Below are 72,089 nucleotides of genomic sequence, written 5' to 3' on the forward strand. Positions count from 1 at the left end.
GCAAACTATGACCCATGGGTAAAATCTGGTGTGCCCCCTGTTTTTGTATGTCTAGTGAGCTATGAGTGGCTTTTACACATTTACATGGTTAAAAAAGAAGAATATTTCATGATATGCAAAAATGACATAAAATTCAACTTTCAGTGTCCATAAATAAAGTCATATTGGCTCACGGCCAAAACCCACTCATTTACACATTGCCTGTGGCTGCTATTGCCCAACTTAAGGTAGAGTTGAGTAGTGTCGCATGAACCATATGGCTCGCAGAGCCTAAAACAGTCACTATCTGGCCTTTTATTGAATGAGTTTGCTGGTCCTTAAGTTTAGATGGTGATTGCCATAGTACATATGAAAAATAATTAAAGTGGTGGGGAGAGAGTGGGAAGAGGTGCTCCTGGGTAGAATTATAAGGAGTTCGAAATGGACTGACTTTTGGTGATGAGGGAGCAGCTGATAACCCCTCATCATCCTCATTCTTTTCGTGGTGCTATTAACTTAGGAAAATGTTTTGAAGAAGTAGTGGTTTGATGAATTAGGATGTAGATAATAATTTGCATTGGGCATATTGAATCTGAGCTTCCTGTGGAAAATCTAAGTAGAAGAATCTTATATGTATGTTTTAAGGGAAGTTGAGACTGGAGATACAGGTTTGGGATTTATTAATTTAAGGTCTGTTTGAAACTCTGGCAGGGGTAGGAGAGAGAGAGAAAAGAAAAGGAAGGAAGGAAAGAAGGAAGGGAAGAAGGAAGAAAGGATAGAAGGGAGGAAGGAAGGAAGGGAGGGAGCGAGGGAGAGTATAAATAAGAAGAGAAAGGGGTTGAGGCAGTCAGTCTGAAAATTTCAATCATTTTAAGACTAGATAGGAGAAACTAAGCCAGAGAAGGAGTGGTTGGCTATGTAGAAGAACTGGAGGACAGTATTTGAGAAATCAAAGATGAAAGGTCTTGCTTCCAAGTAGGGATAACAAACATTGTGAATATTGCGAAGAGTTCAAATGAGCTGAATACCAAGATGTATTTATTACATTTAGTGACTGGCTACTTATTGGCAGCATTAAGCAATTTTATTAAAGTTGAAGATTGCCTACTTAATTAACTTTCCACTTGGATGTCCCATAAGTTCCTCAAAGTTAACATATTTTAAATGGAATCATCATTTTCCTGGCTCTGGAACCGCACCACCTGAAATGCTCCTCTGTCTGTCTACTTTTTCAGTGATGACTCCATTCTCTACCCAGTTGTGAAGCCAGAATCATGGAGGCCAGGTTGGACACGTCTTTATCTCTCACTACAATTCGCCAGTCAACCACCACATCCTGTTGATTATATCTCCTTAGTACTTCTTCAGTGTGTCCATGACTCTTTATTTCCACTGATGTCAATGTAATGCAGTATAGAGGCTCTCTGCTGGACTCCTTTAATAGTATCTTTGTGTGTGTGTTTATTTTACTTAGATTTTGTTTAAATTAGAGAAATTATAGGTTCACAGAAAAGTCATGTAAAAATACAGTGTTTCTAAATATCTCCTTATCATTGATGTTTTGTATTAGTGCAGTACCTTCATAACAGTTGATGAAAGAATATTAAAATTTTACAATTAATCATAGTCCATAGTTTGCTTTAGGTGTATTTTTCCCCCATATACCACCCTATTATTAACACTTTACATTAGTGTGGTACGTTTGTTATAATTCATGAAAGAACATTTTTATACTTGTATTTTTACTATAGCCCATTGTTGACAATAAGGTTGCTGCGTTATACAGTCTTATATTTTATCTATTAATTTGTATTCTAGTAGCATATATGATCTAAAATTTCCCCTTTTAGCCATATTCACATATACAATTATGCACTATTAATTGCACTCACAGTATTGTGCTACCATCACCACCACTATTTCCAAAAGTTTACAATCAACCTGAACAGAAAATCAGTTCAAATTAAGCATAACTGCTCATTCTCTACCCCCAGTCCAGCCCGTGGTAACCTGCTAGATACTAACTCTGTAAGTTTGCTTATTCTAATTATTTCATATCAGTGCAATCATATAATACTTGTCTTTTTTTTGTCTGACTTATTTCACTCAGCATGATGTCTTCAAGGTTCATCCATATTGCATGTATCAGAACTTCATTCCTTTCAATGGTTGAACAGTATTCCACTGTATGCAAAAACACATTTGTTTATTCATTAGATGGTAGATACTTGGATTGCTGCCATCTTTTGCCAATTGTGAATAATGTCTCCATGAACATCAGTGTGCAAGTATCTGTTCAAGCCCCTGTTTTCAAATCTTTTAGGTATGTATATCTAGTAGAGGGATTGCTGAGTCGTGTGGTAATTCTACATTTAGCTTCCTGAGGAAATGTCAATCTGTTTCCCACAGTGGCAGCACCATTTTACATTACCACCAACAGTGAATGAGTGTTCCTATTTCTCCACATCTTTCCAACACTTGTAATTTTCTATTTTTTTAATAGTAGCCATTCTAGTGGGTGTGAAATGGTGTTTTCATTTGCATTTTTCTTAAGTTGTTGAGCATCGGTTCATGTACTTTTCTAGCCATTTGAATATCCTCTTTGGAGAAATGTCTACTGAAATCTTTTAACTGTTTTAAAATTGGGTTGTTTGTCTTTTTGTTATTAAGTTGTAGGATTTCTTTTTCTATTCTGGATAATGAATTCTTATCAAATATGTGGTTTCCAAGTATTTTCTCCCATTATTAGGTTGGTCTTTTCAATTTCCTGACCAAGTCCTTTGATACGCAAACATTTTAAATTTTTATGAGTTTTAACTATTATGTATTTTTTATTTTGTTGCTTATGCTTTGGGTATAAAGTCTAAGAAACCATTGCCTAACACAAGAACCTGAAGATGTTAACCTATATCTTCTTCTATGAGCTTTTTAGTCCTGGATCTTATATATAGGTCTTTGATCCATTTGGATATACATGGGATTCTAACTCTCTGCTATGAGTAGCTCTATAATCTGCATCTGCAGCTGGAAATACCCATGTTACACTGCCTCTACAAGACTCCCAAGCTGCATAAGACTGAGTTGGGGAGTGGGGGAGTGGTGGGGGGCACAGACTTCAGGTCTAGGATGGAAATTTCCTATATAATCTTGGAGATTATTTTCTTTTTCTTCAATTCAGTGTTTGTAGAATTCTTCCCCAGTCTCTTTTCTTTTGTCTTCCAGAGGTCTAAACAAGTGATTAAAAGAAATGGCTGCTTCCACGAGATGGAATCAGGATTAAAACATGGCTCTTCTAGGGTACATAATCCTTTCAAACCAGTACAGCTTCCTTTCCTGAGTATCTTGATCTGTTCTGTTTATTTTTGTGTAGAAATATCTTTCCAGCTCCTATGATTTGTTTAAATTCTCTCCTTTACTCAGGACCCCCCCCCCCCTTTTTTTTTACACTTTTCAGTTCTGGGACCTGTTCTGTGTTATAATAGTTCAGTCCCCTCTCCCTTTCTTTTTTCTGTGAGTCTTTTCTGCCTCTAGTTTCCCTGTTAGGATATCGTGCCCTGGGTTGCTGGATGGCATCAAGCCGGAAAGATGGAACACTCCAGAAAAGCCCACTTTGTGTTTAAGTCATCCAGCCAACACAAACTGGACTGAGTTTGAGCCTCTCTTGCCAGCAATCATGCTGCAGTCTCTCTCTTTTTCTTTCTCTTTCTCCCTCTGTCTTTTTCCCTGAGGGTTCTTTTGTATGCATCATGACTCAGCAGCTTGTGTTTCACTCTGAGTCTCTGGGAATTTGGTCCCTGTGCTTGGATATGCATGGGATTCTAACTCTCTGCCATAAGTAGCTCTATAATCTGCATCTGCAGCTGGAAATATCCATGCTATGCTGCCTCTACAAGACTCCCAAGCTGCATAAGACCAAATGGGGGAGTGGGGGAGTGGGGTGGTGGGGTGTGGGCACAGACTTCAGTTCTAGGATGGAAATTTCCTATATAATCCTGGAGATTATTTTCTTTTTCTTCAATTCAACGTTTGTAGAGTCCTTCCCCAGACTCTTTTGTCTTCCAGAGTTCTAAACAAGTGACTGTAAAAACAACGTAATGATTCTTTCCCAATTGCTCCTCTCTCCTCCAATTTATTATCTACCTACAACTAGAGTAATCATTTTATAAGCAAGTCTGAATATGTGACATCTCTATTTATAACCAGTCAAAAAGTTCCTATTGCCTGAAAGTCAGGTTCAAATCCTGAACATGGCCCATAGTCCCTGATGGTTTGTCCATTGTGTATATATACCATCAACAGCATGTTCCATTTTCCCCTCAGTTCCTGCAATAGTTTTTTGAAAATAACAGTTCTCTTTCCATCTCAATGTATTCCCACCCATTAATCCATTAGTCTGTACTCTCTTTCTCCCTCTCTCTTCATGTAATTAATAATTCGTCTGAACTCTCCCTACATCAGCTTATGCTACTGTTTCTGGGAAACTTTCTCCAATTCCCTAGTCTGTCTTATCATTTGCTTTCATACTTCTGAAGCCTCTTCTCTGTAGAGAAGTGTAGGTGTTGTTTAGTGTCTGTTTTCCCTGCTTGAAATCATTTGCTGTGACTCCAGGACTAGACAGGGCCTTTTTACCTAGTGATTCCTAATAGAACGAGCACTGGCTGTTAGAATGCAGAGAGTGGATTCTGTAAGTTTTGGTTCTACAAATTATGGTTCCAAAATGTTTGTACAAGTTTGGACCTAAAGAAATAGGACAATTTAGTAATAGTAAAAGTGGAAGAAGAGTCAAAGTAAATGATTTTTATAGTTGGGAAGGGGTTGAGTGTATTTGCAGATTAAAGCAAAGGAATGCAAAAGAAGAAGTGAAATTCTGAAATAGAGACTGGGGATAATTGGTTCCTGGGGAAACTGAAAGGAGAGAAAATCCAGAGATCAGATGGAAGGGCAGACATAGAATGGAGGATACTTCAAAGAAGGGGGTAAGAATTGGGGCCACAATGGATAATTTTGGGTGCATGATGGAGGCATTTGGAAACAATTAATGCCTGGGCACAGTTTTCTTTGTGAAGCAGGAAGTATGATCATTGTTTTAAAATGACGGGATTGGGAGTAGAATGTTGTCTTGAGGACAGCGATAAAGAGAATTGTCACTGTGGGGAAAAACAAAGAGGACTGATTAAAATCTAGCTGAATACTTCCTGAACCCTGACTTTACTATTGAATAAGAAATGGAGCAAACAAACCTGTGGAGCAACGGAAAACACCTAGGTAAATATCGTTTTTTAAAGCATTAAATTTAGCTATAAACTTCCTGCCAGCCAAGTCTAAAAAGACAAATAAATTGGATCCTTCTCTTTGTCTTTTAAAAAGAAACATAGTGATACTTAAAAAGAAATATTTCCCTGGTATTGGTTTCTTATTTAAAGAACTGTGACCAACATAATAAACAACAGATTTCATATAAGATGTAGATTCAACTCATATGTAGGCATTTACTTTGTGTCAAGTCTCTACATTATCTCATTTACTTTAATCAGAATTTAATGTAGGCAATTTATTCCCTTATGAATATGAGAGAACTGAGCTTAAGATATTTCACCCAGCATTACTAGACTTCAAATCATGGTCTTCTAACCTCTTCTAACTTCCATTACCATCTAACTCCTCTTTTCATCATATCAAGTTGCAGGAATGTTTTTCAGGTCAGGATTGCTTAAACTCTCCTTTAATAATTTCCAAATGGATAACGATAAAACGTAAATTTAGTGAGGATGGCTCTACAGGAGTCTAAGTCGATGTAATCCAGGTATATAACTTTCGGGAGATATATTTTGATAGAGAAGACAGTTTAGAGTATCTAAAAAGATGAATGGATTAACTATCTTGCTTAAATATCTCTTCTCTCTGTTGTCTTTTGACAGAAGTTGAATAGCAGTCCCTTTAAGGTTAGATCCTGGCAAGAATCCTAGAATGTAAATATCTGACATTATTGCTTGAAGGAAGACTCACATGTTTTTGATATCAGAATGTACTAGGCAACAACATTCTGCTGAAAGTTGAAAAGCCTGACTTGTGTTCTTACATCAATGGAGGGTTTTCTCACATCTATGTCATAATAAAAAATTTATTGGGTAAGTTAATTGAAAAATTCTGTGTTAGCAATATTAGATCAGAAATCTTATAATGGATGCTACATTGGGACTATTTAAAGCAGTATAAGCCTTCCAAGCCTTGCTGCAATCGAACATTCTAATTTCATTGCCTCATCTGAAGGTCAAGGGCATGAACTTGTTAGAAAAAAAAAATGCTCCTTTGGGGAATCATGAGAGGAAGTGTGCCCCAGTTCACTACCAGTGATCACAGAGGAGAGGGTACAAATGGTGCATGAAACATACTTGCCCTCCAGTGACCCTCAGAGCACCCTGTGGCTCCATCCGTCTTTGAACAAGTTTACAGTCTTCCATTGCCTTTTGCTGCTGTTGTGAAGTTCCCCAGGAGAGAAAGACGATCTCAGGTAGCCGGGACCCAAACTGTGCAAAACTGTCAGTCAACGGTGCTGATTATTTACATGCAGCTCCAACCACGTGATCTTTATCTGTGGAATCAGGAGACACATGACATACATCATCCGTCGTTGCTCCTTGTATCATATCTGCTGAGCATTAAGATGAGAAGTGATAGAAATGACACAGGGATGTGGGTTGTATACAGCATATTTTCTTTCCAGGAGACCTGAAAAGCAGTGTTGGACACACCCAACATTTGATTAAAACACAGTATCTAATGAATTATTAAAATAAAAAAAATCACATGCAGGCTTCTTAAAGGCTCTGAAGTATTCTCAGCTGGAACACAAATATCTCCACCATCCTCACAATTCTTTGATAGCCAAAAGCATGCCATTAATTACTCTTTTATTATAATTCTTTTATAACAGCAATAAATTATACTTGAATTTTAAGAGCAAAGGCTTTTACTTTTACATTACAAGTTACCATAACTTTTTTCTTCTGGATGGTTTCTTTCTTACTTTAGCAGTGTGTGTGTGTGTGTGTGTGTGTGTGTGTGTGTGTGAATGTGTGTGTATGTGTGTGTGTATGTGTGGTGGTAGCAGTGGGGGGTAGATTAATTGGGAGGTGACAGAAGATTAGTGGGAAAGTCTGGCATACCACTGATACGTTATCCTAAAATGCCAACTATATTTATTTACTCTTCCATGAAATTCTTGGGAAAGAATAAAGAGAAGACACAAAGTTTTTTTAAAAACTGAGAAAGAATTAATAAGTTTCTATCTCAAATAAAAAAGATGTATCATTTTAGGGCAGGAATTATACAAATGAAACAACACAGCTGTTTAATTGATATATAGCATTGAAAATAGCCATCAACAGATGGAATTATTGAAGCAAGTTTGTCATTACTGAAATTATTAGAAACTGCCATAAAGAAAATTGACTAACGCTTAATTTGATGAAAATGAATAAGTTCTTCTGGTAGCAATATGCATAGCGATGAAAGAGAAGACATTAAATAGCAATTTAAGATAAATTTGTTACATTTTCTACAATGAGAAGTAAAGAAAATCATTCCAGAAAACTATCAAAGGTAGACAAAATTTTCAGTGTAATCTATTGTGAAAAAATTTAATTCAGAGTACATAGCCTTTTGACCTTAATTCTCTTGACTGGGTTAAAAAAAATATGAGCAGGCTAGACTGTTCAGTTGATGACTTGGGGAAGGAATGCTGTTATTTTTAACTAGGCTAATACTCGCAGAGTCATCTGTTTCGAACAAAAAGAAGACTGATGGTCTTGTTCTACATTCTCCCTGTGTTTGGAGCCTGAACTTGGCTGACTCCAAATTAGGAAGAAACACCCTTGACTTCCACACACGTTAGTATTGATTAAAAGTCCCTGTTTGCTGTAATATTTAATTAAAGTTTTCACTTACGTTATTGAGGTGTTGACATTTTCTAAGAACAAAAACAGGAATTAAGCTCTCAAAAAGGTTTTAAATGATATCACAAATGACAGTACCACAAGTCTCAAATCGAGCAAACACCTAGCTCTGGAGAGTTTGTCCTGCATTTAAGTGTTGGCATTAAAATGATACTATTAAATGGAATCAGTTGTTATGAAAGTTTATTGCTCACTTCTGATTTTTTGTCTTTTTAAGAGATCTGTAACTTGTGGTGGTTTGAATAAGGAAACAATACATTGAACTAACCTTTAGTTTAATATTGCTAGGAAATCCTATTATTCTAATTTTCCACATTTAGGTAGGTTGAGGCTGGTTTGAAATTTTGGTAGGACTCTGGCTATCTCTGATTGTCCCACTTCTTTGGGTATGGACTTCCAGGACTAATTTTAGAGCGTGGCATGTTTTTTGTTTCCTCAACACCTAGAAATCATGGGAAAGTCTGCTCTGGTTATCAGAGATTTTAGACTTCAAATTTTGCATCATGCAATTTCAGAATTAGCAGAGTCTTGAATGCTAAAGAGGCTGTGTGTCTGAGGTCCCAGGAGTTCCAATTTTGTTATTCAAAACCTAGGGCAACTGCTTATAGTCTGCCATTTTCTCTGTCCTACAGTCCAGTCTCTGTTTGTGCCAAACCCCAAATCTCAGCCTCTAGCCCCCATCCAGAATTAATACATGCCCCCAGGAAAAAAGAAGCTCAGATCCCCAGCTAACCTCTGAGAGGTTCTCCCTTCTCTGGAATTCTATTCTTCAAGTCTCCTTCTTTAACTCTTGAGTATTTTAAAAAAAATACATGAGTTTTTAATTTTGTCTGTCTTTTCTGGTTGTTCTTAGTAGAAGTATTGACCCACCTTGAACTATTTCATCCTAGTCCATTTCTACAGTTCCTTTTCAATCTCATCTCATTAGGACCATTAAAAAAAGTCTTGAAGTCCTGCTCTTTTGTGTTCACCAGATATGGACCAGAGCTTGAGGAAGCAGTCTAGTAAAAAGAGCATTGTCATGGTCAGGTGTCAACTTGGCCAGGTCGTCTGGTCAGGCAAGCACTGGCCTGACTGTTGCTAAGAGGACATTTCAGGGCAGGCCACAGTGGCTCAGCAGTTAAGAATGTTTGCCTGCCATGCCTGAGGACCCGGGTTCGATTCCCGGTGCCTGCCCATGTAAAAAAAAAAGAGGACATTTCATGGACTTAAATCATGACTACCTTGGCTGCATCCACAGCTGATTACATTTATAATTGCATTTGTAAATAAGGGGAGTGTCTTCTGCAATGAGTGATACTTAATCTCATCACTGGAAGGCTTTTAAGGAGGATTCAGAAGAGGCAGTCCCTCTTCCTGCTTCAGCTGGTGAACCTCTCCTATGGAGTTCATCCAGACCCTTCATTGGTGTCACCAGCTTTACAACCTGCCCTATAGATTTTGGACTCTTCCATTCCTACAGTTGTCCAGCCAGCCTTTCCTGAGAGTCTGTTGCAGACCTTCATTGGATTTTCTAGCTTGCAGCCTGCCCTACAGACCTTGGACTCTATATTTCATTGGTTATGTGAGACACTTTAATAAATTTTATATGTGTGGATATCTCCTGCTGATTCTGTTTCTCTAGAGAATCCTAGCTAATATAAGCATTGTGGCTGAAGTCAGGCAAGCTAGGATTCTCTTTCCTCTCCTGGACCATAGGGAAACTTCATACAGTAGTCGGGATTTCCAGCTCAGAAAGCAAACAGCCTGTGCTGTATATTAGTCCCACCAACAGCTGCATGAAATTGCAACATTTGCTTAAACTCTGTAGACCTCTGTTTTCTCATTAGAGAATACGAAAATAATAGTAACCATCATATAGGATTTTTGTGAAGATTAAATGAAATTTACAGGAATGTACTTGGGTCAATGAAAGCTAGGTACTTTTGTTATTACCGGTTTGGAAAAGTAACATAGTCTCACTAAGTCAATTTTCTCATGAACAAAAGTGAACGAATGCCTGCCCCATAGGGTGGGCATTAAGATAAAGTGAAAATGAATGTTAATGTATGTGAAAACACAGTAGGCTATTGTACTCTGGTCATGGTGGGTACTCAATAATCAGTTTACTTCCCATCTTACAAGCTTTCCCTGAGATAAAATACGATTGCTTACATTTCAATTTTTGTTCATTAATTTCATATGGGTTCAGAGTCTTGAGGCACAGACCATATCGTATTCATCTTTGCATCCCTAGTACTTGGCCCAGAGCCTGTTGTGCTCAATGCATATTTGTTGAAAGAATGAATCAATGAATACTCATTTATAATCTATAATTCATGATTTACTCCAGCTTCCATCACATCTCCTTGTTCAAGTAAGAACCAAATATTTGTGGAATAAATGAATTATTCAGAATCATAAAATAGCTTAATAGCTTATTCAGAGATAATCTCAATCTTTTTTTTTTTCATCAGTCTGATTTAGAGGACTGAATGATTTTCATTTGGATAATGACCCACCAGGTTCTTATAAATGTGGTGTGGGGGTTACAGAGGAGGTAGGGCCAAGAATATTTATATCAAATACAAGACCTTAATTTGTATTTGAACCTTTTGCTATCCAAATAAATTTTCTTATTCTCTCTGATTATAGGGCGATTCAGCAAGAATGTAAATTAAGATGATGGGCCAGCTGGTAGCTGTATTCAGGGAATAGAAGCCAGATGGGCTTGAAAAATTAAAAAATAAAACAAAAATTAAAAAAAAATTTTTATGCACATACCATACACATTCTTTGTCACAATATGAGAGTTTAAAATGCAGAGGATAAATACAAGTAAGCATCACCTAACTAGGAAAATAATCTTTAAAGCATTTTCCTTGCTACTTCAACTGGAAAAATTATGAAACAGCATTTGATGGGTGTTTACCACATGCTTGATATTGTGCTGCACATTTCCTAAACACTGTACTATCTCAGTTAATCCTCACAGAAACAACATTACCTGCATGAGGTGAGAATAGTTAGTGTCCCATTAAGAGGTGAAGACACTGAAATAAGGTTTAAGAACTTGCCCAAGGTCACATAGACAGTAGGTGAGAGGGCATGTTCATAAATCAAGGTTTGGCCATCTTCTGGTTTCCTAAACATCATTAGGTCCTTTACAGTGCTTCTCCCCCATCAGAACCAGCACCCTCTTTTTCATTTAAATGCTATTTTAAGGAGATATATTCACCCACTATAATCCATCTGAAGTATAACATCAATGGCTCCCTGTATCATCACATATTGTACAATCAACACCATTATTAATTTTAGAACATTTTCATTACTCTAGTGGTAATAATATAAAAATATTAAAGAAAACTCAAAAGATCCAATATCCCTTGTGCTGGTTTGAAACTGTTGTGTAACCTAGAAAAGCCATGTTTATTAATCCTCATTCAATATTGTTGGGTGGGATCATTTTAATTAAGTTGTTTCCATGGAGATGTGACCTACCCAATTATGAATAGGACCTTTTGATTGCTTCCATGGAGATATGTCTCCACCCATTCACAGTGGGGTCGCTTTAAAAAGTAACCATTTTTGAAAAAGCTTCAGGGTCAACAGGAGACCCAGACATTTGGAGATGCAGAAAGAAAATGCCTCTGGGGAAGCTGTTTGAATTCAGAAGCCAAAGGACCAGCAGACACGAGCCACGTGCCTTCCCAGCTGACTGAGATGTCCTGGATCCATCCACCTTTCTTGAATCAAGATATCTTTTTCTGGATGCCTTAGTTTGGACATTTTTATGACCTTAGAACTGTAAACTTGCAGTATCATAAATTCCCTTTATAAAAGCCAACTCATTTCTGGTATATTATATTCCAGCAGCATTAACAAACCAGTATCCCCCTTATTCCCCCATGTGGTTGACTGCTAGTATTTGTTACTGAAGATGCAGGAATATTAAGATATTACTATTGGGTGGGCCACAGTGGCTCAGCAGGCAAGAGTGCTTGCCTGCCATGCCAGAGGACCCAGGTTCGATTCCCAGTGCCTGCTCATGTTAAAAAAAAAAAAAGATATTACTATTAATTATAGTCCATAGTTTGCAACAGGTACCTTTTCTCCATAAATACCCCTCTATTGTTAATTCTTTGTAATAGTGTCATTCAGTTGTTTTAGATCATGGGAACATTTTATATTTGTTCTGTTAAATCAGTCATCATCTATCAGAAGATTTGCTACAAGACCTTCCTTTTAACATTTCTCTTACTATCCTGAAATGAAATTCACAGGGAACTTCCTTACACAAATAAGTTAAAAATATAAAATTCTCTGACCTTGATATAAAGGACAAATTCAAGGGAAGTAATTTATAATGAGGTCATATGTGATTCAATGTGTTAGTGCTTTGACAGGCTTACACTAGCAGACATAATGAAGTGATCTGATTCTCACACCCATCTGTAGACTCTCCATGAGTGTCAGTTACAAACGTAGAATAGTACAGGTGTGTCATATTGGTGACTCACTGCCATTAGTGAAGGGATTTTTTCCAAAATGGAGCAATTTATGGTAAAGCGCCAAACAAAGCAAAATTCAGTCTTCCTTCTATTTACACTATTTTCGCATTCTCAGAAAATTTGGTTTATATAAAAACCATGTGAAAAGATTTTGTGTTTACATGTAGAACATGAGATAATCATAAGCAGGCTATTCATGTACATGAAAGATCAGTAGGTCATTCAAAAGTCAAGAGGGATGAGGATTAATTTTTCCTTGGGCAGGGTGATTCCACAACTGGCAGGATGCCTAAGGTTCCTGGCCCTGTTAAAATGTCAGAAGCACCAGTCAAACCATTGTGAAATCCAAAAAAAAAACCTCCATGAATTTCTACTATAGCAGTCCTGCCATAGGTGAGAACTACTGCTCTACTGAACACTCAAAAACACCCGAGCATCGGAAAACCAAGGGAAATGACATAGTGCTAGATGAACTGACAGAATATGGGACCAAATCCTAGTAATGTAATTATTGAGTGGTATTTAAGGGTGGAGATGGAATTAGGGTCTAAAAAGACTGACTTTTTAGGAATGAAGAATAAATAGTTTTTGGAAGAAGTACTCTCAAAAGCCCTCCTTACCCCACTGCCACAACTGGGTTAGGTCTTCTTTTAAGAGCCTGTTATATCATCCTGTGCCTCTGCTTTATAATACTCATGACAACTGTGATTAAATTGATATTTGTCTATGGCTTGATTAATGTCTGTATCTCCTAGTATATGATGCCTTTCAGTATCTGTATTGTTTACTGTGGTTTCACTAATATACCGCCGGGTGCCTTGTGCTTTGTAGGAACCCAGTAAGTACTTGTAGAATAAATATTTTGTGACGCTTGGTGGAAGGGTTTGGAGGAGGGGTCTGGAAAGTTTGATTGCTCTGGTTCTGACTCTGATTAAATACATCTGAAGTCTACTAGCTGATTTGTATATATCATGATTCTCGTTCTAGCATGCTAGTTGAAGGCTGGCTAATTAAATGCTGAGCCTGTAGACATGTAGCAGTGATTTTGCAAGCATAACTCTAGTGCCACCTTCTGCCAGGCAAAGAAATAGGTTCAGACAATTTGCAGTCTGAGAACCTGGCCTTTGATGTTCAAACAGTTCTTTGTGTTGCAGAATTTATTAGATAATTTTTAAAACACTAAAATAATGAGGGTCTAGACGTTCACATTAAAAAATGCCAAGCTGTATGACATTGTGAACCTAATTAACAGCAGAGCACTGAAATATATATCTGAAGGTGGTTAAAATATTATATTGTATGTATGGTAACAGGATAAAAATTTTTAAAAATCCATGAAACTGCACTATAAAAACAGTGACCCCTAAGTCAAACCATGGTACAATTATGAAAATGTGCTTTCACCAATTGTAACAAATGTTCTATACTAATGCAAGGTGTTAATAAGAGGGTGGTATATGAGAATTCTATATTTTATACATGATTTTTCTGTAAACCCAAAATTTCTCTAATAAAATTTTTTTTAACACTAAGCTAATTTGGAAGCTTCTATAAATAATCTGAGTGGAGTGAGCAAAATTCTTATTTTTAGTGGTTGGGATTTAGGGAGCTTTTTAGAGAAGAGAGAAGCTTTGGGACTTTTGTCGTACTAATTCAACATCATTGTGTAATGCCCCAGGTATAGGTTTAAAAATTAATTAGTATGAAAATGCCCCAATTATTATGAAAGAACATACACAGGGATTTCCTCAGGAAAGTAGCTTGTTTATAGAATTTTCATTGACATTAACAAGAATAGATATTGTGGAGAGTACAGTTTGAACCCTAGTATCTCTGAAAACCCTTTGTCAGAAGTTCTACAATTCAGTGGAGTATTTAACCTATAATAAAAAAGAAATCCATGTTTCTTATACCTATTCATGGGTAACCAGATAACCGAAAATATCCATTTTTCCTTGGAAAATAAAATATTCTCCTTGTGCAGAACCAAATTTTTTTTGGTAATCTGTATGCTGTTATGCATTACATGAATAAACCAATAATATCCCAAGACTCTAAGGGGTTTGGGAAAGATGTGTGACAGTGCTATATAGCATGTGTGTTTGGGCTATACAAATGGAGAACAATTTTCATTTTTGACCCTAACGAGTCTCTTTCAATGGAAGAAGGGTCAAAATCTTCTCATAGGCATAGAGCAAAGACTGGCAAACTTTCTTTAAAGGGCCAGGTAATAAATATTTTAGACTTTATGGGCTATATAACCTCTGTTGCACCTACTCAATTCTAACATCGTACCTTGAAAACAGCCAGAGACAATACATAAACTAATGAGTATGACCATGTTCCAACAAAATTTTGTCTACACACCAGACAGTGGGTTGGATTTGGGTAGTGTGCTGTAGATGCCAAACCCTTGGCATAGGGCATGGAGACAGCATCAGAATGGAAAACTATGTTTCCATAGGGATAACCAGAGTGCTTGCTTCATTAAGAAGGTCAGAACCTAGCATAGCAGAGTGGAGGGAAGCAGGGCTTTCATAAGCAATCAGTCAGTGCTATAGAATGCACTGTGATAGAATGGATATGCAAAGACTAAGATATTACTGGATTCAAAACTGTAAATGATGCAGATGAACAAGCATGGAATGCAGTGCCTAAAGAGTCAGCAACAAAGTGCTAACAGTGTTTAAAATAAAACCCCCAAATCTCTGATAGGGGTGGGAGGAGCAGGTCTCCATATTGTTAATCCCTAGGGCCAAAATTAAGTCCCTGAGAACACTGCCACCATCATCAGCCTAAAAATCCACTGGAGCAAAAGTCCTGAAAAAAAAAGAGGTTTTTCAAAAACTTTGGAAGTCTGAGATTTTGCCCTACTTGCAAGCTTACAAGTTGGCGTGCCATGGTTTCATGGATGCTGGCAGAAGTCATGAGATTCCTGGGTCAGAGACAAAGGACTTCTTTACTCACAGCACAGGGAATGGCATGAGTGTTATGGTTGTATTACTTTCTCTCATCCCAATTCCCACATGATGACATAAAGAGAGTCAGATAACACTTGCACATGTAGTGGGCTGTGTTAGAGGAGAGGAACCTTGAGCTTAGCTAACTTGAATTTTTTATAATGAGGAATAAGCAAACCTGACCTTTACCCTTGAAAGAGATAACATGCAAATATCCTTAAAAAATGATCTATAACAAAGACAGTCAGTTTCTCTGTTCAGCAGATGTGCAGAAATGCAAGAGAGATGTTAAAAATTGTCTTCCACAGCTGATATCTCAGAATATGCCAAATTACCAGGTGTGCCATGTTGGCTCAGTGGCAGAGTTCTCACCTGCCATGCCAGAGACCCAGGTTTGATTCCTGGTGCCTGTCCATGCAAAAAAAAAAAAAAAAAAAAAAGAATATATCAGATTACCATAAAAATTTTCTATTTCTTAGTATTAGCCTAATTTTGCCCTTGTAAGCCAGATGAAGCCATTGAGTCCTTGTTTCACTAAATGGGTCTTAGGGATTGTGGTAGTTTGCAGATCTGTGCCCAAGAAAAACATTCTTAAACTTAATCTATTCCTGTGAATGCACTGTAAGTAGGGCATTTTGATGAGGTTACACCAGTTAAGGGTGGCCTACCTCAATTAGGATGGGTCTTATCCCTATTACTAGAGTTGGTTACAAGCTGAGTGAAATTCAGACACAGAGAGAAAGGCACAGAGGGAGCAGCCAGATTCTGAACACAAAAGGAACCTGGATGAGAAGAGAGAGACCAAGGGAGGTCACCATGTGCATTGCCATGTGATAGAACAGCCAAGGGCTAAGAATCACCAGCTGCCAGCCCTAGAATGCCAGTCTTTGGGAAGAAAGTATTACCTTGATGATGATGCCTTGATTTGTACTTTTCCTAGTCTCAAAACTGAGACACAATAAATTCCCACTGTTTAAGTCAACCCATTACATGGTATTTGCTTAAGAAGCCAAGAAAACTAAAACTGGGGTCAAAAACTAATTAGAACTAAGTTCCCACTTCTGACAAAAACTTTTGGGGGAGATAGACCAGTGAGGAATAGGTCCTTGCACAGGATTTTAAGAGGGGAAAGGACTGGATCTTAATCATGAGTTAGCATTCATTTTCCATCAAAATGCAAATAATGTCCCAGGGTCAAATTCTCCTTCCTCAACTTTTTCCCATCAGATGTTTATGAAAACTCTCTGAGTCAACACAGTGCTGAGACTTTGCTGTAGGCCTTGCGAAAAAAATTATAATCTAGGAGTTATCTTTCACTATTTGCATATAACTCCAAGGTAAAGTTGGCCAGACGATGGCCATCCTTCTGTTCTTGAATCAAAATGGGAGGATAAGGGGTGGGTTGTTGATCCATTTCCTTATTTGACCACAGACCTCCAGTTAAAAGGCCTATTGCCTTTTCAGATCCCTTGTGTTGAGTACTCAGTTTTGTTTTATTTTTTGACTCTTTTTATTTTGGGGCATGGGTAGGCTCCAGGAATCAAACCTGGGTCTCCAGTATGGCAGGCAAGAATTCTGCCACCGAGCCACCATTGCACGTCCCTCAATTTGATTTTTTAAATGCAATCTTATTGAGCTTTATTATATATTCACACACTATGGAATCATCCAAAGTGTACAGTCACTGGTGCACAGTATCATCATATAGCTGTGCATTCATCATCACAATCGATTTTTGAACACTTTCATTCCTTATTCACTTAATCTTATTCCTTTATAAGAATAAAAAAAAAGTAAAAAAGAACACCCAAACATCCCATCCCCTTACCCCCTTTTATTTACTTATTTTTCGTTTTTATTTTCTTACTCATCTATGCATGCAATGGATAAAGGAAATGTCAGCCACAAGGTTTCATAATCACATGGTCACACCATACAAGCTATATAGTTATACAGTCATCCTCAGGAATCAAGGGCACTGGATCACAGTTCAACAGTTTCAGGTATTTCCCTCTAGCTACTCCAATACACCAAGAACTGAAAGGGATATCTATATACTGCATAAGAATGACCTCCACAATAACCTCTCGACTCTATCTGAAATCTCTCAGCCACTGAAACTATTTTGTTTCATTTCTCTTCCCCCTTTTGGTCAAGAAGACTTTCTCAATCCCATAATGCCAGGGCCAGGCTCATCCGAGGGAGTCATGCCCTACATTGCCAGGGAAATTTACACCCCTGCGAGTCATGTCCCACATAGAAAGGAGGGCAATGGGTTCATCTGTGGAGCTGGTTTAGAGAGAGAGAGAGATCACATCTGAGCAACAAAAGAGGTTCTCTGGGGATGACTCTTAGGCATAAGTAGTCTTAGCTTCTCCTTTGTAGGAATAAGTTTCATAAGGGCAAGCCCCAAGTTCCAGGGCCTGGTCCATCAAATTGGCAGTCCCTAAGGCTTGCGAGAATGACAGGTCTTTACCAGGTGGGGAAGTTTAATATTTCCACATTTTCCCCCTGTCCCTCAAAGGGACTTTGAAATACTTTCTAATCTTCTGTCCAGATTATTCTGGGATGTATTGGGGCATCACACCAACCTGTACTAATCAAAAAGATCTTACCACCTATTCAAGTTGCCATGTAATTATGGTGTTTGAATAAAATGACCATACAATTTAAATCAGATCATGTGCTACTGAAAATACAAAATTTGCACCAAAATCTCTTCTTTTGGTCTCGTACAGAAGTTAAAGTTTTAAAAAACAGTTGCTATCATCCTTTATCCTTTAGTCTGATTTGCCTTGGTCCTGACTAGATCAGCTTCATTCATACCATTAATTAAAGTCTGATCTCTTTTTCAGCTTTTTTTTTTTTTTTTAACAGTTGTTGTATGGGTTAACGCTAACTTTCATAGCTGCAGAATTCTAGCTTTGAGTCTCAGGTGTCACACAGATATCTGAAGTTCCAGGGAATGACCAGGTTATACACAAAGAGCTCAGCACCTTCAATTTGATTTTATTATATGGATGAATTAGAGAAATTTACAGTAATTTCTTTAGCTATATCTGTAGCCATCAGCAACATCTTTGCAATTCATCATACACAATCACATACATTGCTTACAGAGAGCACAGTCAGTCATTCTTAACAGAACCTATTATTGTCTTCATAAAATCCCAAGGTAAAAAGCTCTAACAAATATTGTTATTTATAGGTATTTGGACCAAGTGTCCATCCTGGTTCATAAAAATTCTAGAAGTAGAAAAAACTGGTAATTACATGTCCTGGCTCACTGACCAATTGAAGTCTCTCAATTCGGATGATTCCTTTCCTCTCAGTCAGTGACAGTTGACTTCCAAATTGGTTGTCCCAAATGAAACAACAAACCCAACGTCTTCGTTTTTCACAAAAAGAGGTTATTTCAGATAACAGATAAGAATACAAGAAAATAGTGATATAGTATGTGTGAACAGTAGTCAAGGCAATATTCCCAGTGATCTGATCACCAAAGCTGTCCTTTCTTCACGGCTCTTGCATCTGGTCTCTACCCTCTGGAGTCCAGCCAGGAAGTGATGAAGCTAGCTGTCTCTTGGTCCGGAGCCTTTACAGTCTCAGAAAAGCTCTAATTTAAAATCCTTTGAATTTGGCATTGGCATTCAAAATCATTGCTGTTCCCCATTCATTGTTCCATCTGGACAAGTGAGGTAATCACTCCTCCTTTTGTCAGTGAATAGAGGGGTGTTTTCCAGTGGCCAGAACAAAGAGAAATCTGGAATTGGCTGCCACTATGGAAAAAAATAGCCCAGAGTAAGCAATTGTGCTCCCTTATGGCTGGACTGTATCACAGGTAAGTTGTTCAGCTACCTAAACGAGACCATGGAGACAAGATTACAGCATGTCACATTTTACAGAAATTTGAATTATGCAGACTTCGTATAGGTAGATATAAAATGTTAGCAAAAAATTGCTTTGTGTGCAAAATTTACACAAATCAATGTAGTTTCCAACTTGATAAGTGTTTCTGTGATTGCCATGGAGGAAGGAAGAGAAGATGAGAAATCATGTATTGGATTTTCCCCCGGAAAATGACAGATATTCTGAAAAACTCCCTTTAACACCTCTGTGACTTTTTCCAAAGTCCTTCCTCAGCTGCAGTCATTGCATCTTCCTTTCCTTCTTTCCTTTACCATCTATCACCTGTCCTCCTTCCAGCTGAGCTGGCAGTCTTCTCACCTCTGGATCTTGCCTTTTTCCCCATTCATTTTCTCTGCAGAACAATTCAGCTCCTTCTCCGCTTTCCAGTCTGACTCCAGTTAACTTTCAAATTTCTCAAAAAATGATGGACCCACTTTGGGGACTTCCTTCCTAGAGAGTAGAGGGAATTGTAAGTAATACGCCATTTTCTCCCGTGGCAAGTGTTTTTTCCCTGCTACACTGTAATAACTTGTGACCTAGTTTTATTCATCTGTAATCCTACCAACTAGCTCAGCCCGGGCACAGGCAGGCTTCTCACAGATTTTTCTTAAAGATAGGAAAGGAAGGAAATTAGAATTCTTAGTTTTTGCCATCCTAAGAAAAAACAGTTAATTTTGCTGGAAGTAGTGTCCTTTCCAGCATGAGCAGGTTTAGAAAAGTCCCCACATTCTGGACAGGAGCTTATTTCAGTTATCATTAGCTGCATAATAAATCACACCAAAACTCAGTGGCTTAAAACAGTAACTGATTTATAACTCTCTCTCTCATGGTCCTGAGAGTTGACTGGGCTCAGCTAGGCATTTCTTGCTTGAGATGTCTCAAGCAGTCACGGTGGGATGCTGCCTGGAGCTGGAATAATCTGATGGTTTACTGAACTCACACGGACCTGGAAAAGCTGGGCTCATGGGCCTCTCTCTCTACCTTTCTGTTGTTTCTCTAGCATGGTGACGTCAGGGTAGTGGAACATTTTTGTATATGTTATTTGAGGATTTCAAAAGAGAGAGCTCTTGGAAGCTGGATAAGTTTTCTGACTTATACTTGGAAATCACATAGCATCACTTCTGCTACATTCTATTCATTGAGGCAGGGACAAAAGCCTGCCCAGTTTCAGTGGAGGAAGCAGTCAACACTTCATTAGATACAACTGATACCAAATGAAACTTCCATCAAAGCAGTTTCATTTGAAGAGGTATCACTATCAAAATTTTCTGCTGATTTAATTTTTATAAAATCGAAACTTTCTCTAGGTAGAAACCAAAAGACAGAAGCCCCCCAAACTTCTCCTTCACTTAATTTTCAAATATCGATCAATTTCTTTTATACAGAATAGAAAGTGGGGCCCTATTTTGAGAGAGTGGAAAAATAGATGCCTAGTTTGCAATCTCTGAAAGAACTGATTCTACTGTGTATGTGCATCCTCTTCCAACTGCCCCTTGAGGACAGAGGCCCATGGATAGAACTTTATATTCTGGATTTTTAAGCATCATGCATTTCAGGGGTCATTCCACGTCAGGTTTCGTTTCAGACCTCCATCAGAGTATGTTTCTGATTTTTTATTAAAAAACACGGTCATCATTCAACATTCATTTCTTGATCACATACTGTGGGCTGACTACGTGCTGAGCAGTGTTCTAGGCAGGGGGGATATGGTGTGAGCAAAGGCTGTGCCCTCCGTCCGCAGTGTCTGTGTAGGCGGATGGGTGGGGAAAACAATGAACAAATAAATACACACAGTATAGCTTTTCTCAATCTTTTTACCTGGGTAAACCCTTAAAATAATGATCGGGTCTCAGGGAATCCTTATATGAACATCTTTATATCTGCTCATAGTAGGTCAGCAGGATTAGTGATTTGTAGGTATAATAATCCAAGAATAATTGTCAATGATCTTTTTTTAAGCCATTTATTTAAAAAATATGGGTTTGTCAAATTACATACACAAGCAGAGTCACAACTACCCAAGTGGCCCTGTAATAGACACCTGTGGGGTGCTTACTGCACAGTACCTGAAAAATTCAGCTAATAAAGGAGTCTGCTGAGTATTTAATTTTCAGATTCCTACTTGAGTCCTGTTGAATGGCTTTAAGTGAGCATATAGTGAGTGAGATGTAGAGTCCCAAGTACAGTACCTGATACCTCAGGGGTCCATTGAAAACAGGACAGAACAAAAGCAAAAGCCATCTCCCCCTCTGCACAAGGGAAGCCTATCTTTTAAATTTTTCCTTTATGAATGCAGAAGCCAAGTGTCTCTTCCCAAATGATTCAACATTCCCACTCAGAAGCGCTGTGTGGTAACCTAGTATTGTGTTCTGTTGAGCCATCCAATTTTCTTTACCTTCTGATTCATATCCTTCTTCTACATTCTGTAACCATTCAACCAATTCCTTCAACTAGTCCAGAAAAACACATTTACCTGTGGCAACCTGTGCTTCTTTGTACCATTTCAATATCACTTCTTCACTCAGGATGCCAGCTTTGCAGAGCAGAGCCACAATCTTCTGAAAGGCTTTCATGAAATAGATATTGTTGTAACAGTATTCCTGAAGCTTCTGGAGGAGGATTCAGCTCTGAATGGCCTGGAGAGGTGAACACAGCCAGGAGGGGAGCGCATTGCTTCAGGTGCTTAAGGACTTGCTCTGCAACAAGTTCTTACTTTTCGTTCCATTCAGCAGCATTCATTATACAGGTCCCCAGAAGTCCAATCACCACTGTTCCTGGAAGATCATTCCTCTTCACTTCTTTGACACAGAACACCATCTCCTTGACTGGGCACTCCTGAGAAAGACTTTCCTGGAGCTCCTTCTGGAATTCCTTCCTGGCGTCTAGGGGCTCCTGGACTCAGAGGAATCAAAAAAGCTGCTTCACACCTGCATCCATGAAAGATTCAGCAAAATGATCATGCTCTGTCTGCTAATTGGAAAGAGTTTAAACAGCGTCTTGACTAGAGGCTGTTTAAACTAGACATCTTTTCCTGTCATCCATGCTTTAAAAAGTTTGACAGCAAATGAGGCCACATTGCTTTCTCTGACTAAGTCGTCAGTGAAGAGACTGGTGAGGATGGCAGCAGAAAGAGTGCCATTGCCCAGCAGGACCCCCAACAGCATTGCCAATTTTATCTGCTATGTTTCGGAAAAGGCTTTAAGGAAGAGGAGAAGCTTTTTTCATTTCATCCTCAAACGCCTTTTCCAAATACTTGTATCTCCTTCTGAGCTCTTTGAAGACCTGAGCATAGTTTCAGATGGTTTCATGATCTTCATTTGCTGAAAACACACAGTGTTTTGTCATCTTGGTCTTGTCACCATCATCTGCGCATGCTCCTCCAGGGGCCAGCAAACTGCCAGCCACCAGGATATGGAAGAGTGTGTCTGCATGGTGACAGTAATCTTATGTTGTGCCTGTAGAGTCTAGAAACTTGGCTACAGCCTCAAGGTCATCACCATCCTCATCAAGCCCCCGGACAAGTATGTCCCTGAATACTGTGGGCTTGAATTTCTCTTTTTCATCTCTTTTCTGAGTTTTGAATCTCTGCCCTGTTAGCACTGATTTCTGTTGCTTGTTCATAAAATATCTGTCCCAGGAGGTAGCGACGATGCAACAGGCCGAGGGCTGCAATGATTACAGCAGCAGTGGTGGCTGACAATGGAGACATGAAGGCCAGACACATTGACACCGACCTTCAGTGATCTTTTGAATAGAGAATGCTCTTCTCTTGGGAATCTGTTTTGGTCAATCTTTTAGCCTACTCCTTTTGTGCCATTCCCCTTCCCCACATAGCAAATGAACCACACAAAGTAAATCAATAGATTTGGGTAGAGGAAACTCAGATTTTCTTTCCCAATTTAAAAAATTATCTGGGGGTGCAAGGGTAGTTCAGTGGTAGAATTCTTGCCTACCATGCAAGCAAGGAATTGGGTTCAATTTCTGGTCCATGCCCTTCCCAAACAAATCACAAGCAAGCAAGCAAACAAACAAAAAACCCAAAACGAACAAAAATTCAACAAATGGTGCTGCAATAAGGGAATACTCACGTGGAAAAAGAATGAAATGTGACCCCCGCCATTCAGCATACAAAAAATTTTTTTTTCTAGTTGATTTTTAAAATAAACCCTTATCCAATTAGGCCTATCTGTTGGTTTCCTATTCTACTGTAGCAAACAACCACAAACTTTGTTACTTAAAACAACTCAATTTATTATCTTACATATTTATTATCTAGAGTCTGAGGTCTGAAATATGTTGGTAGGTTTGCATTCTCTCTCTGGAGCTCCAGAGGTTCTTGCATTGCCCAACTTTTAGAGGCCATCTGCATTCCTTGGCTTGAGGCCCCTTCTTCCATCTTCAAAGCTAGCAGTTCAATATCTTCAAATCTCTTTCCAACTCTGACCCTCTTGTCTTCCTCTCATACATTGAGCCAACCTGAATAATCCAAATACTCTCCTCATCTCAAGATCTTTAGTGTAATCGCATTTGCAAAGTCCCTTTTGCCATTTAAGTTAACATATTAACAGGTTTCAGGCATTAGACACGGAGGTCTTTGGGGCCATTATTCAGTCCACATAGGCTGAAAGAACACCACAAGTTTTTATGGAGACAAGATGCTAATGAGGTACAGTATGTAAATATATGGTGTGTGAGACACCAGTTGTGGTAGTTAGGTTCAGATGTCAACTTGGCCAGGTGAAGGTGCCTAGTTCCGTTGCTGTGGACATGAGCCAATGGTATGTGAACCTCCTCTGTTGCTGATTACATCTGCAGTCGGCTAGGAGGTGTGCCTGCTGCAATGAATGACGTTTGACTTAATTGGCTGGTGCTTAAATGAGAGACTCAACGTAGCACAGCCCAAGCAGCTCAGCATTCCTCATCTCAGCACTTGCAGCTCAGCCCAGGTCTTTGGAGATGCAGAAAGGAATCACCCCAGGGAAAGTTGTTGGAACCCAGAGGCCTGGAGAGAAGGCCAGCAGAGACCATCCTGTGCCTTCCCACGTAAGAAAGAACCTCAGTTGGAAGTTAGCTAGCTGCCTTTCCTCTGAAGAACTAATGAAATAAATTCCCTTTTTATTAAAAGCCAATCAATCTCTAGTGTGTTGCATTCTGGCAGCTAGCAAACTACAACACCAATTTTCTCTATTTAAAACAAAAAAATGACTTTCAGTCGATCTTTCTTGAAAAATATAGGCTGTTAAGCTTAGATTTCTTAAATTAATGTCTTTCCCTCTTTTTCATAAATTTTAAAGCTCACAAGACAAATACAAAAAATTTCTGTTAAATAAATGGCTTAAGCCAAAATGTAATATAATTTATGAAAGGTAAGCTCCATAGATTCAATTTAAATAAAAGCTGTACATTGATTTTAATTAATGTTATATTCAATGTGAAAATTTATTGTCAATGTTGAATAATAAATCTACTAATACCACAACCCAAAGTGATATGAATAAAAATATGGTCTATGGCACAGTTTTATTCAAGATTTTAAAGAAACAACTTTTACTGAATGACACGATTAATCTCAAGTACAGCTCCAAAATTATTATACACATATAGAGTTAGACATTATTATATGCATGTATTATTTCTTTTATAGGTGTTTATATGCATAAATCATTATTTTTGAAAGCAAAAATTTTTAAAATGAAATGTATCCTTCATTTCAAAAAAATAAAATGTGACCCTTGTGCTTATATTTGTTGCACATATATTCAATTTTGGGTCACATAAGATAAGCATACACAGATTTCATTTTTTTCTAGAAATGAGAAGATTTCTGTCCTTGCATTTGATACCTGCTTTCCTTTTTCTTTTTATTGTGCCACTCGTTGCACTGAAACAGTGAAATGATTCAGAAGATTATAAGTCCTCATCACTAACCTTACGTGAATTGTCCCTATCCCTTGGACTAGAATCTTCCCCTTCCATCTCTTACCCATTTTCAAAAATCATCACAACGGAACATCAGTCATATTTACACAAATGCTAATAAAGATTGAAACATAAGGTCACAACACACAACTAAACAAACACACAAACAAGAAAAGAGTGAAGAATATAAAAACACTCAATACATTTCTCTAATTTAAAGAATCCATGGAATGTTTATAAGAAAAGCCATGTGGCAGAAGTTGAGTCACAGTGCATAAAAATTCCTTCTTTGGAATGAAAATTTCCCTCTGATGCTCTATTTTACTAGTAGAGATTATTTTCTTCTCTAGGTTACTTGGTCATGCATATGGAGAGATTAGGGGATAATTCAGTAGGAGAGGCTGACATGGCTAGTCTACGGTTCTTCTGTCTGTGCAGTTCAGTACTCACCAGTTATGAATTGCCTTCCTATTTCACCCCAAAAGTTCAGAGAGGATGCAAACCAAACTTATGGTCTTACTCTCCACTGCCATATGGGGCAGAAAGATCTCTAACAAAATTTCTAACAGGGCTGTTTGGTCACCGCCCATCACTATGTGTGTTAGAATGCAAAATTTCAAAATTAATGCTTACATTTTTTATCCATGTCTTTCACAGAATCCCTTCTGATGTATCACAGAATTGTAGGGTTCTGTGGAATCCCATTAGGAAACCCTGATAAGTGGCAGAAAATTTAGTAGGATAAGAGGACTAGAAAGTGCTCGGAGGGCATAGTGGGAGTTGCCTGGGAGAAGATATGCATCAATTAAGAGTTGACAATAAAAATCTGAAAGATACAACTTTATGGTTCAGCTTAGGAAGCTGAAACCTAATGACATACTGAGGGAGAATTCAAGAAGTAAAATGATTACTACCACAGATTCCCAAAACGGGAGACAACTCTATCCTCACCCTTCCTTAGAGAAGGAGACTGGCTTTAGAACAGCCTTGCTTATGCGTCTAAGTCACCTCCTGGGTTGGCAAGAGGCATTACCGATTGTGGTTGGGTTCTTTCATAGCTCTGGGCTTTGATTGGTACAGTTGGGTTGGTTTAGCTCTGAGCTGTGTGGCCTCTCATCCACCAACGGGTTTATATAGGCTTATTCATTAGACGAAAGCAGGGGTCCCAAGATAGTGAGTGGAAGTATGGAAAACTTATTGATGCCAAGGCTCCTACTGGTATACCATCATCTCTGTCACTTTCTATTGGTCAAAGCAAGTCACAAGACCGATCCAGATTAAGGGATTAAGGAAATCAGTCTGTATTCTCATGGGAAGAGTTACAAGGTTATACCGCAAAAGGTGTGGATACAGGGATGAGAGAAATTTTGTGGCTACTTTTGCTATATATTACAAAGAACCCCTAAGATCATTTTCCCTACCCTACCCTTGCTGCATGACTAGACTTTCATGCTATTAAAATTAAAAAGAAAAAAAAAAAAAAGAAAACACAAAGAACAAAAATAACTATTGGAAGTTAAATAGAAGAATTTAAAAATTTCTTACAAAAAGGTTGAAGAAAAAAGTTAAGGAAGTCATCCAGTGTATTTCTATTGCTGCATAACAAATTATCACAGATTTAGCAATTTAAAACAACACACATTTTTTATCTCACAGTTCTGTAGGTTAGTAGTTTAAGCATGGCTTGGTAGGTTACTCTGCTTCAGGGTCATCCAGTTTAGGCTGTGGCTGGGGTGTAGTCTTATCCGAGATTCGACTGAGGAAAGATCTACTTTTAAGCTGATTTAAGTTGTTGGCAGAATTTATTTCCTTGAGGCTATATGACTATGGACCCTGTACGTTTTCTGGCTGTGAGATGGAGGCTGCCTTCAAGTTCGAGAGGTCACCTACAGTTCCCAGGGGCTGCCTGTAGTTCGAGAGACCACTCACTCACAGTTTCTAGCCACATGGCTGCTCATTTCATCAAGGAGGGAGGATAATCTCTCACGGTCTGCTAAGGCACAGTCTTATATACCATGCTGTAGTCATGGGGATGATATCCCATCAACTTTGCCAGGTAAAGTCACCTAATCACTGGAATAACATTCACCACACACAAAAAGCAGAGCAAAAGAGACTAGAATGAGAAAACTAAAGGATTGAATCAGGTAGTCCAACATCTTATTAATAGTAGTCTAAAAAAAAAAAAGGGGGAGCAATATAGTTAAGGAGATAAATTATTTAAAAACAAAATAAAGCAAGGAGATTTTCCAGAATGGAAGAATATGAAGTTCCACTAAGTATCCACTAAGTCCCTAGAACATTAATGGGAAAACTTAACATATAACTGTGAATTGGCAAGGGGGTGGTGGGGAGGATAAAGAGAATATCTTAAAAATATCCAGAAAGAAAAGAAAAACAAATTATATATAAAGGATTAGACCTCAGAATGACATTAGATTTCTTAATAGCTATCCTTAAGTCTAGAAGATAATAGAGAAATGGCTCCATCATCCTGAGGAAAAATTATTTCCAATATTGAATTAAAGAGGCACCAACTTATTTTTCAAGGAAGGTCACAATAAAGACATTTTCTGATAAGTATGTTTTCTTAGTTTGCCAGGGTTACTGTGACATATACCATACACTGGTTGGTTTGAACAAGAATTTATTGTCTCACAGTTTTGGAGGCTAAAAGTCCAACAACAAGGGATTGGTAGGGCTTGCTTTCTCCTAGTCTGCGGCATTCTGGCAATCTTCCATCACATGGGAATCTCTTTCCCCTTGAGTTTGCGCCTCTGGTTTCCACTGACTGAGGGCTTCTACTTCTGCACCCCATTTCCTTTTCTTATACAGACTTCCGCTACATTGGTCAAGGCCTTCCATCATTCAGTTTGGCCACAACTTAGTAACAATAATATCTTTCAAGGTTCTATTTATAATGGGGCCACACCCACCATACTGGAGGTGAGGACTTAAACATGTCTTTTGTGGGGGCCATGGATTCAACCCCCAACACAAGTTTTCAAAAAATAAACCTCCCGTGTCTCCTTTCTCAGGAAACTACTGGAGACATGCCAACAAAAGAAGGAAGTGCATCAAGAAAAGGGAAGATGTGAGATCTGGAAAAGAGTAGCTTCAGCATAGAATCCTGAGAGGTGAAGGGAATTCCCAAGATGATGGTGAAGAGATATCCTAAAAGAACAGCTGTGCAGTAGGCCAAGACTGCAAATGCAGATTGGAGTGGGAGGATAGCGGGCTCTAAGATGAGTATTTCCAAGAAAAAATGAAATGGACACATTGCTTCATGTTTTTATTATGTTGAAATGTATTCTCCAGTTCTCTTGGAGATCTTTTGAGAGATAAATTACACCTAAAAAGAATTACCTAGAAAAAAGGACCACATAGAAAGAGAAGCATTCCCTTCCAAAAAAAAAATCCCACCTCCCCAAATCTGACAAAATTATTAACTCTTGGAAAAACAAAGTTTGTACATAAAAGGGAATTATATGCCAATAAGGCTCATGTCTGCACAACCTTTATATAGTCATGATAAAATATTGATTTGGTAAAATATTGTGCTAGGTCTTATTTGGGATGATGAGGGAGGAAAAGGGAAAGTGTGCATATGTGTGTATTTGTGTGTGTGTGTTTGGTGTAAATAACTAAATTCTTATATCTCATTTAAGGAAGTTTATATAAAAAATAGGCTAAATAATGTTTAGACATATGGAGGTAAATCCAAAAAAACATGAAAGTAGTTGCCTCTAGAGAGTGGGACTTTAGATATAAAAAGTGGCACAGGCAACTGCTTTTTTTGTTAAAAGTTTTGTAATACTACTTGACTCTTTTTTTTTAAACAGCATTATTGAAATACAATTCACATACCATTTAAAGTGTACAATTTAATGGCTCTTGTATAGTCACAGAGTTGTGCCTCAATCTAAGTTTTAGAGTATTTTTGTCATCTTAAAGAAACTTAGTACCCATTAGCTTTCACTATTTGGCTTTTTAAAGTGTATAGATATTAATTTGTTAGAAATTTAGAAATCATAATTTTAAAAGGGAAAAAGGTAAAATATTGTTTTTTTTAAACTTTTTTATTAATTAAAAAAATTAACAAACAAAACATTTAGATATCATTCCATCCTACATATACAATCAGTAATTCTTAATATCATCACATAGTTGCATATTCATCATTTCTTAGTACATAAAATATTGTTTTTAGTCAGTACACAGAAATGTATCATGATTAGAAACTCATATTTGATATGACACCTTTCTGTTGCAAAGGCCTTAGATTATTGTGGAATTTGTGAAACAAAAGTTTTAAGTAAGGTATGCAATATCTGATGACTTTATTTAAAAATTATGAATTCCCAAAATTTCCATTTTGGAGGTAAATGTTTTTGGAAAAAATGAACTATTCCCTATACCTCACTCCCACAGGAGTTTTCCAAATTTTCTTTAGGACCTTGTTTACTACTGTGAAAATAAATAAGAAATGAATGAAAATAGATTGTAAAATTTAAGTTATATGGAAAGATGATCAAATACTATTTTGCTAATTAATAAAATATAACAAGTTTGCTTTTAGATTATTGACACTTTTTCCTCCCTTTGTCATTATAATTCTCAAGTAGAAGAGTGGGAGTGGGATGGGAAGTTAGGAAAGAGGAGGAGGAGGAAAAAGTAGGAGAGAATTAAATGCCTTGGGTATAAAAATCACTGTTCTGTGTACTTCCAACAGAGATTGAGTTCTTCCTCCTAAATGATTTTCCAGAAAGGCTATTTTAAATATTATTTGAAATTTGTTTGCAAAAGGAACTCTGGTATATCTGAATGTAATTGCCCATCAAAAAGTCAATGAAATGTATGTTTTAGGCCAAAGGAAAAAAAATGGGTGTTGTTCCCCTATGTTGGTGGCAGAACTCAGGGGATTCCAAATAAATCATTTTTTTTTAATGAAAAATTTTATTGCAAAGTTATATGCCTAAAATCTAAGCAAGCACACTCCAGAATTTCTGCTAATGAATACCACATGTTAGCCTCAATAACTTCAGCTGCAGGGTGGAGAATATTGTGTTAAAGCCATTTGGATAATAAATAGCTATCTAGGTCCATTTCAGCTGGAGCAAGTCAACTGTATTGAATGTGAGTGAAACATTAATTCTTTATAAGAACATACCCAATTGGCAGACACTTTGACATGTAATATACATTAGTTCACCATTCTGCCCCCATGGAATCATTTTATCCTTTGCCTGAGTCTGCACTTATGTGCATGCCTATCTCCAATCTCCTCAATCTGTCTTTGGGGTATCACTTACATGTACTTACAAAACATACATTTTTAAACAGACACATGAATGAGAATGGTCCTAGTTTTTCAAAAGTGTTAGTTTGTCATTATTTCTGTTTGTTCTACAAATATCACATGGCTTTTTTCCGCCCTTTGGGACCTCTCCCCCGTTCCCATTCGTGGTCCTGCAGCCTTTACAACTATCCTCTCCTCTCTTTTTTTTTTTTCTAAAGCCTTAGGAAAACAGAAGAAAGAGAATATTACGTGTTAGTATTAGACACAAAGGACACCTGGGGCTTGTTTGGGTTCCAGAATATTTTTTAAAAAATTCAAGATATGAAAGGAAGAGAAAGATCTTTCTCAGAGAGGGCTGCCAGGCTGGAGAGGTTGTTCTCCTGGGACACAGCCTTGCTTTGGAGAGCCAGTCATGGGAAGCAGCAGCAGGAAATGCAGAAGGGAATAAATCTGTCAGACTCATTTTCCTTTCTGTTTTACAGAGGAGTTGTTTTTGTTGTTGTCCCCCTCTTCTTGAATGGAAGCCAAATTTCCCTTAACCAGAAACAGCAAGTGAGGGGGCGGACAATGTCATGCTCCACAAGTTTTGGCTGAGACACAACTTTTTCTACCCCTAGCGATGAGGGGAATTTCAGATTTTCATAATGTAGTTACCTCCTTATACAGCATTTCTGGGATGCTTTTAGTCACGTCATTGTTACCTAATTTTGTTCAAATCATCCACACACACACTCACACAAGACGGCTTTTGGTAGTCAACTGGAACCTGTATCAGGAGAATTTGCTAAGTGCTAGTATTCATGGGCATATACTTTATATACATTAACACCAAGTTTAAAAACAACTTTGGAAATTATGTGTGCCTCCTTTTCAGAACTGAGAAAACTGGGGTTTAGAGAAGTTATGAGACTTGCCTAAGCTCATAAAAGTAGTAAGTGGCTGAAGTCCTTCAAGACCCAAACTTCACCTTCTTTTCTTTCCATCTGTGATGTTTAAACTGATCTCCAAGGAGTTGTTGAGACTCTTGAGAGAAGGGGGGCTGGGATGAGGGTGGGGGGAGGTCAAGGAAAAGGTCAATAACGGTTCAGCCCAATGCATCCTTAATCCTTCCCCTCAAGAACAACATCAGGGTTTACTTTGTTTATGTTTCTGCGTGAGAGTTTGGAGGACAATGAATTTCAAGTTCCCTCTCTTGCCCTGTTTTTAAACCTTTGTACTATACCATGCTTAGTAATAATTCAGACAGTTTCAACATGGAGTAGATCTTTGCATTTCACAGAATGAACTTTTGAAGTTTTGCCCATTTGTTAGTAATCCTGGTTATTTGAAATGTTGCTGAGGCACACATTTGAATTTCAAGTGCTGAGAGGCTGTTTGGGAGCTAGTCAATTAGCTTAGTCAGAGAGACACATTAAAATATAGGGTCTGCATCTCATCTTGGCTTTGTTCCTTATTATAAGCTAAGCAGATGGTTTCAGCATGGTTTTAGGTCAGGGGTTGGCAGATTTGTTTGGTAAAGGGCCAGGGAGTAAATATTTTAGGCCTTGCAGGTCACATAAGAGCTCAGTTACATATTCTTTTTCCTTTTAAAATAAACCTTAAAAATGTTATAATCATTCTTAGCTGTAGGGCCTTAACAAATAGGACAGGATACCTGGGGCGTTGTATGGGCTCTGCATAGGTTGCATGCACTAAGTTGGCTTTCCAGGGGCTTGCAGCCACTGATGGGTCCCCAGAGCAGATGGATCTGCTCAGGCATCCCTGGAGCATCGACTGGTTCTGTCCTCCTAGCCCATGTTGTCCACAGCCCTTCCAGCATGGAGGGGTTGGAATGGGCATGGCCCAGGTGCCCCTGGAAAGTGGGAGAGGGATCAGGGGGGAATGGTGGAGTTGTGCAGAAGTAGTGGGGTTTGGCAAGTGAGTATGACTGCTGAGTCATTATATTGATATTTCTTTTGGTCTCCAGTGTCTTGGAGCAGCTAGAAGTGGGGGCCTGGGATTGTGGAATTGTGGCCCATGCCAGACTCTGGGGTCTGTTCTACAGCTAGTTATTGAGATGTGATTTGAGGTTTGTTGCTTTTCTGTATATATGTTATTTTTCACGGAAAAGAGGGAGGGAGGTCTACTGTGGTAGTGAACGCACAACTATATGATGATATTGTGAACCATTGATTGTATAATTTGGATGATGACATGGTATGTGAATATATAATATATATCAGGAAGAAATAATTTAAAAAAAAAGATCGGGCAGGCCACGGTGGCTCAGCAGGTAAGAGTGCTTGCCTGCCATGCCCGAGGACCCGGGTTCGATTCCCAGTGCCTGCCTATGTAAAAAAATAATAATAATAAAATAAATAAAAAATAAAAAAAAGATCAAAGGAGAAGGTGGGGTTATAAAGGAGAAGATAAGATTTAAGAAATGAGTATGACTCCTGAATTATTATATTGATATTTCTTTTAGTCTCCAGTGTCTTGGAGAAGCCAGAAGGAAAAACCTAAAATTGTGGACCTGTAACCCATACCAAAGTCTGAAATCTCTTCTTTAACTAATTGTTGTGATGTGCTTTGAAATACATTGCTTTTTTGTATAAATGTTATTCACAATAAATAAAAAAAGGACAGGGGGGCTGGATTTGACCTATGGCCATAGTTTTTGTCCACCTGTATTTAGGTAATATTCTACTTACTTAAAGGTTAAGCATCATAGCTCAGAGAGGTAAAATAAGTAATCCAGGCCATACAGCTCGTGAATAGTAGAGGTCAGGAGGCAAACCTTGGCTTGTTTGGCTATGAGTCCATTCGTTTTCCACTAATACCATTTAGTATAGTCTATTTCTTAAAGGGTTTCCTTCCACATTCCTCAGAAAAATAGAGACACCAGTTTTTTGTATTAATTATACTTTTTCATGAACTTCTTGCTGCAAGAGACATATGAAAGAGAATGGCCCTATTTCTCAGAATAATGATAAAAAACTAACATGAAATAGAATATGGAATCTACATTAGGTATCAAAATTCTTGTCTTGCAGTTGTCAGCCAATGAAGATGATTCTAACAAACATCTCAAACCTTGGAATCAAATCACTTAAAATAAATTGCATTCAATCAGCGCATGTTTAGTTTACTATTTTTTTTAAAAAAAACAAATACAACATTAAACACAAATTCCCAAGAATAGCACACAACTTGAATTCTCTCGTCATCTCATTCCCTGATTTCAGGTGAGGGAGCAAGTGACTTACAAAAATTCTTAAGCTCAGAGTTGAGTCTCCTGTTTGGGGGAAGCACCCCAGGTATCCCTGTCATTGTTCTTCCTGAACTTGCTCATTTGCTCTGTTCTCTGTATGTGGGAGACAGAACAGCTCAGAGTATCTTGGTTCTCTATTATGTGACAGTGGGGTGACACTGGGCAAGTCACCTAAGCTAAATTTCTATGTCTCTGTAAATTGGGACAACAGCAATATAAATCTCATATACATTGTGGATTAATGAGATTATATATGTCAAATATCTGGTAGTAAGTATGCAAAAATGTCATATTGTTGGGGTCTTTGCCATCCTTTTCTTCTTAGTTGGTATACAAGTTTGTAGGAGTAAAGGGCTAGCACCTTCCTTTTTTAAAAATTTTTATTAATAAAAACAATCAACATACAATATGAACATTCTTTTTTATCACATAGCTGTACATTCATCATCATGATCATTTCTTAGAACATCTGCATCAATTCAGAAAAAGAAATAAACAGAAAACAGAAAAAAAAATCATACATACCATACTCCTAACCCCTCCCTTTCATTGATCACTAGCATTTCAATCTACTCAATTTATTTCAACATTTGTTCCCCCTATTATTTATTCATTTTTAATCCATATGTTTTACTCCTCTGTCCATAAGGTAGATAAGAGAAGCATCAGACACAAGGTTTTCACAATCACACAGTCACATTGCAAAAGCTATATCATTATACAATCATCTTCAAGAAACATGGCTACTGGAACACAGTTCTACATTTTCAGGCAGTTCCCTTCAGCCTCTCTGTTATGCCTTAACTAGAAAGGTGATATCTATTTAATGCGTGAGAATCACCTCCAGGATAACCTCTTGACTCTGTTTGGAATCTCTCAGCCACTGACACTTTGTTTTATCTCTTTTCTCTCTTCCCCCTTTCAGTCGAGAAGGTTTTCTCAACCCCTTGGTGCTGAGTCCCAGCTTATTCTAGGATTTCTGTCCCACATTGCCAGGAAGGTCCACACCCCTGGGAGTCATGTCCCATGTAGAGGGGGAGGGTGGTGAGTTTGCTTGTTGTGTTGGCTGAGAGAGAGAGGTCACATCTGAGCAACAAAAGAGGTTGTCCTGGGGGTGACTCTTAGGCCTAATTTTAAGTAGGCTTAGTGCATCCTTTGTGAGATTAAATATGAACAACCCCCAAGATTGGGGGCTCAGCCTATTGCTTTGTCTGTCCCCACTGCTAATAAGAATATCAAGAGTTCTCCAGTTGGGGAAGTTGAACTTTCCCCCTTTCTCACCATTCCCCCAAGAGGACTTGAGCATCCTCCTTTTAGTTGCCTTAGTATGCTTGACTTCCAATATGACTTCATCTCTTTATTTTTATTTTTGGATTATTTTTTTTAGCTCCATACTTTGCCGTCTAAAGGCAGATTCACCCTCTCTGTGTCAGTCCTAGTTCCTGGAACTCCATTTCCAGAGGGGAGGGGAATTCAAACAAGAACACATTCATTCATTCAACAGCCTAAGAACATGGAACCAGGTTATGCCAGGCAGCAATAAATGGCATAATGGATATACAAGATAGAAGAATTGTTCTAGAAATGATATATATGATATATTGAAGCTGGGTGAAATTGTAAGATGGAACTAAAAGCCATTTTAGTGATTTAGATTCTACAGCAGGGTTTCCCAAACTGGCTGAATTGTAATTCTCCTGAGGTGCCTAATGAACATACAAATTTCGAGACTGTAGCAAAGACCTAATGAATTAGAATCTGTAAGGGAAGAGCCTGGAATCTCTAGTTTTATCAAGTCTCTCCAGTGACCTTTTAAGTTTTGGAAATGCTGCACTAAAACAAATGGAAATGTAATCAGACAGAAACACAGGGATGGAAGCTACTCCCATCACCATTTTTTTTCTTTATTGGACAACTTGAGGGTTTACAGAAAAATCATGCATAAAATATAGTATTCCCCTTTACCAGCCTATTATTAACACCTTGTATTGGTGTGGAACATTTGTTACAATTGATAATAGCACATTTTTAATAATTGAATTAACTATAGTCCATGGTATAGCTTAGGGCTCACTGTGTAGCATAGTTCTATGGCTTTTTTTTTTTTTAATTTTTATTCTGTTGCTATTTAGGAGTAACAGCTGACACTTCGGTGGATTTCAAATGAATCTGGTACATGGAGTTCATTTCGGGTGTTTGGAAGCTGCAGGGTTCTGTAAGAGGACTCTGCTCCACTGCTCTCGGTGTATACGGTCTCTCTTTCTCTGCATATTTCTGTTACTGGGTTATCAACTCCCACCCTACATTAGAATCATCTGGGAAATATAAAAAGTACTGATTCCTGGACTCCCCTCCAATTATAACAGAATCTTTTCGATTGGAGGCATGGCAATTTTTTTTCTTAAATTTTCCAGTGATTCAAATGTGAATTGTTGGAACTAAATGCACCAAGCACCTTGGGTATACCTCTGGTATTCTAAGTTATTATTTTTATTTTAAAAATAAACTTTAAAAAATATTTTTGCATATGGTCTATTCTAGGTGTTTATATAGCGCAATTATCTTTCAACGATTCAAAGCATATGCTCCAGATTCACACTGGTTTGGAGGATGTGTACAACTGGGAATAATAGGTACTGTTTTTCCCTCCATGTATTATGATTATACAATAAGGCTTAAGATAGCGGGCTTAGAAAACTTTTTTTTTTTCCTGCAAAAAGCTTTATTGTTTACACTTGGTTCCTGGCTTGTTAGAGGGCCGCAAGGCAGTTGGTTAAAAAGATTCTTCTGGCTGGAGGGAGGGGCTCAGGCAGAAGCCTGGATGCCAAGGAAATATGGAGGGCCCCCCCTAAAGGCTTTTGGGTTCCCAAGGTTTCTAGTTGTACTTGAGGGTGAGCCTTCAGAAGAGACACTAGCCCGTTCCAGCTCACAGGCCATCTGCCTGCTGAGGCTGATGAGGTGGTGGCGCACCTTCTTAATGAGTTTCATCTCCTTGTCTACAAAATAGCTCTCTAGAAAGCCACAGAGATGATGGCCTGTGTTGGCAGAACCCACGTCATGCAGATCCAAAAGGGTTTGGTTCAGGATCATCTCCAGGGCCATGGCGGCTCCCACCGCGGCTCCCACGGCGGCCCCCACGGCGGCCCCCACGGCGGCCCCCACGGCCAGGGCTTTACCCCACTCCTCGTGGGTCGGCCTCTGTGGCTCTCGGAAGAGGGCGTGGCCACTGCACTGGTTTTGCACGTTCAAGATAGACGCCCTCCTGCTTCTCTTATCCTGACTGGTGAAAGAAGTGGCCCGTGACTTTCAGGGCCAAAATGTTGAGGTGGAAATAGAAGCCCAGAGAGAGAGAGAGAGAGAGAGGTAGGTGTAGGAGGCTCATAGGTGCAGGTTGACCAAGTGGTTGGTGAAGGCCTACTTTTCAGGAGAGTAATTCTGACGTAGCTGGTTATCGACAATAAGGATCTACCCCCGCCTCCCCAAATGGTTACCTGGTCTGGGAAGCAAGGGATGGCCGAGAAGATGGCTTCCGAGGTGGTACCTGGAGAGGGAATTGGAGGGTCCAGCCTGAAGGGAGGGGGGCGGGGGATGGTGGGGTGGGAGGAATAGTTCCAAGGTCTGTTTTATCCAAAGATTTGTGAAGCAAGAGACAGATTCCTGGGACCGCCCTGCATGCTTAAAAGGAAGAGTTCTTCTCGCCTGCCATTTTGGAGACCTGGGTTCGATTCCCGGTGCGTGCCATGCAAAACAAAACAAAACAACCTTTTAAAAACAGACACCTCTCCCGACCAGCCTTTTATTCCCCACAGTAACTGGAGCCCCATATATAAATGTCTTGTCTACGTGGTCCTCACCGTGACACCTGGGGCCCTACAGGAGAACCTCCACGGCCCCAGAGCACACCACAAAAAACACTGTTTTAACGAACAGATAGACAGGAAGAATTCAGATGGGGCCAGAATTCTCCTAGTAAAGACTCTTTTTTGTCTTCCGAGGGTATCTGGCCATGTTTCTGGTAGCGTCTTGTGCTCAATGAATTACTGGTCACTGTTGCCACTCTCTGACCTGTTTTCTTCTTTGTGACCCCACGAAGCCCCGTGAGGCATTCAGGTTTATGAAATGATGCCTAAAGATGTCACAACAATTAACCATGAGTGCTTTTTGGGAAATCCAAACCTCTGGAAAGTAGACCCCAAATTGGTATGTTGTTTTAAAATGATACAGCCTTTGAAATATCTTAATGGCTGAAGACCATACTTTTCCCTTCTAATATACTGATTATTTTACTCTACTCTCATAAGGTCGTACTGACATCGATTTTCTAGGACACTGGGTTCTTTGTAGAGAAGAATGTAATTATTCTCAGAGGTTAGGTGACATCAATAATCACGTCCTTTGGAAGACTGGAAGTATTAGCATCAAATCCATAATAACTGAAGAAACAAGAGCCACTGGGTTAGGAAAACCAGTGTCAGAGAGGTTAATGCTGCTTCACCCTGCAGATTCACACTCAGGCCTGTCTGCTCGAAGGACAGGGTCTAGCAATTGTTAACCTTGATTGAAACAGAAACAACATGTATGTTTCAACCTGAATGTTTTGATCATAAAACTTGAAGCGGAGGTGATTTTCTATTAACTGTCATTAATGTTGTAGCTTCTCTTTGTCTTCACCACCAAAATGGGCTCTACCATGAGAAGTCAATGATTTTCTGTCAGTGATTTTCGTTTACAATGATTTTGTTCTTTGAGCTGTCAATAATAGCTGCTTTAACATCCTTTATGCCCCATGTTGTCCCTTATTTTCTAAGGCAATGAGGCAACTGGCTTTGTTTATGTTGATTTAGGAAAAGCCAGTATAAGTTTTGGTATAATTATTAAGTACAACATTAATTAATCATCCAATGAACACAAAAAAATATGAAAAATAGGAAGTTAATAATTTCAGATGTTGAATCAAGTACTTCCATAAAACAGATACAAATTATGCTCTGATTTCATGTTTAACTATTTTTGTCACTTTCTGTATTGTCAATATTTAAAAAAATGAAAATTCAAAAGATATAAGATATTTTAGGTCGTTATAATACGTTTTCATAATAATCAGTCCCAATATGACAATCTATTCTTTGTTTCCTGATCTCTGGTGCACAGACCTCTATTTTGCATTCAGTAATAATATTAATACTGATAATATCTGTGATTGCTCTGTGCAAGGTCCTATTCTAACACATTACATATGGAGTTTTATCCCCTATAATACTGATAATATTTTCAATACTTGAAAATGATTTTTATTAATTTGTCACTTTAATTCTTTCTTTCCTCTTTTTTTTTTTTTTTTTTTTTGGCATGGGCAGGCTCTGGGAATTGAACCCGGGTCTCTGGCATGGCAGGCATGAATTCTACCACTGAGCCACCATTGCCCACCCCACATTCCTTTTTTTAAATGTTAAGTTGCAGTAACCAGTAGAGAGCACGGAGTTTCCCATTTTAACAACATTCAAGTGTACAATTCTGTAGTATTAATTATATTCATGGTATTGTGCTACCTTCACAGACATTGATTATACGTTTTTCATCTCTTTAAAAAGAAGCCATTCCATTCCAGCCAATCCTAAAGAACACCTAGAGCAATTTACAAGATTCCAGAAGGGTTCCAGGTGCTAGAGTAACTTTTCAGAAACCTACAACCTCCAGATTGGTTCCTGGTCCAGCTAAGTCCTGAAACCTAGCCCAGCCTCCCCAGAACATCAGATAATTCCATCTCCCTACCCCATATAGTGACAGACCCTTCCAATATAAAAAATTTAGAATTGCCATAGCCCAAACAACCCAAAAGAGAGGGATGGAAAGATCAAAGATGATGGTGGAATTATACATAGAACATAGAACTTAACAAATGAATATGAATGCTGGATCATTAAACTGATGTCTCTTTTGGTCTCCAGTATTTTAGAGCAACTAGAAGTAAAAACCTTAAATTGTGAAATTGTAACCCATGTCAAAGTCTGAAATATGTTCTACAACTAAATGTTGTGCTGTGCTTTGAAATTTATAGCTTTTTTGTATATATGTTATTTTTCACAAAAAAAGAAGGAAAAAAAGTCGATTGTGATGATAAAAAAGTACTTAAGCCCTCTAGCCTCCTATGTTCTGGAGCAGCTAGAAGGAAAAACATGAGAGGATCATGCGATAGCCCATGACAAACTCTGGGATCTATCCTGTAACCACTTGTTGAAGAGCGCTTTGAAAACTATTGCTTTTTTTTATTTCTTTGCTTTATATATATGTTATTCTATACAATAAAAAAATAAATTAAAAAAAAAAGAGAAACTATTCATCCATTAAGATATTATTCCCTCTCACCCTAGTCTGCCTTCTCCCCTGCCCTGCCCCTGGTAACTTATAAAACACCATCTGTGTTTTTTAAGTTTGGATTTTCAAGGTAATTCATAAAAGTGAGATTGTACAATAATTGTCTCTCTCTCTCTAGCTAATTTGACTCAACATGGTGTCTTCAAGTTTTATCCATGTTGCAGCATGCTTTAGAACTTCATTTATTTTTACAGCTGAATAATATTCCATTGTGTGTATATATATACATATATATATATATATGTATATATATGCTACATTTGTTTATCCATTCATCTGCTGATGGATACTTGGGTTTATTCTATCTTTTGGCTATTGTGAATAATACTGCTATAAATGATATAAAAATGCCTATTCAAGTCTCTGCTTTCATTTCTTTTGGGTATTTACCAAGAAGTGGAATTGCCAGATCATATAATAATTCAAGTTTTTGAGGAACCGCCAAACTGATTTCCACAGTGACTGCACCATTCTGCAGTGCCATCAGCAATATATAAGCGTTCCTATTTCTCCCCACCCTCACCAACATTTATGATTTTCTGCTTTTTTTTCCTTTAAATTATAGCCATCCTAGTGGTTGTGAACTGTATCTCATTGGGGTTTTGATTTGCATTTCCCTGATGACCAGTAATGTTGAGCATATTTCATGTGTGTATTGGCCACTTGTATACCTTCTTTGGAGAAATGTCTATTAGTTCGCAAATTCAAAACTTACCACAAAGCCACAGTAATCAAAACAGTTTGGTACCAGCATAAAGATAGACACATAGACCTATGGGATAGAATTGAGAGCCCAGAAATGAATATCATTTCTATGGCTAACCTTAACAGTGGTCCAAAAAGAAAGAAATTAGACCTCTACTTCCCGTAATATGTATAAATTAACACTAAATGGGTCAAGGTCCTAAATATGAGATAAATCCACACAACTACTAGAAAAAAAGAGACATACCTTCATAAGCTTGGATTTGGTAGTATTTCTTAGCCATGACACCAAAAGCACAAGCAAAAAAAAAAAAATGAGATAAAATGAACTTAGCCAAAATTAAAAGCTTTTATATACACCATCAATAAAGTGAAAGGACAACCTATAGAATGGAAGAAAATGATTGAGGACAACATATGTGATAAGGGTTTAATATCCAGAATATGAAAAGAACTGCTACAACTCAAATACAAAAAGACAAATAACCTTTAAATTAAATGAGCAAAGGAAAAAAAATAAGCAAAGGACTTGAGTAACTCTTATTCTTTTTTAATCTTCAACTCAGAAACTAGGCTTATTGATTCAGATAAGGTAAAGGTGATACCGTATAGAACAAAGAGATATTGCTAAGTTACTTCACTTTTTTTATGATGGGGCAAATGTCTTGAAAGTCAGGCTTTTTGAACAGAGATGGAAATTTCTATTCCAAAGTTCCAACTTAAAAAAATGATTAAACAATTTCCAAAACGTGCACTCTATACCTGCCAAGCAATAACTTTCCCTTCCCCCTCATCCCATCTCCTTGCAACCTCTAATTTATTTTCTGTCTCTATGAATTCATTATTTTTAGATATTTCACAAAGTCCTAACTTTTGCATATCAAGAATGAGGTCTAGCAGAAAAAAGTAGCCCTAAAGTCATAATTAGTTCTGATGGCTGAGCAGAGGGGGGCTTAGTGGCCTCCGAAAGAATTGGAGACGATACTGGAAAGTCCATTGCAGAAAGGAAAAGAAAACAGTTTTCTCACAGCTCTCTGTGTGGAGGCTAGAAAAGTAGGAGAGAGAGGAGCAGGGAGGCAGGGGAGCAATCAGCATTCAGAATATGTCGTGACTTTCCTGCCGCAGGCTAAAATCCCAGAATGGTTATGTGTGTGTGTGTGTGTGTGTGTGTGTGTGTGTGTGTGTGTGTAGCCAAATGCAGAGGGGTCCTCGCCTCCTTTCTTACTTGGCACTCTGATCAGCCACAATGGGGCAAAGTTCGGGCTGAGTTGGTTAGGCAGAGGAAAGACCTAGTTGGGTCCCTTGGAGACTGCCCTTCCTTTGATGGCATCGAGATGTCCTTTCTGGCCATATGCAGGGTGAGGGAGGCTGGCCAGCTTGCCAGAGACGCAGCTGCAACGGGGATGAGGTGACCTTGAAACCAGAGGCTGACACTTTTTGGACTGGGGATCTGTGCCGGACTCTGGGAGGATATTCAGCTGAGAAAAGAGCTGGGGTAGGACCACATAACTGAGGGAATGGAGAGAGAGCAGGCATCAGCTGCAGATGTCTGCAGGGTGAGTCTGATCAGATGCATAAATACACCCTCAGCTCAGAGGCCAACAAGGACTCAGGGAACACCCCAAGGTCCCCAGGAAAGACCAGGTTTTCTTCCCACCATCCCAAGGTGCTACCCTGGGGAGGAGAAGGGGGAGGGGAAGAAACTCTTCAAGTCTGAACTTCTACATGAAAAGATTTACTGTAACCTGAAAGTGGACTGCTTAATAAGAAGTGACCGGGTATTATTTTTCGGCAGTTTTAAGTTTTGCTGTATCCAAGATGAAGGTGGGAAGTTGTTAAACAATATTAGCTAGATTATAGACAAATAAAGACGCTCTATTTTCTTTACATATCTCAGTGTAGCCTGATTAGATTGTGACCTATTTCAGCTCTATAATAAAATAGAGTAAATGGACAGGAAAAAAAAAAAACCTTGGACATTTTTCTAAGGGCAGATAAAGATCGACATTACTCAATTTTGATGATTTAGGAAGCCAAGAGAGCTGGAACTTCTTAAGATGATGCATTTTTTTATCTTCAATTTATATATTCACTTTCGAGGTTGTACCAGATGCTAAGACGTGGGCTGTAGTAGGCAGCCCTTTTCTCTTCCTCCTTGTCATTTTCCTCCAAGCGTCCTTCATCTGCGTCCCTTGTCCAGAGAGTGGTATGTTATTACGCATGGGAAACAGGCTCTCCACTGCAGGGACCACATTGTGGGGCCTCAAAGGAAAACGTCCTTTTGAACACACTTAATAAATGACTCTCTGAGGCAGGGCATCAGGAAGGATCCCACATATGTAACAGCAGATGATAAATTCTGGTAATTTACATCCATAGGTCACTCTAAGGACATTTCTGATTTATGACTTTGAACTGAGAAAAATCTAACTCAATTCAGACTCTTAGGCAGAAGCAAAAGAAGTAGAGCTCATGGCTGCCATCTGGTGCAAATAAGTGGTACCTCCAACCACCCCTTCAGGACTCAATGGCATTACCTCATCGGTCTTCTGATGCCTTCTGATAAAATTTTTAAATTCACAGAAAAATAATTTTTGCATTCTAAGTTTTATAGTGAAAAATAATCTCCCTTAGAGGGAAGTTTTTGTGTTTTACTGTGGGACCCTTTTTGTTTTTTATCAATTCGTGCTATGTAACAGGCATCTGAAAACAGGAGAGGTTGGAGTTTATAAAATGAGGAGCAGTGAAATATAAGAGTGATCTTTTATACTTTACAATGATGTTCTCTTTTGATTGGAATATTGTGGGAGTGAGGGAAGAAGCAATATGAAAGGAGTAGAAATTTCCTTGGGGGTTTAGAATTAGGCTTGGGTTTACAGTTCAATGAAATTCAGGGTCAGATAAGGTGGCCAACATTCTGGATTGTTTGGGGACTGAGGGGTTCCCCAGGACATGGGACTTTCAGTGCAGGAAAATCCTGGCCAAACAGGGATGGTTGGTGTTTCAGTTTGCTAAGCTGCTGGGATGCAATATACCGGAAATGGGTTGGCTTTTTCAAGGAGGATACCTCCTATGAAAAAAAGGCTGCCAGAATCTGGGACACCTCTTGTCACATGGGAAGGCATCTGCTGGTCCTTCGCTCCTGGGTTCCACTGTTTTTAGGTTCTGTGTATCCTTGCTGACTTCTCTGGGGACATCTCTCTGAGCTCTCTGTGTCCTGTGGGTCTTCTCTTAGCCTCTCCGGGGTGTTTCTCTCTCTGTGTGTCCTTCTTTTGATTCATCTCTCTGGGTTCTGTATGTCTCTGTGTTTTCTCCCTTCTATTCTATTCATAGAGGACCCCAATAAAAAAATTAAGAACCGTTCTGAATAAGGTGGGAAACATCTCCATGGAAACAACCTAATCAAAAGGTCCCACCCACAGTAGGCCTGCACCCACAAGAATGGATTAAAAGATCCTGGCCTTTCTGGGGTACATAGCTCCAAACCACTGGTCACATTAAGTCAGAGCCTCAAATTGGGCATACCTAAAAACCACTCAGCAGAGCATATACCGAAGAAGCCATGTGGAAGTGGTGGTTTCAAACTGGAGAAAGCAAAATGGGCAGACGATATTTGTAAATGTTTTCTACTTTGTAATTTCATTTGATCTGTCCTCACTCTGGACAGATCTGTCCTTTGGTAAGAGCATGAGAGTATAAAAGTATAAGAATACAAGAGAAGCACTTTCTAAAGCTGGAACACTGGAGGCAGACTTACTATTTAGGGACATCTGGCACTGACTCCACATTCGTCTGGTGGACCTTGCTGAATGTGCTTTAAGAAATGTGCTGCAATTTGTTAAACTTAAATGGAAGTGCATAGATTGTCAATATAAATTCTTGAAGAATGGTGATACACATTTGAGTGTAAAACAATTGATGTGTAGTCAGGCTAGCAGAACCCTGCTGGGGAAGTGAGTTATGAGCAGCTGTGAACCCAGTTAGGGGAGCAAGGGGCCAGGTAAAAGATGATGGAAAAGTTTTGGATATGGAGGTGGTGATGGTAGCACAACATTGTGAATGTAAATTATGAGCACTGGATTATATATTTGAATGTGGTTAAAGAGGAAATTTTATATTGTTTATATGTTACTAGAATAAAAAAGTTTGAAAAAGACTGCTTGAAGATATGTTTCATCTGCTCCTGTTCTTATGCTCTTGCACCCTTGCTGCTACTTTAAAGTTCCTCCTTGGTTCAATAAAGCCCCCCTTCACTCCCAAGAAATACAGTGCCCATGTTTCTGCATATGAACATGTGTATGGATGTCTCTCTGTGTTTGAATTCTTTTCCCTCTCATGCATAACCTCCTCAAACACTGCAGTGTCATAGAATTTGTCACTCATTCTGTTTTTCAGGCTTAGTTCTTTTTGTTTGCATATTCTAATGTTAACTAGGTCTTTTTTTTCCCAAATAGAAGGATGTAAAATGCAAAGTAAAAGCCTCCTTCATACCCAGTCCTAGTTCACTTGACTAACCACCATTAAATTCTGGCATAACCTAGAGATATCTATGCATATAAAAGCACACCTTTAAAAACACAAATGGAATCATATTGTGCAAACTGTTCTACAACTTTTTTTTTCTCTTTCTAGCAGCATATCTTGAGCTTCTTTCTAAATATATTCTTATTCTTTTATAAAGGCTGCATTGTATTTCACTATGACTCTTCTCTCATTTTTTTAAATCAGACTCCTACTGATAGATTTTATGATTGTTTCCAACATTGTATAATTACAGATAAAACTGTGAAGAATATTGTTATACACAGGTTATTTAATTTATAGGAATATTTGCAACATAAATAACTGGAGATGGAATTTCTAGGTCAAAAGATACATGCATTTGTAATTTTTCTGCTCTCCACAGAGATTGCATGCATTTATACTTTCATCTGTAATGTCTGAGAGAAAAAAATATGCAAAATGTCTATCTAACAAAGGACTTGCATCCAGTATATATAGATAACTCTTACAACACAATAAATAAGAAAACAAACAACCTAGGGCAAGATTTAAACAGATACTGTACGAAGTAATCTATGAGCAATCAATAAGCACATAAAAAGATGCTCAGCATCATTAGTCATCAGTGAAATGCAAATTAAAACTACAGTGAGCTATCAATACAATCCCTAGAACTACTAAAATTAAAAGACTGATACCAAGATTTGTCAAGGATATGGAGAAACTCTGACTCTCATATAATGCTAGTGGGGGTGGGACACCCACTCTGGAGAACAGTTGAAGTTTCTTATGAAGTTTAACATACAATTATATGACCCAGCAATTCTGCTCCAAGGCAACGAAAACGTGTCCACAAGGAGACTTTGACCATTGAAAGTCATTGGGATCTATGTCAAAAATCAACTAAGCACATAAATTTGGGTGTATTTCTGGACTCTGTTTTGTTCTATTGATCTATCCTTATACCAATAACACACTGAGTGATTATTTGAACTCTGTGGCAAGTCCTGAGATCAGGTAATTTGTCATCAGCTTTCTTCTTTTTAAAAATTGTTTTGGCTATTAAAGATCCTTTAAATTTCCATAGTATTCTTTTGTTTGTAAAGTCTTTGTTTTGTTTTGGTATCAGAGTAATGCTGGCCTTATAAAATGAGTTTGGAAATGTTTCTTCTTCCTCTATTTTCTGGAAGAATTTGTATGAAATTGGTATTTTTTTCCTCCTTAATTATTTGATTGAAATCATCAATGAGGTACCTATACTTCAAGTTTTCTTTTGTAGGAAGTTTTAAAATTATTTTTAATTATGTAATTCATTTGCTTTAATAGATTTTATTTTATTTAGCTTTTTTAAATGAAATTTTGTCGTTTGTATCTTTCAAGAAGTTTGTTCATATCATCTAAGTTGGTGAATTTATTGCCATAAGTTGTTTGTATTAATCCTTTTCTATTTGTTTCATGTCTGTAGGACATTTAATTTCTGATATTGGTAATTTGTGATTTCTCTCTTTTTCTTGACTGGTCTAGGTAGATCAATCAAGAAAATTTTTATTGATTATTTCAATGAACCAGCTTTTGATTTTATTTATTTGTTTCATTGTTTCTGTTTTATATTTCAATGATTTCTACTCTTATTTATTATTTCCTTCTACTTATTTTTGGCTTAATTGGCTCTTATTTTTCCAGTTTCTTAAGATGGAATCTTAGATAATTAATTTTAGGCTTTTCCACTTTCTCTTTTCTAAAGAGCATTTAAAGCTATAACTTTCCCCTTAAAGCATTATTTTTGCTAATGTATTAGTCAGGGTCTCTAAGAGAAACAGAAACGATAGGAGATACATATTTATAGCAAATATTAAGAGATTTATAAATAGGAATTGGCTCATGCAATCATGAGAATTGGCAAATCTGAATTCTTAGGGTAGGAATTAGTTAGAAACTAATGAAGGAGAAGTTGAAATCTCCAGAAAAGCTGGCTGGCTGAAGTATATAGGGAAATTCTTTTTCTTTAGACTTTTGCAATCCTCAGTTCTTACTTTAAGGCCTCAAACTCACTGAATGAAGAGACTCATCGCCAGGGCAGTCTCTTGTTGATTGTAGATGTAATCAGCTATAGAGTCAATCAATTGACTAACGATTTAAATCCGTCTATGAAATACCCTCACAGTAACAGTCAGCCCAGCTTTTTATTTTATTTTAATTTTTTTTAAGATTCCCCGTGAGTTTCATTAGGGGCTTACTGATGGGAGGAAGGTCTTCCCAATGGTGGCCAGCTGGGAAATGAATGTCTGCCTTCTGCCTGAAGTCAAGAGAGAAAGAAGACAGAGGCATGCCCAGGGAATGACTTATAAAGTTTATCAGTCTGGTGAGATTTGGTTCCAGTGGAGTTTTAGCAGACTCTCATGAGATGTGATTATTAGGGGAAGAAGGTTTCACATTCTTTTGATCTTTAATGCCTGTCCCGGGCATGCGTGGGCTGGGTGACTTGCTCTTAAAATGGGGGACGGGGCAGGACCTGGCCCTGGGTCTTCACAATCCGCCCACACAGCAGACTACATCAACACAGGACAGACATTGCTTTCAGTAACAGTGTAAGAGACAGTAGCACATTAGGAGCTCCCTGCACAGAGATAACAGCTCCACAAAGTAAGGCCGCCATGGCTAAAAAAGGAAATTTATACCAAATATTAAGCATTATAGCTTAATGTATAGCAAATATGATCATTCTACTGATAATTAATAAAACCTGTGATTTCAGTCCTAAATGAGAAGATTCTTTTCCGGATTTTTCTGATGTACTGAATTCTACCAGGCCAGCAGGGTATTCTACACAGTCCAGTTTATAAGAGTCACAGTCCAGGGCACGCCGGTGACACCTGATGGTGGCAGTTCAGTGCATACTCAACATTGAGACCTGCTGTGCAGGTAGGCTACTGCAGAAGACTATTGCGGAAAGGCATTTGCTATGACCTAAAGGCAAAAAGAAGTGAAGCTATAACCCCACAGGCGATAGGTCAAACCTACTTAAAATTAGGCCTAAGAGCCACCCCCAAGAGAACCTCTTTTGTTGCTCAGATGTGGCCTCTCTCTCCTGCCAACACAACAAGCAAACTCACCACCCTCCCCCTGTCTTCGTGGGACATGACTCCCAGGAGTGTGGACCTTCCTGGCAACGTGGGACAGAAATCCCAGAATGAGCTGAGATTCAGCATCAAGGGATTGAGAAAACCTTCTCAACCAAAAGGGGGAGGAGTGAAATGAGAAAAAGTGTCAATGGCTGAGAGATTCCAAACAGAGTTGAGAGGTTATCCTGGAGGTTATTCTTACGCATTAAATAGATATCACCTTGTTATTCAAGAATGTAATGGAGAGGCTGGAGGGAACTGCCTGAAAATGTAGAGCTGTGTTCCAGTAGCCATGTTTCTTGAAAAGGATTGTATAATGATATAGCTTTTGCAATGTGACTGTGTGATTGTGAAAACCTTGTGTCTGATGCTCCTTTTGTCTACCTTGTCAACAGATGAGTAGAACATATGGAATAAAAATAAATAATAGGGGGAACAAATGTTAAATTTAGTCTGAAGTGTTAGTGATCAATGAAAGGGAGAGGTAAGGGGTATGGTATGTAAAATTTTTTTTTCTGTTTTTGTTTTAATTTTCTGTTGTCTTTTTATTTCTTTTTCTGAATTGATGCAAATGTTCTGGGAAATGATCATGATGATGAATATGCAACTATGTGATGATACTGCGAATTGCCGAGTGTATGTGCTGGGAATGTTTGTGTTTCTTTCTTGTAATTTTTTTTTTAATTAATAAAAAAATTAAAAAAAAAAAAAGAAGTGAAGCTAAATTTCCATTACCATACCACCCCTTTCCCCCCTGCAATGCAGAGAACTTTCTGGAGTCAAATCCACATTTAGCCTGGGCATAATAAGTGCCCACAGAGTCGTACATACTGTGTCTTGGGATAAAAGGGATCCCGGGTTGGGTACACAGACAACTTTTGGCATTTTGTATATAAATTGTGGTCTAATACTTAAATCCTGGGTGACCCCAATACCCCAGGGACCTAGGATTCCCAGCCAACACAGCTGCATTGTCCAGGACCACAGCCAACTGACCTTACTTTCCCCAATTTCTAATGCTTGAGGCACAGGCAAGAGCAAGTTATTTTTACTACGTCATGGAGGCTGTCGCTTTGCTGAATTTACCTGAATTTGCAGCGCCTCCATGAACCGCTGTTACCAGTTCAACAGAGGTGGGAGCAGCTGCTCAGGGCGGTGAATTGAGGCTGACCAGGGCAGGTACAAGCCCAGCTTCCTTGACCAAACAACTGGATGCCATAACCTAGCCAAGTTGACACATGAAATTAACCATCATATCTAGCTACTACAGATTTTGATAATTACGCTTTCATTTTTATTCAGTTAAAAATGTTTTCTAATTCCTCCATGATTTTTTCTTTGGTCCTTTGGTGATACACACGTATATTGTTTACTTTTTCAAATATTTGGGGATTTTCCCAAATATCTTTCTGTTTGTGACTTTGTTATGGTCAGAGAATGCCCTCTGTATGATTTCCTTTGAAATTTTCAATTACTGAGACTGCGTTTATGGCCCAACATGTGGACTATTGCAGTAAATATCCCATGTGCACTTAAAGAGAATGTCTATTCTGCTGGTTTGGGGTGTAGTAGTATATAAATATCAATTTGGTCAAGTTGGTTGATAGCACTGTTCAAGTCTTCTATATCTTTAGCAATATTCTGTGTACTGTTCTATCAATTACTGGGAAGAGTTTGTCGATATCTTCAATGATAAATGGAGGATTTGCTATTTCCCCTTTCAGTTCTATCAGTTTTTGCTTCATGCATTTTAGAATCAGCTTGTCTAGAGTTAAAAAAATTGCTTTGGTGTTTTAATGGAATTATGCTACATTTATAGATATGCTGTCTTTATAATATTGAGTTTCTCCATCAAAGAATATAAAATTTTCCAGTTGTTCAAGTCTTCTGTTAGAACTTCATAGCATTTAAAACATCTAATCATGTGGCTCTTGTATATTTAAAAAAGTGCATTTCTATGTAAAATGGATAGATTTTCTAATTGGTTGTTGTTTTCATAAATGAAAGCTATTGATTTTTGTATGTTAATATTGTACTTAGTCATTTTAAGGAATTTTGTCATTGTTTATAATGGCTTCTTAGTTGATGCTCCTTGGCTTTCCAGGTACATAATTCTACCATATGCAAATAATTTAATCCTATCCTTCCCAATTTATATACTTTATGTATCTTTCTATTTTCTAATTGTGTAGGCCATTAAGTCCAGAAAAATATTGAAAGTGATGGTGATTGTTCTAGTTTGCTAGCTGCTGGAATGCAACACACCAGAGACGGATTGGCTTTTAGTAAAAGGGGATTTATTTTGTTAGTTCTTCAGAGGAAAGGCAGCTAAATTTCCACTGAGGTCCTTTCTTACGTGGAAGGCACAGGACGGTCTCTGCTGGTCTTCTATCCAGGCCCCTGGGTTCCAACAACTTTCCCCGGGGTGACTTCTTTCTGCATCTCCAAAGGCCTGGGCTGAGCTGCAAGTGCTGAGATGAGGAATGCCTAGCTGCTTAGGCTGTGCTAGGTTGCGCTCTCTCATTTAAGCACTAGCCAATTAAGTCAAACGTCACTCATTGCAGCAGACACGCCTCCTAGCTGACTGCAGATGTAATTAGCAACAGATGAGTTTCACGTACTGTTGGCTTATGTCTGCAGCAACAAGACTAGGTATGCTCACTTGGCCAAGCTGACAACTGAATCTAACTAACACATGATAATGGACATCTTTGCCTTGTTTTGACTTTAATGAAATGCTTCTTGTGTTTTCTCATTAAGCATTATACAGGTTTTGGAATTGGGATGCAATTATTTATTATGTTAAGGAATTGTCTATCTATTCCTATTTTATCAGAAGCTTAATTTTATTAAGAGCTGATGTTGAAGTTCATGAAGCTTTTCAGCATTTTTGGAGTGTGTTGGTTAATAAGATAATAAGAACCAAAATGGAAACTATGAATATACTTGTCTACAATAAAATTAAGAAATTCTTGTTCTTCAAAAGAAACCATAAAAAGAATGAAGAGCAAAACCACAAATTGGGAGAAAATATTGCAACAAAGAAATTGCATGTAGAATATACAAAGAACTCCTATAAATTAATATTTTTTCATATGAAATTTATAAGTGAATAAAAAACAGTCATCATATAACAGAAACATAGGCAAAAGACAGGAACAGAAATGGGTGTTGAATGTTATTAAATGGCTTTCTGGTATATTTGGAGATAATCCTAGATAGATATCCTAACATCAATCTTCTTTTTTTTTTTTAATTCTTAGAATTAACCTCACTTGTTTATTTAATGTGCCACTGGATTCCGTTTGCTGGTATTTCAGGCATTTTATATTGACATTCTTGAGCTGTTCCTCTGTGGTTTTGTATTGTGTGTGTGTGTATGCACACGTGCTGCTTTTGTTCAGGTTTGGCTATTAATGCAATGCTTATACATAATGTCTTTTTAAAAGCACTCTGGAATAGCCATCTACCCTGGAAAGTAGCACTGGAATTATTTGTCTTTGAAAGTTTGGTAGATTTCTCCCTATGTAACAATCTGGACAAAGTACTTTTATTGGTGATGGTTGTATGGTGGTGGGGGGTAGTTGGTGATTAATTTGACAACTTTTTCTATTTCTCCTATATTAATTCTTTAGGTTTTCTATCTTCTCTAGAGTCAGTTTTATAAATTATATGTCCTAGAAAATTCGTCCAATTTCTACCTCTGCTTCCCTCTTATATCATGTATTGAATGTGCAAATAGCCTCCTAACCTGTCCCTCTGCTTAGCAGTTTCTTCTCTAGACAAATTCTCCTTCCACACTGCTGCTAGAGTTCTCTCTCTCAAACACAGGTCTGGTCACCTCCTGCCAAAAACAAAAGCCAAATAAAACAAAAACCTTCTGATGGCCACTCTTTGCTCATGAATAAATCAAGATCAACCTTACAACTATGTGCTTGACTATTCTTATCTGCCACTCTTGCCTCTTTGACTCATGTGGTTTATTCTATCTGAAATATCCTTCCTATTTCCATCTCTGTTATGTAGCTAGTGAAATATTTGAAAACCTAGATTTATTACAAGCTCCTGAAGTTAGTTCGTCTTGTGTTATATTCATCTTCATATCTCTAAAGCTTATGTTCCACACGTGTGTTCTCAGAATATAAGTGAACAATACATAGTTGCTGAATCACACTGGCTATATGTATTTGTTCTCAAGTGGATTGAATGTGTGTATGATAATAAGAAAAATACATCTGGAAGGTATTGGGGAGTACAGAGCTGGTTTATAGATGCAGTCAGGATCTGGTTTCCTAGCATTTCTGCCATTGGAGAAAGGATGACAAGATTACATCTTCGCCTGGTTACCAATTCCCCCTACACAGGCATACACACATGCACACACACATGCACGTGCCTATCACAGGAGGCTAGGATAGTAATAGTCAATTACCAATTTGGGTCCACCTGAATATCTGCTGAAGTTGGTGATTCTAGGGATAGACCAAATCTTAGTCTTTTTTTCCTAAGAAGAGTTACCAGCCTTTTACCTCTGTGGATTTACTAATCCAGAGACTGAGTGTACCCATCAGCACTGAATGAGTATTTGCATTTAGGCTGCTAGGAGTCAGGTTAATATTTTTGTTGGCAGTTTTTTCCCCTCTAAGGATGAAAATTTACCTTCTAAGTATATAGAGTTCAAAACTAAATGCCGCATGAGAAACAAAATACTTCATTCTAATTTCAACAATGCCAGACTATGCCAGTGTTGTTCGACAGCTACTAGGCTAAGTGGGGCTGGCTTTCTATTCCTGTTGCTTTGAATTTCTAGGACTTTCTGTTCATTTGGGCAGTGATGCTAATCTAGTGCTGACGTTTGATTAATATTCGTTCATCTGAAGGCCAAAAAAAAAAAAAAAATAACAAGATTTTGAAAGAACATTCAAAGTCAGGCCATTTTAAGCTAATGCTTATTTGGTGCTTTGTTCCAGAGATGAGAAAAAATGCATGAGCTATATGGATTTAAGATTTTTGTTTCCATCAAACTAGACCACCTCATCTGGTCAACTGTATTCATAAGTTTTCACACTCGTTTTACTCCATAGTCCCCATTTCGGTCTAGATGAATCGTGATTGTGTTTTTTTACAATTGATTAAAATCTGAGGTCACTATTAATGTGTACACCAGAACTTGGAAAACATTGTTTCCTGCAGCTTATGTGTCTTTTATTTATCTAGATAGAAAAAAACCACCCACTATACACGATCTTGTTCCTAATTGAAATTATTTTTTTCTTTCAAATTTTAATCTCTTTACTTTAAGAAGTTGTTACAGTATGAGTTCCATGCCAGATAACAGAAATAGAGTAGCCACAGTAACTCCCAGCATCTTTTGGTGTTTTGTTCTCTTTTCTTCCCTTCACAGCCATCTCAACTCTTTTATTGTGGCTGCATAAATGTATTTTACAGATCTCACATTCCCCTAAAGTCATATTAGAATCCAAATAAAGTCATACCAATACAATAGCAATAAGATCTTGTAATGGAATAATATATCAGCAGCAGAGCTAAAAATGTTTCCTTTAGACTTTGAGTCCTAAGATTCTGTCTACATCCTTGTGATAAAGGTAGTAAGGTAAAATAATGAATATGGACTTTTTAGACTGACATGGCTGGTATTATGAATTTTCAAAATTATATTTATAAAATAGACTTTCAGGTTTGGGAAAAAGTCTTGCTTTGGTTATTGAGAATTCCTCAGGGAATTATGGTGTTTGTATGAGGGAGAGCCTGAAAAGAGCAGGAATAAACCCAGGAGCTGAGTAGGAGGGCAGAAGGAAAAGAAATAAAAATGAGAGTGGACGTAAACAAGGGGGCTAATGCCCCTGAATGGGACATAGCTCCCATGGAAGCAGGCCCAAGTACAAATCTGTCCAGCTTGTTTTCACATAGACCATGTGGTTTTGTTTCCTAGGCTACTCAAGCCAATACTAGGAAATTGGCCAGGTTAAATAATGGGAATTTATTGGCTAATGGTTTGAGGTTGGGAAAATGCAAATCAAGGCATCATCAAAGCTATGTTTTCTTCCAGAAGACCGTGATATTCTGGGGCTGGCTGCTGGTGACCTTGGTCCTTAGTTTGTCACATGGCAAGGAACATGTAGGTGTCTCCTGGTCTTTTCTTTCTCTCCCTTTGATGTTAAGTTTCTGGCTTCTTCTGGATTTTCTCTTACTATCTGATTTTAATGCCACTTATAAAGGACCCCAGTAATAGAATTAAGGCCCATCCTGACTGGGCTGGGCCACACCTTGACTGAAGTAATGTCATCAAAAGGTCCTACTTACAATAGGTTCATACCTACAGGAATGAATAGGATTTAAGAATATGTTTTCCTGGGGTATATATAGCTTCAAACCAACACACCATGTTTTCACACAAGACCCTGAATTCAGCTCTTATTTTGAAATAAGAAGAGCAATATCCATTTCCTGGGGTTATTGAAAAGATTAAGAGCCATAAACACAGATTACATATGCGAAGCTCTAAACTTTAGTGCCTAGCACACAGAATGTGCTTGGCAGGTATTAGTTTTCTTTCCCATTTCTGGGTTACTTTCTTTTCTTTTCCAAACTCCATAAAGCCCAAGGGCACTTGGAGGAATGTCTCCAAATGTAGAACTTGTTTTCCAATTTGTCTTTTTAATATGGCCCCTCCAAGCTTTCATTCCAGTAGTAATCAAACTGTTGCTAGGGACCCAATAAATTATATGATGTATTCAGAAAGCTCCTGATACTCTTCCCAGAACACAGAAGGTTTCGATGAATGGAGTCTGTGCTTCTGGTTTGAAGCAGTTATGTACCCCAGAAAAGCCATATTCTTTTAATCCAGTCTTATGGGTGCAGATTTATTGTGGGTGGGATCTTTTCCAGTTGTTTCCATGTGGATTTGACCCACCCAATTGTAAGTGGGACCTTTTGATAAAATTATTTCCATGGCGATGTGGCCCCCACCCATTCAAATGGATCTTAGCTAGTTTGCTGACATTCTTAAAAGAGCAAACATAGAGACATTTGGAGATGCTTGGAGACATATAGGAGCTCAGAGAGGAGGCCCCCAGAACCAGGAGCTGAAAGCAACGAAATCCAGGAGCAAAGGTCCAGCCGACATCGCCATGTGCCTTTACGTGGGACAGAGAAACCCTGGATGTGATCGGCCTTTCTTGAGTGAAGGTATCTTCTTGTTGATGCTTTAATTTGAACATTTTCATGGTCTTAGAACTGTAAATTTGTAACCTAATAAATCCCCTTTGTAAAAGTCAATGCATTTCTGGTATATTGCGTTCCAGAAGCACAGCGAAATGAAACAGAGCTTATTATCAACTCACAGATGACCAGTACTGCTGGCTCAGTGTGATGCATGTGAGCTGGCTGGAGTTGCTCTCCGTATAGACCACGTAAGCTGGGTGGGCACTTCCTTTGGTTACTGCCATCACCCTGGATTTTCTTGCTTGTACATCTTTAATCACACTCCCAGTATAAAGCCAAGATCCTTCTTCTATTTTTGTTAAAGAGCATTTCCTTTTTTTTTTTAAACTTCATTTCCTTCAGTTAAAAGAGGCCAAGTCTGACTCATCTTTTAAATCTCAGATTATCTGAATATCAGGAAAACTTCTCTGGTCTCTTTGGACTAGCCTAGGTCTGCTATTATATACTATCGTAGCACTCTGTACCTCTCTTTTATAATATTTATTACAATTATAATTATAATAATTATTTGTGTAAACAGGAAATTCCATGAATTGTTCACCACTTAGTGTTCAGCAGCTAGGATAGTTCTTGGATCATGAGAAGAGATCAATAAGTATCCATTGATTCCATGTTGAAGTATGTATCAGAACTTTAATCCTTTTATAGCTGAATAATACTCCACTGAATGTATGTACTATATTTTGTTTGTTGTCAATTTGTTGATAGATGCTTGGGTTGCTTTCATCTTTTGCCTATTGTGAATAACGCTACCATTAATATCAGTGTACAAATATCTGTTCAAGTCCCTGCTTTCAGTCTTTTTGGGTCTATACCTAGAAGTGGGATTCTTGGGTCATATGGTAATTCTGTATTTTACTGTTGGAGTAATTACACAATTGTTTTCCACAGTGGCTACACCATTTTATATTCCCACCAATGATGTATGGATGTGGCTATTTCTCCACATCCTCTCCAATATTGTTTTGTTTTCTGCTATTATTTTTTTTTTAATAATTGCCATTCTAGTGGGTAAGAGATGGTAACTCATTCTGGTTTTCCTCATGATTAATGATGGTGAGCATATTTTCATGTATTTATTGGTCATTTGTATATTTTCTTTAGAGAAATGTTTATGATTTATGCTCATTTTAAAATGGGCATAAGTATGTTTTGGTAGTTGTAAGATTTCTTTATGTATCTAGATATTAATCCCTACAGGATATGTGGTTTCCAAACATTTTCTCCCACTCTGTGGGTGGTATTTTATTTCTGTGGTAAAGTCCTTGATGTACAACATTTCAACATTTTTATGAAGCCCCACTATCTATTTTTCTTTTGTTGTTCATGCTTTTGGTGTAGTCTAAGAAATCCCTGCCTAACATGAAGCACTGAAAATGTTTCCTTACATTTTCTGGAGATAGTTTATAGCGTTAGTTCTTATATTAGGAATTTGATCAGTTGACAGTTAATTTTTACATATGCTGTGAGACAGGGGTCTACCTTCATTCTTTTGCATTTGACTAGCCAGTTCTCCCAGCTCCATTTGTTGAAGAAACTATTCTTTCCCAACTGAGTAAACTCCACACATTTGTCAAAGGTCAGTTGACCAAAGGGATGAGCGTTTTTTTTTGCACTAGCAATTTGATTACATTGGCCTAATATGTCTGTCCTTGAGCCAGTACCACATTGTTTTATTATAATGTAGCTTGTAATAAGTTTTAAAATGAAAAAGCGTAATTTATACTTAGTTTCCTGAGGAACTGCCAAACTGTCTTCTATAGTAACTGCAGCATTTTACATTGCCACTAGCAGTGGATGACTGTTTCTATTTCTCCACATGCTCTCTGATACTTGGAGTTTTCTGTTTTATTTTTACAATTTAATTAATAGTAGCCACTCTAGTTGGTGTGAAATATCTCACTGTGGGTTTTGATTTGCATTTCCTTAATACCTAGTGATGGTGAGCATCTTTTCATGAGCTAAATTTTTAGCCTTTGTGTATACTGTTTTGATAAATGACTATTCAAGTTTTTTGCCCGTTTTTAAATAGTTTCTTTTTTTCATGGGCAGGCACTGGGAATTGAAACCGGGTCTCTGGCATGGCAGGTAAGAACTCTACCACTGAGCTACCATCGCACTGACCATTTCAAAATAAAAATTAAAAAAAAGGAAACAGATTGCTGAGGCAAGCTCTCACAATTTCTGAGTCAGTAGATCTGTGGTGGGGCCTAAAATTTTGCTTTTCTAATTATTTTTTGGTGATGTTGATGCTGCTGATCTGGAAATTATGCTTCTGAACTACTGTTCACTATGGAAAATCTGAATATAAAAAATATGATTATTTTGGTCAATGTGTCTATAATTTAGTGAGATTAAGACCTTTGAAAAAAAAACTATAATACAATACTGCTGTTGAAAAATAGATAATTCTAAGAAGTTTCCAAGGAGGAACAGATTGAAACTAAAGGAAGATCTAGTTCATGCAAGAGGAGGCATCTGAGATCGGTGTGGAAGGATGAAGAGAATTAAATAGGTGCACAAGGCAGGCGAGGGCATTTCAGGCAGAGGCTACTACATGAGCAAGACATGGGGAGAGAAAAAAAATAGGGATTATTCAGGGAACAAAGTTTGATAGAATTTGAATGGAGTACAGGAAAAGTGTAATGGGGATCATGAGCAATTTCTAGTTCTTTAAGCAAGGAAATTCCTATTGATATTTTTACTCAGTAAGTTTTGCCAGGTTAACATGACAAAAACAATGTGGTAAATGACTTCAAAACAGTTAAGAAAACTTTCTGGACTCATCTTTTCCCCATTCACCTTCTTTTTTTGTCATTGTCTCACATCTTCTTCTAAAACAGTGTCTCTCAACCTCAGATGCACATTGGAATCCCTTAGAGAGCTTTAAAAGTCCTGAGGACCGGGTCCTGTCCTGGGCAATTTTCAGAATCTCTGGGGGGTGCAAACCAAGTTGCAGGACCTCAGGTGATTCCAACGCAACTGAGGCTGAAAACCAGTGATGTAAAGGTCAACAGCACACCTTTTAGATCAGCAGCCATGTGGCAATATAGAACAGATGGAGTGAAACTAGCAGGAGTGTAAGCTGTTATTGATCTTTCTAATTATCTGTTGTCGATCAATTATTGATCCACCTTTACTTAGTATCTATTATCTGCAAGCCCCATATGCTGGGAAGAGTATACACAAACATTATAAGTAAACACATGCATTTAATTAATGTAGGCTAGACTTAACTATATAAAAGGGAAATGAACAATACTGGAGTTACATGGCAACAAAGTATAATAACAGCAATCCAGTGTTAAGGTTTTGAGGTGGACTAGGGGAATGAATTAGCTTCTAGGCACTATTTTTTCCTTGCATATGTGCCTCCAAAGGCCGCTGATCATTTCCACTTATGGACATTTTCAGATACTGTTTTCCACATCTGGAATGCCTTTCCTTCTGTGCTCTGTTATCACAAACCTCATGGCTCAACAGGACCCTGGCTTGACCTCTGCATCTGGTATCTCAAGGATCACCAGTTATATATTCCTGAATTCTTTCATGCAGGTCACATTCTCCTTCAGTTCTCCATGCACCCCTAGCTTCAGTATCTTCCCCAGCCCTCCTGTCTGTTGGGCTCAGGTTAGCACAGCACTGACTGCTCTTTTGAAGAGAATTAAAGGCTTTAGAACACTATTACCCTCTCAGTTGTTTTCTGTTAGCAATATCAGTTACCTGGAGAACACTTTTGCCTTGGGGTGGTGTTAGAGAATGAACAATATCTAAAAAACTCACCGTGTTAATCTTAGAACTTATTTTCCCTTTCATCAATAGGGCAGTCTCAGTCCAACTATAAATGGAATGGAAAAATGGATTCTATGTAAATATCACTAAAGTTATATGAATAGCCCATTACTCCTGAACCCTTGTTTAGTCTTTTAGAGTGGGCCTTTCAGGGTTAAGTTTTAATGGAGACTGGATTGATTTTCTGTCACTGCAGAACATGTAAGGTAAAGGTACATAATAAGGGTGTAATAGATGCTGCTTGAATTGATTTGAATACTCTTAGTGAAATGCTGTCATTGGAAGATAATATAGTTAATCTGCAGAAGGCAAGAAATATTGCTTACAGGTTCTTATTGACATACTTGAGGAGAACTGATTAATATATCTTCTTTGATGCAGCTAATAATCTGTGTTATTTCATTTTCCCATGCAAGTTACCAGGGCTATCCTTGGCAGAATTCTGTATTCAGAAAACTGGACCTTCATTTTCTCCCTCTTGTGACATGACACTTTTCCGTTGGTCACAGTGGGCCGCTGGATTTTCCTCTTTCTCTTGCCTTAGACCTATTCTTAATCTTAGGCCTATTCTCTTTGCACAACTGCTGAGTACCATGTGTTTTGCAACTTGTCCTCACCCTCATAAAAATATACAAAGATACAGTTTTACAGCCCTATTCACCTAGGCCATCCTTGCTATTTCTTTGACATATCCTTTGTTTAAGGAAACAAAACCCAGGCTAATATGTTCTTGGGAAAAGGTTAAAATCCCAATACATTTCCTTCCTGAGTAACTAAATTGGCTTCCAGAGACTACACCTATGCCTAAACTTAAAGGTGTGACTTTTGTAATGAGTATTTCAAGCCAAAGGAGAAGTAAGATGATGGTATCTGTGATGGTTAGTTTCTGGTGTCAACTTGGCTAAGTGATTATGCCCAGTTGTCTGGTCAGGGAAGCACTGGCCTGGCTTTTGCTGCAAGGATATTTTGTGGCTGGTTGATAAACTGGAAGGCTGGTGTATTAAATCATCAGTCGGTTGATTGCAGCTGTGCCTGATTACATCTACGATCAGCTAAAGCCTGGCTCCTACCAACAAGATAATTCTATCAGCTGAACGTGATTAAGGGAGAAGAGAGACTCTTTCACTGCTTCTTCAGCCAGCGAGCCTCTTCTGTTGAGTTCGTCCAGACCCTTCATTGGAGCTGCCAGCTTCACAGCCTGACTTATGGATTTTGGACTCTTCCCTTCCCATGGTTGCATGAAACACCTTTATAAATCTCATTTTTACAGGTATGTCCTGTTGGTTCTGTTTTTCTAGAGAAGCCTGATTAAAATAGTGTCTTTCTGAAAAGGAAAAGTGAAGGAAGGGAATCAACATTTGTTTAGTAATTATATGCTAGGCATTTTGTTGAAAGCTGTGAAAGCTCTGTTCTACCATTATCCTAATTTTATATATTAGGAAACTGAGTTTGGAGGGAGTTTAAGTAGTCCTCCCAAGGAAATAGAACAAATAGTGAAATTGGAGCCCATATTCTCTCAACTACATCTCAATATATCTAAATGCTGAATGATTTTCCAGATTTCAAAATTAGGCCTAACTGAGGCTTAATTTCTTACAGGCAAGGCTTAGCTCTCCATCTTCCAATAATCAGCATCTCCTGTCACATATCGCACTCACATCTGTGAGTCTTTTCCTGCCTTTATGTGAAACTGGGCACAGAGCTAATCTGCTCTGCTTGACACACCCTTATGTGCTGTGGTACTGCGTGTCCCTACATGGAGAAACCATGATGGATAGACCCCACTGAGCATCCTAGCTACGTGGGTAGGAAAGGGACAAAAAAGTTTCCTGGGATCCTTAGTTTGCAGAGTTTAAGGCCAATTAGAGGAAAATCATTGGCTTTCTTTTTCTATGAAAACCACCCTAGTTGAGCAAGAGGGTGCTTTCCATCCACAAGGAGGAAACACACGTGCATAATAGGGATATATGACAGTGTTCATGATTTCTTGAGCCAAGATACAGTGGAAACTTTACCAAGGATGCCCGGAGGTAGAAAATCACATCTTACAGCCTCCATTTAGAATAGAAGACCAATCCTTTCTGTTTCAACCAATGCATAGCCTCTTAGAGAAATGGACATCCCCTCACTCCACCACCAACCATCTGCCTTAACTTGGCCGTCATAGAAGACCCTGGAATAGGGAGCAAGAATGGAAAACACCCTCCCCCAACCCTGACTCCCTCTCCAGCTACATGGAACTCTGCCCAGGCTCAGTGTAAATACTGAGAACAATAATATCTGAGGGGCTGAAAGCTATGGAAAGGGGCAGTGATCTGTTATTTTACAACTAAGCTTTCTTCTCCCTGTCTTCCATCCCCTGTCTTGGGGGGAATCCTGAGCCTGGAAAGCAGAATTAATAGTACTGTTAGAAACAAATCTAGAGATAATTATATGGGAAAAATCAAAGACTAGTCTTCAAGTTGAATGTCAACAAAACATACTGTAATACCAGAAATCAAATTTTCAAGATTCTGGAGTGGATGGAATAAGACTGTTCTAGTTTGCTAGCTGTTGGAATGCAATATACCAGAAATGGCATGTTTTTAAAAAGGGGAATTTAATAAGCTGCTAGTTTACAGTTTTAAGGCTGAGAAAATGTCCCAATTAAAACAAGTCTCTAGAAATGTCCAATCTAAGGCGTCCAGGGAAAGATAACTTGGTTCAAGAAGGCTGCTGAAATTCAGGGTTTTTCACATGGCAAACAGGATCAGGGTTTCTCTCTCATCTGGAAAGATATGTGGTGAACACAGCATCATCTGGTAGCTTTCTCTCCTGACTTCCCTTCATGAAGCTCCTGGGAGGCATTTTCCTTCTTCATTTCCAAAGGTTGCTGGCTGGTGGACACTGCTTCTCATGGCTATGTTGTTCTGCTCTCTCAGAATCTCTTTCTCCAAAATGTTTCCTCTTTTATAGGATTCCAGGAAACTAATCAAGACCCATCCAAATGGGTGGAGACACGCCTCCACCTAATCCAGTTTAACAACCACTCTTGATTACATCACATCTCCAGGGAGATGATCTAATTACAGTTTCAAATATAAAATGCTGAATAGGGATTAGAAGACACGGCTGCCTTTACAAAATGGGATTAGGATTAAAACGTGGCTTTTCTAGAGTACATACATCATTTCAAATCAGCACAAAGACATTGCTTGGATTTTGTGTCTCCTCCTTTCCACTTCAGTGCTGTGCCTTGTTCCTCTCCCCACCTGAACTGGCCTTCCTCCTTGGCACAGCTCACCAAGTGCTTCATGGGTGATGATCCTCTCTGGCTTCTTGCATGGTACAGGTTATTTCCCCTCTCCCTTAGGTTGCTGATGCAACCCCTCTGAATCTGCTAAGCACTTCTGTCCCCTCCTCAGAAGCTTGCTTGTCTCATTATTAGCTATACTGCAATTGTTTCAGGGTTTGTTTTGAAAGTGGGTGACTCTCCAAAGTTAGACAGTTCCCAAATTCAAGTGAGATTGCAAAACAAATTGCCTAATCCCCTGGGGCTTCCCAAACTCTTCTTTATTTAATTTATTTTTCATGCGAATCATAGGGCTCCTGCACTTACTCTCTCATAATCCTTTTGCCGCTCCATCCTGGTGTACCACCCGGGACCTATCTTACAGACCATTATCAAGTGAACATCAGGCCTGGCAGATTAGCTATGACTGAAGACATGTATTTTCACTTGTGGAACTGCTATCAGTTGTACATATTTTCAATCTTTTGGATTGTCCGTCAGTCTAAACAAGCATGAACGAATCAGTGTGGCAAGAAAATAAAAACTTGTGTTTATTCTCTGTATTAGCTCATTCCCCTGATGCTTTCCCAAGCAAATAACCAATCATTTGTCAAGCTCTAAAAATTGCTTGAAATATCTGCTAGTTTCTGAGGTTTTAGTCAGTTTTTTTGTGTGTGTGTGTGCATTTGAGATTAAACTCCCTAAAGACATTTTGCTGAGTGTTTTGAGAGGAAGGAGATGCTATCGAGGATCCTAAAAGGAAAGATGGGGAGAATCCTGCAGAGAAATTCCTGGGGAATAATTGGAACATTGGTGGAGACTTTGGGCTTATACCAAGGTGGTGTTGCCTGGGGTGATGGCAGTATCTCAGAGGCTTAGGATCCTTCATCTAGAAGCATCAGATATGATGGAATATGAGGAAATCCTTTGGCTGGGAGACTGGACATCTCTCTGATAACTAGAATGGACCAGTTACTAGAGGAGGCTCCCAGACACTTTCACATTATATAAAAATGATGATGAAAAGGATGCATTTAAGTGCCGGATATTTTCTTAATAACTCATCTAACCATCCAACAACCCTATGAGGTAGTTAACATCATCTCCACTAATCATCAGAGAGGTTAAGTAAATTACTCAATGTCACATACTAGAAAGTGGCAGAACCAGGATATATATCTAGGTAGTGTGGTTCCAGAATATTCAAAGGAGGTTATTTCTGATCTCTAAATAAGACCTGAGACCCTATGACCTTGAGTTGGAGATAGGAGTGGGTAGAGGGAAAAGAACCCTGTACGTGACTAAAATTGAGTTTCCCAAAAGCCCAGTGGAACTGAAATTGAGTTTCATCTAATTTCATAGAAAGAAAATAAAGAAATGAACCTTTCATATATGAAATAACTTACTTTATAAATATTAGTGCTATTGCCAACAAATGCAAAGGAGAAATTGACTTCAGACCACGTAATTAATTTAATGGTGTATATTTTGTCTTCTCGCCAGATCTAGAGTTGCTACAGATTCTCCTTGGCTATGTGGTTCTGAAAAGAGACTGCTTCCCATGGAGACCAAGCAGAGAAAAAAAACACAGCTAGTTGGGTCAGGAAGCTGTGCATTCTTCAAGGATGGATGCAATGGTAACCTCATGAATGAGGGCCTGTGATTCTGAGTTAGGTGGGTGGACTTTTGTAGAAACACATGCAAACACATATGTATTGATTAAATAGGCTTCTACTTCTTTTCAGTATTTGAAGGATGTGATTATACTTAAAAAATGGAATGAAACAAAAACCTTTGAAGAAATTTCTTTCCTATTTAACACCAGCTCGAGGTCGTGATTTATACAGTATTTCTCAAGGGGAAAAGAAAGAGGCATGCCTATTTAGACACTGTAGGCAGTTATGATTTCAGGATTTCTGTGAGCTGTGGGGTAAATAGAGATGGGGTGTGGGTAACAACAAGAGGAGCTCCAGTCTGCAGCTATACCAGCTTTCTTGCAATTCATTGGATAGTTTGAGTTCTTACTTCTGCATCTTTGCTCTGTCCTTTGTCTAGAAGCGCTTCCTCTACTTTTCTCATGACCAACTCCTTGTCATCCTTCATGTCTCAGTTAATGTCACCCCAGGCAGTCTTCCCTGGCTACTCTTTGTAAAATAGGTCCTCCATCCTGCTCTGTCTCTTACCACCCCACTCATTTCCTTCATAGCACTAGCACAATCTTAAATATTTTATTTACTTGTTAATCATGTTACTTATTTATTTACTTAATCTTTCCCCTCCTACCTGCAATATAAGCTCCATGAAATTAGAGACTACGTTGTGTTGTTCACCACAGTTCTAGGCTATATATATATTTTTAATTAGAGAGTGTGCCAGTTTGAAAGGATGCATGTACCCTAGAAAAGCCATGTTTTAACCCTAATCCCATTTTGTAAAGGCAGCTGTTTCTTCTAATCTCTATTCAGTACTGTATGTTTGAATCTTTAATTAGATCATCTCCCTGGAAGTTAGACTCAATCAAGAGTGGCTGTTAAGCTGGAATAGGGGAGATGTGTCTCCACCCATTTGGGTGGGTCTTGATTAGTTTACTGGAATCCTATAAAAGAGAACAACGAAAGAGAAAGCTAGGAGATTCAGAGAGGGCAGAGAATGCTGCAGCACCACAAAGCAGAGAGTCCACCAGCCAGTGACCTTTGGAGATGAAGAAGGAAAATGCCTCCCGGGGAGCTGTGTGAAACAGAAAGTCAGGAAAGAAAGCTAGCAGATGACACAGTGTTCACCATGTGCCCTTCCAGCTGATAGAGAAGCCCTGACTGTGTTCGCCATGTGCCTTCTCACTTGAGAGAGAAACCCTGAATTTCATTGGCCTTCTTGAACCAAGGTATCTTTCCGCGGATGCCTTTGATTGGACATTTCTATAGACTTGTTTTAATTGGGACATTTTCTCTGCCTTAGAACTGTTAACTAGCAATTTATTAAATTCCCCTTTTAAAAAGCCATTCTATTTCTGGTATATTGCATTCTGACAGCTAACAAACTAGAACAGAGAGATTGTGAGTTTACAAAGCAATCATGCATAAAGTACAGGATTCTCATATACCACCCCACCACTAACACCTTGCATTTGTTACTATTGATGATAGCACTTTTTTGGTAATTTTACTATTTTTAGTGCACTTTTATTGAGATACATTCAGACAGTATATAATCCATCCAAAGTATATTTTTAGTGGCTCACAGTATCATTATATAGTTCTGCATTCATCATCACAATCAATTTTAGAACATTTTCATTACTCTAAAAAAAATAAAAATAAAGAACCCAAAACATCTCATATCACTTCTCCTCTATTAATTTTTAACACTTTTTTTGCATGCCATACAATCCATCCTAAGTGTACAATCAAGTGCATTTTCCAGTACAGTTAATATGAATACATTCTCATTTCTTCAGAAGAAAAAAATTTCATACCCCTTAAATCTCCTTGTTACTGACATTTAGCTTTGGTATGGTGCCCTTGTCAGAATTAATGCAACAACATTACAGTGTTACTGTTAACTGTAGACCTTAGTTTACATTATTGTCTTTTTCCCCATGTATATCCCTATTAATAACACCTTGCAGTAGTGATGTATGTTTGTTCTAGTTCATGTAATAATTTTCTTATATTTATATCACCATCAAAATTTTTATCCTCTAGCTTTCTTCTGGTGTCATACATGACTCTAGTTTTCCTCTTTTAACCATATTCATACTCAGTTTTGTTAATTATACTTACAGTATTGTGCTCCCCCATCACACAGAATTGTGCTATCCATTTCCAAACCTTTACAATCAACCTTATTGAACATTCTGTACTGCTTAAGCATCAATTGCCCAATCTCTGCCCTCTTTCTATCTCCTGATAACGTTTGCTTTTTACTATAACTCTCAGAGTTTGCTCATTATAGTTAGTTCATATTAGTGAGACCATACAATATCTGTCCTTTTATTTCTTGCTTAGTTCACTCAAAGTAATGTTCTCGGGGTTCCTTCACATTGTTTCTAACCTCATGAGTTCATTTCTTTCTGCAGACACACAATATTCCATTGTATATATACACCACATTTCACCCTTCCACTCATCAATTGATGATCCTTGGGCTACCTCCAGCCATTGGCAGTCATGAATAATGCCGCCATATACATCAGTGGGCAAATGTCTATTCATTTCCCTGTTTTCAATTGTTTTGAGTATATGTCTGGTAAGGATTGCTAGAGAATAGGGCAATTTTATACTTAGCTTCTTGAGGAACCACCACACTGTCTTCCAAAGTGACTGCACAATTCTCCTTCCCTACCAACAGTGAATAGGTATAACTCATTCTCCATATCTCCTCCACCACTTGTAGTTTTCTGTTTATTTTTTAAACAGTTTATTCACATATCATACAATCCATTCCAAGTTTACAATCAGTGGCTTCTGCTATAATCACATATTTATTCATTCACCACCATGATCTATATGAGAACATTCCCATTTCTTCTGAAAAGAAAGAAGGAAAAGAAAAAAAAAATCCCATACTCTTCCCTTACACCCCCCTCTTATTTACATTTAGCTTTGGTATATGGTCTTTGTTACAGTTAATGAAGAATACTATAGTGTTATGGTAACTATAGACCTCAGTTTGAGATAGTTGTATTTTTTCCACATCCCATCCCATTTATTTATTTCTTCTCTTATTACTTGCACTTTGGGCATAAGATCTAGGAAACCACCACCTATCACAAGATCTTTAAGATACTTCCCTACATTTTCTTTAAGACTTCTGTGGTTTTAGCTCTAATGTTTAGATCTTTGATCCATTTGGAGTTAATATTTATATAAGGTGTGAGATAGAGGTCCTCTCATTCTTTTGAATATGCTCATCCAGTTCTCCAAGTGCCATTTGTTGAAAAGGCTGTTCTGTCCCAGTAGAGTGGACTTGGCCATCTTGTCAAAAATCAGTTGTCCATAGATGAAAGGGTCTTTTTCTGAGCTCTCAACTTGATTCCATTGGTTCTTTACGTCAGTAGCATGCTGGCGTCTACCACTGTAGATTTGTAATGTGCTTTAAAGTCAGAATGTGTGAGACCTACAGCTTCATTTTTCTTTCTCAAGATGTATTAGGTATTTGGGGCACCCTGCCCTTCCAAATAAATTTGATCTTGGGTTTTTCTATTTCTGCAAAGTAAGTTATTGGAATTTTGATTGGTATTGTGTTAAATCTATGAATCATTTTAGGTAGAATTGATATCTTAATTATATTTAGTCTTCCAATCCATAAACATGGTATGTCCTTCCATTTATTTAGATCTTCCTTAATTTCTTTTAGTAATGTTTTCTAGTTTTCTTGGTATAGGTCATTTACATCCTTGGTTGAAGTTATTCCTAGATATTTGATTCTTTTGGTTGCTATTGTAAATGGAAATTTTTTCTTGATTTCCTCCTCAGATTGCTCATTACTAGTGTATAGAAACACTACTGATTTTCGCATGTTGATATTGTATCCTGCCACTTTGCTGAATTTGTTGATTAGCTCTAATAGCTTTGTTGAAGATTTGTAAGGACTTTCTATGTATAGGATCAGGCATCTGTGACAGTGAAAGTTTTACTTCTTCCTTTCTAATTTGAATGTCTTTTATTTCTTTTTTCTTGCCTAATTGCTCTAGCTAGAACTTCCAGCACAAAGTTGAATAACAATGGTGACAGTGGGCATCTTGTTTTGTTCCAGATCTTAGAGGGAAAATTTTTAGCCAGTGATTTCACCATTGAGTATGATGCTAGTTGTGAGTTTTCATATATGCTCTTTATCATGTTGAGGAAGTTTCCTTCTATTCCTATATTTCAAAGTGTTTTTATCAAGAAAGCATGCTGAATTTTGTCAAATGCCTTTTTTCATCAATTGATATGATCATGTGGTTTTCCCCATTTGATTTGTTAATATGGTGTATTACATAAATTGATTTTCTTGTGTTGATCCACTCTTGCATACCTGGAATAAAATCCACTTGGTCATGGTGTACAATTATTTTAATGTGCTCCTGGATTGGATTCGCAAGTATTTTGTTGAAGATTTTTGCACCTATATTCATTAGAGAGACTGGTCTGTGATTTTCTTTTCTTGTAGTAGCTTTGTTTGGCTTTCATATTAGGGTGATATTGGCTTCATAGAATGAGTTAGGCAGCTTTCCCTCCCTTCATTATTATTATTTTTTTTGAAGAGTTTGAGCAAGATTGCTACTAACGCTTCCTAGAATTCTTGGTAGAATTCACATTTGAAGTAATCTGATCCTGGACTTTTCTTTTTTGAGAGCTTCTTGATGACTGATTCAGTCTCTTTACTTGTGATTGGTTTGTTGAGGTCTTCACTTTCTTCCTGAGTCAGTGTAGATTTTTCATGTTTCTAGGAAGTTGTCCTTTTCATCTATGTTGTCTAGTTTGTTGGCATACAGTTGCTCATCGTATAATCTCATTATCTCTTTTATTTCTGTATGCTCAGTAGTAATGTCTCCCCTCTCATTTCTGATTTTATTTATTTTCATTATCTCTTTTTCTTTGTCTAGCTAAGTGTCCATCAATTTTATTGATTTTTCTCAAAGAACCAACTTCTGTTTTTGTTGAGTCTCTGTATTATTTTCACATACTCAGTTTCATTTATTTCTGCTCTAATCTTTATTTTTCTTTCCTTCTGTTTGCTTTGGGGTTAGTTTGCTCATCTTTTTCTTGTTCCTCCAAGTGTGCAGTTAAGTCCTTGATTCTTGCCTTCTTCTTTTTAAAAAATAGGCATTTAGGACAGTAAATTTCCCTCTCAACACTACCTTTGCTCCATATCATGCATTTTGATATGTTGCATTCTAATCTTCATTTGCCTCGGAATATTTACTGATTTATCTTGGAGTTTCTACTTTGACCCACTGGTTATGTAAGAGTATGTTGTTTAGCATCTATATATTTGTGAATTTTTCAGCCCTCTACCTGTTATTATTTCCAGCTTCATTCCATTATGTTCAAGAAAGTGTTCTGTATAATTTCAATCTTTTAAAATTTATTGAGACCTGCTTTGTGACCCAACATGTAGTCCAGCCTAAAGAATGATCTGTGAGCACTTGAGAAAAATTTATTTCCTGCTTTTGTTCAGTGCAGTGTTCTATAAATGTCTGTTGAGTCTAGTTTGTTTATCATGTTATTCAAGATCTCTGTTTCCTTATTGATCCTCCACTTAGATAGTCTGTAGATTGATGAGAGTGGGGAATTGAAGTCTCCAACTATTATTGTAGATTTGTCTATTTCTCCCTTCAGGATTGCTAGTATTTGCCTCATGTATTTTATGGCACTCTGCCTAGATGTATAAATATTTATGTATTTTTATTTCTTCTTGATGAATCATCCCTTTTATTAATACATAGTGTCCTTCTTTGTCTCTTTTAACTGTTTTACATTTAAAGTCTAATTTGATGTTAGTATACCTACCTTTCCTCTTTTCTGGTTGTTGTTTGTGTGGAATATCTTTTTCCAACCTTTCATTTTCAGCCTATTTTTGTTCTTGTGTCTAAAGTGAGTCTTTTGTAGACAGTATAGAAATGGAACCTGTTTTATTTTTATCCATTCTGCCAGTCTATGTTTTGATTGGGGAGTCTTTTTCATTAACCTTTAAGGTTATTACTTCAAGGTAGTACTTTCTTCTAACATTTTGACTTTTGGATTTTATACGTCATATATTATTTTTTCTTTCTTTTTAACCTTTTAATTACCTTTACTGATAAACTTCATTTCTACACTCTCCTCCAAACCTCACTCTCCTGTCTTCCTATTAGCCTGTTGCATTTTCTTTAGTATTTCCTGCAGAGCAGAACTCTTGTTCGTGAACTCTTTCAGTGTCTTTTTATTTAAACTCCCCTTTACTTTTGAAGAAGTTTTTGCCAGATATACAATTCTTGGGTGGTGGTTTCTCTCTTTCAGTATCTTAAATATGTCATACCATTACCTTCTTACCTCCATGGGTTCTGCTGAGAAATCTGCACTTAGTCTTACCAACCTTCTTTTGTATGTGTTGGATCACTTTTCTCTTGCTGCTTTCAGAATTCTCTTTGTCTTTGGCATTTGACAATCTGATTAGTAAGTGTCTTGGAGTAGGTTTGTTTGAATCTATTATGTTTGAGGTATATTGTGGCTTTTGGACCAATAATTTGATGTCTTTCATAAGAGTTGGAAATTTTCAGCAATTATTTCCTCAATTATTCTTTCTGTCCTTTTTCCTTTCTCATTCTGGGATACCCATAACACATATATTCATGGGTTTCATGGTGTCATTCAATTCCCAGAGACCTTGCTCAAATTTTTCCATTCTTTCCTCTATCTCATTTGTGTGTAGAATTTTGGGTGTCTTATCCTCTAGTTCACTAATTCTTTCTTCTGCCTCTTCAAATCCTCTGTAGTTTGTCTCCATTGCATTTTTTTTTTTTGCATGAGCAGCCACTGGGAATTGAACCCAGGTCTCTGGCATGGCAGGCGAGAATTCTGCCACTGAGTCACTGTTGCACTACCCTCTCCATTGTATTTTTCATCTCTTTTCTAGTGCCTTTCATTACCATTTCTGCCATTTTGGGGGGGGGGAAGTTTCCAAGTTCTTTTTATGGCCACTTAGTATCTTCTTTATAGTCTTCACTTCTTTTGCTACATTTTCCTTCAACTCATTGAATTGATTTAAAAGGTTTATTTGTGCATCTATAATTAGTTGTTTCAACTCCTGTATCTCATCTGAAGTTTTTGTCTCTTCCTTTGGGCCATATCTTTGTGCTTCCTAGTATGAATTGTGATTGTTTTTGCTGGTGTCTAATTAAGAAACTGATTTTCTTAATTAGTTTATTCTTAAGAGTATTTTCTTGGCTTTGTGCTCTGTTTTTTGACATTTGGTTCAACTTATTCTAGTCCTTTAGCTTAGCTGCTGTTTACCTGATCAAAATCTTGAATCTCTTATTTTTAAATTCTTTCCAAACATATACTGAATGATTTTTGAGATTGCCCTTTTTTGTGCAGTTTTTTTCACACCCAGGAAAAAGCTTTCTCTTCCCTTTTCCTCCTCAGGGAATACTGATCTGGTGTTTTATTTTTTTCTTTTTAACTTCTATATGTTTCCAACACTCCTTTCATTGCCTCTAGCAACTTTTACCTTGAGGACTGATTCTGGGGAGAGGGTACCCCCCAAAGAGGATCTACCTCAGTCAGTTTTCCCAGGCAAGATGGGTCCAGGAGTCATGGAGGTGTAGCTCATTATCAAGGTTTTCTCAGG

At 38.0% G+C, this 72,089-nt stretch overlaps 1 pseudogene; it reads right to left on the reverse strand.

Annotated features, from left to right (window-relative positions):
• Positions 1 to 21,560: 21,560 nt before the first annotated feature.
• LOC143665990 (eIF5-mimic protein 1 pseudogene) lies at positions 21,561 to 31,686 on the reverse strand (annotated as a pseudogene).
• Between the last annotated feature and the right edge of the window lie 40,403 nt (positions 31,687 to 72,089).

Source organism: Tamandua tetradactyla, chromosome 22 (assembly GCF_023851605.1).
Source record: "Tamandua tetradactyla isolate mTamTet1 chromosome 22, mTamTet1.pri, whole genome shotgun sequence".
Classification (NCBI taxonomy): Eukaryota; Metazoa; Chordata; class Mammalia; order Pilosa; family Myrmecophagidae; genus Tamandua; species Tamandua tetradactyla.